The sequence below is a fragment of the Hyla sarda genome, chromosome 7 (assembly GCF_029499605.1).
Source record: "Hyla sarda isolate aHylSar1 chromosome 7, aHylSar1.hap1, whole genome shotgun sequence".
NCBI lineage: Eukaryota > Metazoa > Chordata > Amphibia > Anura > Hylidae > Hyla > Hyla sarda.
The window spans coordinates 84,887,184-84,959,272 of record NC_079195.1 but is presented as its reverse complement, the minus strand read 5'-3'; the positions used below and the strand labels follow the sequence as shown (position 1 = coordinate 84,959,272).

The following is a 72,089-nucleotide window of genomic DNA, read 5'->3' as shown; positions in this document are numbered from 1 at the left end:
CCCATGTACACCCCTGTCACACATGTACACTCCTCTTCACCCCTCTGTCACCCATGTACACCAATCTATCACCCATGTACACTCCTCTTCACCCCTCCTTCACCCATGTACACTCCTCTGTCACCCATGTACACTCCTCTACGCCCCTCTGTCACCCATGTACACTCCTCTACACCCCTCCGTCACCCAAGTACACCCCTGTCACCCATGTACACTCCTCTATACCCTTCTGTCACCCATGTTCACTCCTCTACACCCATCTATCACCCATGTACACTCCTCTACACCCCTCTGTCACCCATGTACACTCCTCTACATCCAACTGTCACCCATGTACACCCATCTATCACCCATGTACACTCCTCTATACCCCTCCGTCACCTATGAACACTCCTCTACACCCCTCTGTTACCCATGTACACTCCTCTACACCCCTCTGTCACCCATGTACACTCCTCTACATCCATCTGTCACCAATGTACACTCCTCTACACCCCTCTGTCACCCATGTACACCCATCTATCACCCATGTACACTCCTCTACACCCCTCTGTCACCCATGTACACCCATGTACACTCCTCTACACCTCTCTGTCACCCATGTACACCCATCTATCACTCATGTACACTCCTCTACACACCTCTGTCACCCATGTACACTCCACTACACCCCTCTTTCACCCATATACACCCATCTATCAACCATGTACACCCCTCTACACCCCTCTGTCACCCATGTACACCCTGTCACCCATGTACACTCCTCTACACCCATCTGTCACCCATGTACACTCCTCTACACCCCTCTGTCACCCATGTACACCCATCTATCACCCATGTACACCCCTCTGTCACCCATGTACACTCTTCTACACCCATGTACACCCATCTATCACCTATGTACACTCCTCTACACCCCTCTGTCACCCATGCACACCCATCTATCACCCATATACACTCCTCTTCACCCTCCTTCCCCCATGTACACTCCTCTACACCTCTCTGTCACCCATTTACACTCCTCTACACCCCTCTGTCACCCATGTACACTCCTCTACACCCCTCTGTCACCCATGTACACTCCTCTACACCCCTCTGTCATCCATGTACACCCCTGTCACCCATGTACACTCCTCTACACCCTTCTTTCACCCATGTTCACTCCTCTACACCCATCTATCACCCATGTACACTCCTCTATACCCCTCTGTCACCCATGTACACTCCTCTACCTCCAACTGTCACCCATGTACACCCATCTATCACCCATGTACACTCCTCTATACCCCTCCGTCACCCATGAACACTCCTCTACACCCCTCTGTCACCCATGTACACTCCTCTACACACCTCTATCACCCATGTACACCCCTGTCACCCATGTACACTCTTCTACACCCCTCTGTCACCCATGTACAAAAAGTACAGAGCCTAATAGGTTTGTTTTGCAGGTTTAACGGGGAAGAAATCGTCATGATGCCCCGGACCAGATGGAGAAGAGAAGGGAACAACGCTGATTAGAGAAGACGTCACTTGTAAGTTAAAGCAGCACTGTAATCTACATACCCACATATCCTCGGTAGGGGTGCCCCGCAAAAAAACATTTTTCCGAGGGGTGCCCCGACCCGAAAAATCTTGGGAAACACTGGCATAGGCAATTAGCATAATTACCTCTAAGGGTTAACTGTCCAAAGCTGGTTTTAAATCCACATTCCACATATAACGTATGGCTACTAAATTAGAAGTATAGGGATTAACTTTGACACTTCAGTAATCAACCATGGTAGACCCTCAGACATCTTGGGGCCTACTTGAACAAATTCCCTATAAATTCCTATAAATTTATTGGAAAGATAAGAATACAATGGATGTTTCATTCTACACAGATGTGTGAATCTTTATCTGTCCAGTCAAATGGGTAATTCATTGTTAGTTAGAATAACATACACAAGACTGGCACAGCTTTTGACGAGGTCACAGTTCACACCTGGAATATTCACAGATGCTAATGACTGCAACACTCTTCAGTGAGACTAATATATTACAATGCCTTATAACGTTATACAGTATGGGCCATAACATAATATGTATGTATTGATATCCCTTTAACCAATACTTGATTGTATATATGACAACATCATATTACCTTATAAAAAAAAGAACTAAGGCTCATTTGGATAAGACATAATTATAAGTTCTACAGTTTCTTCATGTCAGCTTGGGTGAATTGTACTAGTGCGAATGTAACTAGCCCCCTCTCCTTATCTCAACAACAATAAATATCTAAGGAGACAAGAAGTATTCTTCTTAGACTGGCACAGTTGTAGAGAAGAAACTTTGAAATACACAAAATGGCAGACACATACAAGATGTCCGACGTGATAGCCTTATCAACATAGTGATCCATCTTTGGGGCATACAATAAGCATGACACCTCATTATAGTAAATGGAATCCGGTCGTGCCCGTTGTGACCCATCCCCGTGCCCGTTGTGACCCGTCCCGATAATGTCTATTAAAGGAAAAAAAAAAAGAGCCTAAAGGACCATTACGGGCCGGTCACAATGGCAGTGTGAAAGTAGACTTAAAGAGATTTTCTCCTAGGTTACACTTATATGTTTATTGATTTAAACATACTTAGATTATATTAGTAGAGGGAAACTGATGGACTGTGTATGTTAACGCTTTCTCCATGTGTTGAAGTGTGTTGAGATCTGTTAACCAATTAAAAAATACAGTGAGAGTTTTCAAGAATCCAGTTTATGGAAATAAAAGAACACACTTGCAGCTCTCACCCCATTAAAGGGGTTCTCCATTGGAAAACATTCTTTTTTAAACGAACTGGTGCCAGAAAATTAAAAAGATTTGTAAATTACTTCTATTAAAAAATCTTTAGCCTTCCAGTACTTCTTAGCAGCTGTATGCTACAGAGGAAATTCTTTTCTTTTTTAATTACTTTTTTGTCTTGTCCACAGTGCTCTCTACTGACACTTGATGCCCATATCAGGAACTGTCCAGAGCAGTTCCTGACATGGACAGAGGTGCATACAGAGAGCACTGTGGACAAGACAAAAAAGAAATTGAAAAAAAAAAGAATTTCCTCTGTAGCATACAGCTGCTAATAAGTACCGAAATGATTACAATTTTTAAATAGAAGTAATTTACAAATCTGTTTAGCTTTCTGGCACCAGTTCATAAAAATAAAAAAAAATAAAAAATTTCCTCCGGAGTACCCCTTTAATGCTTTATTATAGATAAACATACTGTACGTGATGGACATGAGGACATCTTAACCGAACTTACTGGCCAACACCTTTAGATGAGTTAAGGTGTTCTTAATTTGCATCATGTTCCTGAAGGTTTATTGACAATAAGAAACAAAATGGGGCAATTGCTACAAGTGTGTATTTGAACACCATAAGCTAGATATTTAACTGTTTTAATTACTGATATTTCTATGACTAGCACTGTGTAATACTGGTTTAGACTCATTGAGGACTGCATTTTGTTGTGTTTTGGTGTGGAGCTAACTTATCTAAGTTATCTACATTGTAGTCTGATAAGTTTTCTGTTATTCATTGTTTTTAATTTAATAGTAGTAAAATCCTTCCTACTGTCATATGCTAAAGGGATACTTGTTCATGAAGTACATCCCCTTTGACCTAAATGGTCTGTCTTCTGAACCTTGCACAGAGAAACCTCTTCAGTAAAGTTACTGTTAATATAGTTCATAAATGTGGGGTCACAATTTTCTGCACTACCATCAAGGGCACAATTGCATCCAGACACAACCATTATAGAAGTGCCCCATGGTCATAGACTAATCTACATGTTCAGCTATTGGTCTCTAGTTACTGTGATATAACCAAGATTGGCCTGAGAACTACAGCTGGCCCTATATAACATCTGCCACCTCCCCATGGGTATGACAGTATTATGTTTTCTCATTGTGTTATTATGCCTTCTTTTAACTCATGTAACTATGCCTGTCTTCTTGTCTACCTCCTCTGGGATCTATTTACTTGCCTATTTGAATTCTGGATTTGCAGGAGGCTTTAGTCATTCCTTAAATAGTGACTCTACATCATCTGCCTATACTGTTGGGAGAGACCTTTGTCAACTTCCCCAACAGAGAGTCTTTGCGTGTACCAGGCACTCCAAACTCTTTCCTTCATGCAAGCGCCTGATTTTATCCCGCCACTGTCTGGAGGAAAGAGTTTGGTGTGCCATTACAAACTGGTTTAGGAAAAAAGCAGCAGCAGGCTCATTCGTTGTAATATGTATCCCAATGTTGTGCTTGTGTCCGCACAACCATCACACTACGAAGCACTTTTTCTCTGTTTTAGCTAAAATTACAGGCCTGAGCTACATATACTGACATGATCTTGTTCCACATCTTGCCAAGATCCACATGCCTCTTGCTTCTGGGCCTTTCCTGTTTCCAACAGCATTTTCCCATTATTGACTGATCCTCTGGTGATGTTTGTCAATGGTATAAAATTGTTTGAAATCCTGTCTTTAGTTCAGCAAAACCTAGTTACCTTGATTCCACCTTAAACTCACTGACCTCCTTAAACATGTACACCTTGTTGATGTTTTCAACAAGAAGTAAGCAGAGACTTCGCTGCCACATCTTCCATATGATAGCCCCATAAATTTTGTTCTTTGATTTGTTCTAACCCAAGGCAGGGTTTATTCTCTTTCTTTGCCAAAGTTTGAGACCATGTGAACCTCCAAAGAAAACCTGGTTTGTGGTTTAGTCTTTAAAGGGGTACTCCACCCTGGACATCTTATCCCCTATGCTTTGCGTTAGGGATAAGATGTCTGATCATGGGGGGGAGGGGTGGGGGGTCATAACGCTGGGTCCAGGCAAACGCTTGGTTCTGGCAGCCATGGTCGTGACATCACATCACGGCCCCTCCATTCATGTCTATGGAAGTGGGTGTGATGAGGAACCACAGCTGTCAACCCCCCCCCCCCCCTCATTGACATGATTGTTCAAAATGCCAGGGTGCCACCCAGAAATCACGAAGGGGTCCCAGCGGCTGGATCAGACATCTTATCCCCTATCCTTTGAATAGGGGATAAGATTTCTAGTGGCAGAGTATCTCTTCCTCTCCTACTGATGCAGGATTCTTCTTTGTTACAAAGAAAGAGTCCTATTTTTACCTATACATTGATTACAGCAACCACAACGTAATTACAGTAAAAAATAAGTACCCTCTACTACTCATCTCCAAGCCATCTAACCATATCTGAGGAGCATGGGTCTTCACTAAACTATATCTATATAGAGCCTGTAATCTCATCCCTATATGTGAGGAGACCAAAAAGGGACACAGGTTTGACCGCCCAAAGGGGAACTAGGCTCTAAATGTCTAGAATAATCCTTTGTTCAGCATCAGCTTGTCATCACCCAAATCACGCAAGGCCATTCTTGTAGAAGTATATGCCTCATATGTGGCAGTAGTTGTGCTTTCTCAAAAAAGTCCCAAAGGGAAGTCTTTAGCTTGTGGATTCTTCTCTACAGTTGGCCCCACAGAGAAAAACTATACTATTGCTTACAGTGAATTCTTAAAGGGGTACTCCGCTGCTCAGCGTTTGAAGCTAAATATTCCAAGCACTTAGAGCCGGCGCTGGGAGCTTGTGACATCATAGGCCTGCCCCCTCATGATGTCATGTTCCGCTCCCTCAATGCAAGTCTATGGGAGCGGGTGTGACAGCGTCACACCCCCTCCCATAGACTTGCATTGAGAGGGTGGGGCATGACACATTGAGGGGCAGGGCTATGACATCACAAGCTCCCAGCGCCGGCTCTAAGCGTTTGGAAGATTTTGTTCCAAAAGCTGAGCAGCGGAGTACCCCTTTAAGAATTCACTGTAAGCAATAGTATAGTTTTTCTCTGTGGGGCCAACGTAGAGAAGAATTCACAAGGTTACATAGTTACATAATTAGTATGATAGTTAGTATGGTTGAAAAAAGACAAATGTCCATCAAGTTCAATCATGGAACTGAAGGGAAGGGGTATGGTTGGATGAAGGGGAAGGGATGCGATTTTATATTTCGGCATAAGCATTAATGTTATTTTGTTCTAGGAATGTATCTAGCCCTGTTTTGAAGCTTTCAACTTGTTCTGCAGTGACCAGTTCCTGAGAGAGACTGTTCCATAAATTCACAGTTCTTATGGTAAAGTGGCGTGTCCCCCCTTGAGACTAAACCTTTTCTTCTCCAGATGGAGGGAGTGCCCCCTTGTCCTTTGAGGGGGTTTAACCTAGAACAGTTTTTCCCCTATATTTTATGTATGGGCCATTTATATACTTAAACACGTCAATCATATCCCCCACGTTGATCATACTTTTTCAGAAACTGTCTGCCGACAGTTTGTTTGGCCGACAGTCATCTCTTCAGAGGAGTATGCCACGGCCACACAGCTCTGATGCCAGCTTTTCACTCCAAGAACAAAAGGATCAGTTGGTGAAAATCCATCATGTCTGACCCTTCTCTCCATCATCTGTTAATGAAAAGTCAGGAAACTACTATACAGAGAGTCGGCCAAACCTGCCGGCACAATGGGTTAAGCAAACTTTACTATAAGTTGTAAGGGCATCTTTAGCCATGAAATTAGCCGTCAAGGAATGACACCATCAGTTGGAGTGTGCTCATCACCCAGTTTCTATTAAAACTGATCACAAGATACTGTACTCCTAAAATACTGTATGGGAACAAGGCCGAAGGATAGGTGCAGATTCTTCTGCACAAATCTGTCTTACATTTTACTGCATATTCATGACATTCTGTAGATTTTCTTATCTATCACGCAGGTCAACTTATCTGAAATTTTTTTGCAGAATGTGGAGATTTTTAAATTGTACTGTATTCCAATGGTACAAACCACAGCATTCCCACTATGTGTGAACTTACCATAATGGGAAATTAACATGTGGAAGATTTAACAGAAATTTCTCTGACTCTTTCATTATAATGAATGGAACTTGTAAACCCCACATGCTTGCCCCTGAACCAACCCCATTTAGCTTAATGAAACCAATTTTCAGTTGCAGAAATGACTGTAAAAAAAATGTGTGAATTCACATTAGGCTTCACAAAATCTTTCCTTGTAGAGTTGTTTTGATCCTGGCTTTGTCATATAATGCTTTTAGGGTCTGTCCCTCACAAGAACAGACAGCATTGTTGGAAATGCCCTACTTTCTCTGTTATTCATGTGTGTGCACATGTGCTCTGTTACCACATAAAAGTCACTGATCTTGATCTAAGTACCTAGTTCTCTTCAGTATTTTGTGAAAGAATAGAATATAAGAGAAAAGTATCGCAAGACAAGTGCAGAATAGCTTGAATGATTCATGGGATATTAAAAATTTTTTGGATATGAGGAAACTCAAAGCTTGTGCTTGCCGCCTTGTCATCCTCACGATAGGCCATCAATACCTGATCAGCAGGGTGCCGATACCCGGTAAACCCACCCCCCGCCCCCCTCAGATCAGCTGTTATGCGGGGCTGCCAGAGTTGGATCTTTGCTGTGGACAGTGGTGGAAGCAGTTGACAGTTAACCATGGCAGGTCGGCAGGTTAGTTGATCAGTAGGGGTGAGACGTTTCAGCACTTTGCTGATCTGCTTTATATAGTCTATCCTGATAAAAGGCTAGAAATGCCCTTTCGGGGTCATACATTCTTTGGCTCAATAGTCCACAAAATAGTTAAATTTAACACATATAGTTAAATTTTACAGCCATAATTGTTAACGCCCATAAAATGAAGTGCTGGGGCTATCCACATTTTGCTGTGAATTTTGGGATATAGATGTCCGAACTGAAACAACTGTCTTTTGGGTTATTGCTTTTTCTGTAGCCCAAAGACGTTTAATATGTATAAATGTTTAATATGAAAAAATAAGGGGAAAAAAAAAAGGGAAACATTTTTTTTGCTGGTAAAATAGTTTTTAGAGACTAAAAATTTGCCTAAAAAATATGATGTGTTAAAACAGACTCACACTGTCCCATACATGTCCTGAAATCTTATGAAGGGGATCTATTCCCTGAAAATGCATTCTTGTTGGACAAATAGCTAGCTTTATTATTTTAAAGGGGTACTCCGGCCCCAAGACATCTTATCCCTTATCCAAAGGATATCCGCCGCTGGGGACCCCCGCAATCTAGCATGCAGCACCGACCTGTAAGCACTGCTGAAAGCGCTGGAGGCTCTCAGTGTTATGCCTCCCGACCACGGGGACGGAGTATTGTGATGTCACGCCTCCGCCCTGTGTGATATCACGCCCCGCCCCCTCAATGCAAGTCTTTGGGAGGGGGCGTGATGGCTTGCTGAGTTGCCCATAGCAACCAATCAGATTGCTTGTTTTATTTTTGAAAAGGCCTCTAAAAAATTATGGCAAGCTGATTGGTTGCTATGGGTAACGCAGCAACTTTTCCTCTGGACAGGTTTTGATAAATCTCCAACAAGGTGTATACTATCTGTATACAGCATATATAGACCATTGTGTTCTTATTCCTAAAAAGGCATATACACTGCTCAAAAAAATTAAGGGATTAAGGGAACACTAAGATAACACATCCTAGAACTGAATGAATTAACTTATCATATGAAATACTTTCGTCTTCACATAGTTCAATGGGCTGACAACAAAATCACAAAAAAATAATCAATGAAAATCAAATTTATCAACCCACTAGCTGAGTTCCCGACGTTGCCCGGTTTTTCCTTCCTAATCCTTGTTGGGGAGAAAAATCAACAAAGAAGGAAGCTTTTGACTTCATATCCTATCCTCCTATATTGTTGTTATACCCCAACCCCATATCCCATCCCTGTATCCCATTCCCATATCCCATCCTCATATCTTAACCTCATATACCGTCCTCATGTCCCGTCCTGATTTACCGACCTCATGTCCTGTCCTCATATCCCAACCTCATATCCCATCCTTATGTCCCATCCTCATATCCTGTCCTCAGGTGGGACTGATTTGTGATGAAGATATTGTAAGCTGAAAATAGAAGGGGACGTGGCTTTGTGAGACTGGGCGTGATTTGAAAGCCAGACCGATGCACAAAAAGGGTAGATAATTAAAGGGGTGGGGCTTAAATAGTGGGTGTGTCTTTGTGAGATGGGGTGTGGCTTGCAAGCCAGACTAACACATACCCCAGGAGATGCAGAGCGGAGCTTGTGGAGTAAGGTACTGGAAGTCCCATATACTTGCATGGGACTTGAAACAAAAACCCATCTTTTATATTAGGGTGTAGGTAAGGGTTAATTTAACTATCATATATTTTATTTGACATATAAGTAACATGTGACCAGGTATTACTGAAATATCTCTAGCTGTACAGAAGTTATGTGGGAACATACATTTCCCATAGATTTGCATGGGACTTTAAACAAAAACCCTGACCCTCACAAATGGGGGTAGTTAAGGGTTAAATTAACTATCCTATATTTTAAGTGGATGTATAAGTAATATGCGACCAAGTATTATCGAAATATCTCCAGCCGTTTGGAAGTTATGCAGTAACATATATTTCTCATAGACTTGTATGGGACTTTAGACAAAAACCCCAACCCTGGCAAATGGGGGTGGGTAAGGGTTAAATTACCTATCCTATGTTTGTAGTTGACATATAAGTAACGTGTGCCAAGTTTCATGTTAATATCTTTAGCCGTTTGGATGTGATGCTGGAACATACACACACACATTGGGGGAGATTTATAAAAACCTGTGCAAAGGAAAAAGTTGCCCAGTTGCTCATAGCAACCAATCAGCTCGTTGCTTTCATTTTTAGCAAGGCCTCTGAAAAATGAAACAAGCAATCTGATTGATTGCTATGGGCAACTGGGCAATTTTTCCTTTGGACAGGTTTTGATAAATCTCCCCCATTGAGTTTATATATATATAGATGGAGGTCTGGGTATGAAGTCACACTCAAAATCAAAGTGGAAAACCACATTACAGGCTGATCCAACTTTGATGTAATGTCCTTAAAACAAGTCAAAATGAGGCTCAGTAGTGTGTGTGATCTCCACGTGTCCGTATGACCAACAACGCCTGAGTATGCTCCTAATGAGGTGGCAGATGGTCTCCTGAGGGATGTCCTCCCAAACCTGGACTAAAGCATCCACCAACTCCTGGACAGTCTGTGGTGTAACGTGGCATTGGTGGATATAGCGAGACATGATTTCCCAGATGTGCTCAACCGGATTCAGGTCTGAGGAACGGGCGGGCCAGTCCATAGCATCAATGCCTTCCTCTTGCAGGAACTGCTGACACACTCCAGCCACATGAGGTCTAGTAATGTCTTGCATTAGGAGGAACCCAGGGCCAACCACACCAGCATATGTTCTCACAAGGGGTCTCAGGATCTCACCTCGGTACCTAATGGCAGTCAGGCTACCTCTCGCAAGCACATGGAGGGCTGTGCGGCCCCCCCAAAGAAATGCCACCCCACACCATTACTGACCCACCACCAAACCGGTCATGCTTGAGGATGTTGCAGGCAGAAAGTTCTCCACGGAGTCTCCAGACTCTCTCACATGTGCTAAGTGTGAACCTGCTTTTATCTATGAAGAGCACATGGTGCCAGTGGCGAATTTGGCAATTTTGGTGTTCTCTGGCAAAATCCAAACATCCTGCATGGTGTGGGGCTATAAGCACATCCCCCACCCATGGATATCGGGCCCTCATACCACCCTCATGAAGTCTGTTTCTGACCATTTGAGTGGACACATGCACATTTGTGGCCTGCTGGAGGTCATTTTGCAGGGCTCTGGCAGTGCTCCTCCTTGTACAATGGCGGAGGTAGCGTTCCTGCTGCTGGGTTGTTGCCCTCCTACAGCCTCCTTCACGTCTCCTGATGTACTGGCCAGTCTCCTGGTAGCGACTCCATGTTCTGGACACTACGCTGACAGACACAGCAAACCTTCTTGCCACAGCTCGCATTGATGTGCCATCCTGGATGAGCTGCACTACCTGAGCCACTTGTGTGGGTTGTAGACTACATCTCATGCTATCACCAGAAAGCACTGCCTTTCAAAAGTGACCAAAACATCAGCCAGAAAGCATAGGAACTGAGAAGTGGTCTGTGGTCACCACCTGCAGAACCACTCCTTTATTAGGGGTGTCTTGCTAATTGCCTATAATTTCCACCAGTTGTCTGTTCCATTTGCACAACAGCATGTGAAATTGATTGTCAATCAGTGTTGCTTCCTGAGTGGACAGTGGGATTTCACAGAAGTGTGATTGACTTGGAGTTACATTGTGTTGTTTAAGTGTCCCCTTTATTTTTTTGAGCAGAGTATATTTCTCAGCAACATCTTAACCAATCTGGAAATCTTAACACAAACCACACATACAATAACTGTATATTTAAACAAGTTTATTGACATTTTCTTTCTTTTTTTTTTTTGCAAAATTAAAAACATAAAATAACCACAAAGATAAAGGCCATAGGCTGTATTAACCAAATGAACCAGCCACTTGGTTAAATAAACTGACATTTAAGATTACAACAGGATATTATTGCATATACCCCAGGTGCGTTCATTTAGTTGTAGCATTTGGCAAGTTTACAAACTGAGCTTTGGTTGTGTAAAATCAACGACTGTTACTTTATTCCTAAGGGTCACGGCAGACATCAAGGTGTGGATTTAGGTTTTCAGTCCTACAACACCCAACTTCACATAGCCTACATGGACATATTTCCTTTCCCCAGTTCAACAATACATACTTTCTGATGAATCCATTGCGCAGAGCGCACATTTTGTTGGTTATTTTTGCTGGTATATTAGAACAGGGTTATCCCGTTTTTATAGCACCTTTTACTACAATGCTAAAAAGAGAATGACATTTTCCAACATTGAACCCCTGTCAAAACCTGAATTTTACTAATGTTATGGCTTTCTGCAACTCTGGGGTAAGTACTGAATTTAGATTTTATGAGGCCTAACTTACAAGCCAGTCTTCACCTCACAAATGGGTCCCAAAATTACAATCTGTCATGGTAAGACACATTTATTGTTGCAATGTTTCTGTGGACACAGGTCAAAGCCTGGACAATTGGACCTACGGACCGTTTCCTATGTGGTAAGATATCAGGTGCAAAAACCAAAATGACCCAGAATGCAATAGATCTTTATTTTGCATATGGTCCGGAGGTTTCCATGTTCAGCATGTCCTTCCTTGACAGATTCTCATTGTTTAACCCCCTTTGATACATATTTTGACTGATCTTCTCACATTAGCACTTAAAATTCCGAAATGGTTTTTGCCATCTATAAAACTATTTTCTAACATTGATACAACAACCAATCAGTAATGACCTTACATTGGCCTAGTGTCAGTAACATTTAAAATGCAAATGTCTGATTGGTCGCTGTGGCTTAGCACAACTTTAGAGCATGGCTAAAACATAGTAAACAGTCCTAGGGAAATAGGGTGGAGCTGACCACAGCTGGCTTTAGGTGTTCCTGGGCATTACAGGGGGTTTACCCATCCCAGGATTGTATTGACATCTAAGCGTTATTGAATGCATCATATAACTAGACCAATACTTGTAGTATACATAGTGCACAGCTTAAAAATAAATAAAAGTGTCCTATAGTCTATATTTATACCCAGACTTGATTTATAATACAATGCAAGACAAGGCAGAATATTCTTGAGTATTCTTGAGAAATAGTTTCATAGAGGCATCTCAGATTGTGTTGTGTCCAGTTATGTTCTCAAGTACACTTGTGATTAAGTCATAGTCTGCGTTAACGTTAGGAGAAGCATAGGGGCCAGGCTAGGGAATTTATTTTTATATAAAAGGCCACTGTGCCTAAAATACTTTACATTTTATATGGAAGACTTATTTATAACATTCACAAATACAAGGAAAATCTTCCAGAACCTCTCAGATACTTAATAGCTACTATATATACATAGACATAGGTTCATAAGGAGACCTAGGTTCCTGTAAGTAAGCAAATTGTGATATTTAGAGTGAATAGGCACAATGTCCGGGATCTCAATGTCCGGGGCAGCATGGGATTGGGTAAAGAATTGTACTTTGTGAATGTTACCAGGAGTCTTTCCGCATAGGACTTGTAATTTAGGTTTACAATCTCTTTTTAGTGCCTTCTTACAATAGTGATCCACCTTTATATTAGGTTTTGTGGGGCTTAAATACCACAAAACTATTGGATAGCAACTAAAACTATTTATCTGCTACGATATGCATTGTGATATATTGGTCCAGGAGCAGCTTTGATCCTCCTTCAACAATATTCATATTTTTTTTTTTGTCATATAATTAACACTGAAAATTCACACAACAATCAATTTAAATAAGTGAAGAAAGGGAAGAGAAGGAAATACTGATACACAGGAAGCATATTCACTAAGTAACAAAGGGGAGGCTCATATGCCCATCCTGGGCACAGTGTTTCAGTGAAATGCTATGAAATCCACTCGGCTACGGTATGTGACATCCTGGCATTTTGTCTTAAAAAAAACACCTGTGAAAACCCAGAATTTTAAGTGGACCTGACAACAATCAAAGACTGATGTAGCCACTCATAAATGGGCCAAATAGTCTCTCTCAGTTTTGTATCAATACAGAAGGAAATGACATCACTGAGACATGAAGTGATGTCATAAACTTCAAGCCAACCAACTGGCTGGACTCTGAATTATTTTTACTAGGCTGCAAACCTAGCCTTTAGATGGTAGGTGGCTTTAATAAATATGTACAAGAGAATGGGAATGATTCAAATCACAAAAGAATGTAAGAAGAGAAGTCCAACATTCTCTCTGTTTTTTCACAGTATACATCATACAGTACTTTAGTAAAATTCTGTACAGGTCCACATTAAACCACCACTAGACCGCACTGAAGGTGGAAGACCACTGTGTTATAAATGGATGATACCACAAGATAAGTACATATTTTAGGTCACAAATGACAGTAACACATTTTCTTGCAAGTAGGGTGTGTAATGTACCCTGCATTTCCCTGTGAAAAAAAGCCCTTCTGTGTTTAATATTCTAACCTCGCATAGGCATTTCACATACAGAATATTATTATATTCCAAGTAAGACAGTATAAAAATCGTTTCCCGTGAAGAGAGAAACCTGGTCATTGCTCGGTTGTAGTGTATAGGTTGAATATTACTGTTTTCTGTAAAAATTACTTTCCTTTTAATTGAAAAGTGATTTTTTTTGTCAACATTTACTTATTTTTCATCTGTTTTGACCTAAACAGCATCAATGATTCCAATTTTAAATACTTTTAGCCAGCAAGCAGACAATTGAAAAATGGCTTGTAATATATGCTAAGCCATGCCTTTTGTGCCCACTTCTTGAAAATGATATAGTAGCCTGATTTTCGAGGTATACTAAAAAGTTAAAAGCCTTGTAATACTCAAAACCTGAAACTGTAGGAACCATTTTAGTTTACTAGGTGGATCTAGGAAGAAAAGCAACTTTGGAGTGCTGTAAAGATATTTAAAACAAGATGGTTTTAGACCCCAATGCATCATGGTGCCACCCAAGCCAACTGCCAGGTGGACATGTTACACCATGTTTCCTCTTCCAAGATATGTTTCACCTTGATTCCTGTAATATCTTTAAGGGTGAGATGGAGGAAGTTTCACACTGAGGTTAATTCCAGTGACCTACATTTTCAGGTTTTCAGTAAAGTAAGGTTTAGTAGAAATGACCTCTTGTCTGGCTAGTGGCACTCAAGGAATAATCTGGGCAACTCTTACTACAAGCGTTGACTATGACTTCTGCCTTCTGCATTGCTTTGACTGATTGTTATAAAGATCGTGCAATTTATTAATTTAAAAAAATACCTGAATCTGAAGATTTTCTGGTTTCCGAAAGCTTTAAGCAGAAACGTATGCACAGACAGTTAGGTTTTAACATGATTGTCGAGCTTTCCACGACTAAGGTTAGCTTGACATACTAGCCCGGATGCTACACAATGTTGATACAGAGTTTCTTTAAAAAAAATAACAACTCACAGTACTAGATGAGGAGGTGGCGCTTGTGCTCTACAACATACCATTATTGTGAGTGAGCACTCATCCATGTATTGGCTTAGTCTAACTCGACACATTTGTTCCAAAATGAGAAAGATCCCTGTATTGAACATCGTGTATATCGCCTTTTATATGTATGTTTATAGCGATCATAATGACCATTTATTTTGCCTGTCAATGCCAATGCATTAATCCCTCTCCTGTGATACAAGGGTCTGCAAGGACCCCCGCCAGATAAAGGTAACAAGCTTTTTTTTTTTTTTTGACCTGCTTGAAGTGAAATTGTGCTTTGATCTTATAAAAAACAACAAATGCACACATGTGGATTCATATCAGTGCTTCGAAGATAACTACTGTACAGCTTGTTATAACATTAAGACAATATTCATTTACATGTGTTTTCAAGTCACTGCTTAGGCAAAGGCCGCTGATGAAGAGTTCCAGAAGCACCACTTGCGCTTTGAGCGATGTTTATTAAGGATGTGGTCTTCCTTCTCCCTCTCCTTCTTCACTCTCTGGTAGTGGTCTTCCTCTTTTAAGTACCAAACTGGTGGCCAACGGTGTCTTTCAAAATATTCCTGGTTTTCTGAGGAAACACAACATACAGACATGGCCAGTTAAAATACGAATGCGCATACCCATGGGTCTTTAAAGAATTACTGGGAGATTATATAAGCACTGATCAATATTTCTGCAGAAGGATCATACAATTATAATACAAGCTATTTTGTCAACTGTATCTTGAACTTTTCTAATCAGCGGTGTAACTATAGGGGTGCAAAGGGTGCCCTTAAAAGGAACATGTAATGCCTCCTTGTTGAAAAGCAAGTCACTAGTCAGCCAGCACCCTGCTCTCTACTGACTAGGGGCATGAAACTGGAAACAGCTGTTTATAGATGGGTAACTTTCCTTTCTGAAAGAGTTTATGGCTTTGCATAAAATCCCCAATCATTTTAAAAATTCTCCTTAAGGGACATTCATTGATTTAAAGGAAAGCTACTTTCAATAGAGGCACTGAAAAGTGAGTTTTTTTTTTTTTTTACTTCAAGAGGAGCTACTCTGCGTTCCTTTTTTCCTTTTTCCCCATGGAGCATTGCCATATGCTAGTTTTGTGGTCTCTCCAAGCAGACACACTACCCATTTTGTCCCATATTGCAAGCTTACTCTTACTAGGCAGCCAACACCCTGAACTGATGAGGGGCAGAAACCCTGAAACAGATGTGTAACTACCCCTTCTGGGAGAAATTCAGGCTTGGCCTATATTTCCAATAATGTTTTAAGGCCCTTTAAATGGGTACTCCGGCCCGGAGACATCTTATCCCCTATCCAAAGATGTCTCACCGCGGGGGTCCCACCGCTGGGGACCCCCCGCAATCTTGTATTCTCCACCCACCTGTCTGAGTTGCACGTCGCAGTGCCATCTCACAAATAACCAGGTGGCGACCACGGGGCCGGAGTATCGTGACGTCACGACTCCGCCCCCGTGTGACGTCACCCCCCGCCCACGCTATGCAAGTCTATGGGAGGGAGCGTGACGGGAACAAGGGGTGTAAATAAGCACATTGCTAGATGGGGCTAGTCATCAGGATTCCAGGTACCCCTCTTTTAAAAAAAATCTTTTTAAAGCCTTTTTATTAACATGTAAATGAGGCTTAAGTGCTCAGAGGGCCTTCCCAGCACAGCAAGAGCCCAGGTAAGTCTATGTTCTTTTTATCTAGTGTCTGTCTGGAAAAGAGGCAGATAGATGCAAGCAAGCAGATACAGAGGCAGTGATAAAGAGGATATAGGATGGACTTACTTGGGCTCTTGCTGTACAGGGGAACACCCCTTACACTTTTGCGTCTCATTTACATATTAAGAAAAATGCTTATATCTCGGGACTTGAAAAGATTATGAGGAAAGAAAAAAAAAGCTATGTTGGGAACCCTAATAAAAAACCCTATCTAGGTTTTTTTTTATACACTTGTTTTTCTGCTGACAGGTCTTCTTTAAGGGAACGGGACACTGTAGAGCTACTTTACATCCAGTGAAACGTAATAGAGTTTTTTCCAGTATACTTTCTATATCACTGTCTCAGTTTTCAAGATCTCTACTAGCGGTCATTCAATAGGAAGCTACAGTCCTTCACAATCCATGGCTGACTACAAGACACAGTTCTGATAACTGTTTTGTAACAAGCCCTGCATCTGTACATCCAGCATGTGCCCAACTAAATGACCAAAATACATAAAGACTATTTGCATAACTCTTTACTGTCGAATGCATATTATATGTGTGTCTTATTTTCTGTAATTTTAAGTCTTTAATCTTGTAATATGCGACCTGCAATTGGCAATACTTCTATTTTTTAGGCACCCAACTATCAGAATAGCAGGGTTCTGTCCTTTTGCATTTTTAATGCGAAAAGTGAAGGGTTAAATAATTGGCATTATTTTTCCACCATGCTGATATTGAACGCTTCTGGTCATTAGATATTCCCACACATGGACCAGTTGGTATTCTGATGACTGCATTGGGCGGAAATATGTGGCTAGTTTTACAGTCCCAGTTGTGAGACTGAAATAAAATGAATGCACTGAAAATGAAAACCATCGAAAATAGTTGCGAAATCACCTTGACAGATGGCTGTTTGAAGGAGATGTTAAAAATAGAAATGATGGCTCGTCTACTGTGGGAACTAGAGCAAAAATGATCGAAAACAGACAATCACAAAAAATAAAAACGAGTCACAAAGGACTATAGCTACAGTGTTACCTATATTAATGTACTTTCTACTGTTCTGCCTATATGACAATATGGAATATATCAAGTCTTTCTCCAATGTATAGCACTACACTACTGTAAACACAAACAAAGCACAACTTGGTGTTTAAGCTTCTATAAGAACCTACCTGCTGATTTAGATTTTATTTCTTTCCGCAATTTGGAGCAGACACTGTTGTAGTTAGTACAGATGTGGTGCAGGCACCAGGCTGCCAGCTGATGTGCATTGTGGAACTGTAAGACAAATGCAGCAAAGTTACATAAGTGTACATGATACAAAAATACAATTTAGCTCCATGTACTGTAAAACACAGCAATGAATTAGATGGAAGCTGTCAATAAACAGTTTACAGCTACCATCTGACCACTTACTATGGAATACAGCACACTTACATAAAGACAAGGTTTGACATCATGTCTCTGTCCTGTTATGAACATCTATGCTTCTTTCATCCGATCAACACAATTCTAGGACTGCCTGATCTTTAGCCAAGATAATCTCTGCTGGAAGATAAAGACATTTACATCTGCTCTTCTCTCTCGCTCTCTCCTGTCGCTCGCCTCTGGTGCTTATACAGTAATATCCTCTGAGCTCAATAGAACATAACCATAATACAGACCTGAGCAATTTCCAGATAGGTCAGCACTTCCTGATCAATATCCACCCCGTTCACCGCAGCCTTGGTCAGTTCCTGCACAGCATGTTGTTCTGCAGGACAAAGCACATTTTACACTCTGTGATAACCATTATAAATAATTTTTTTTTGAAAAAACAAACATCGAAAGCAGATTCTATTAATACACTACATACAGTATAACCTCAAAATCCAGCAGAATTGCAAGGTGCATATACAGTATATGCATTAAAAGGTTATGTAGCAATATACAACTGGGAGCAACTATGGCACTCTGGCTTGACAATTAGCTGGGAGTTTAGTTTTTAAATGTTGCCAAAATTTCAATACCAGGTTTAAACAACTATAAAAACTTACCTATCCTACCCATACGTATCTGCAGTATATCTATCCATATGAGGAACATATGGATTTTTTAAAACTTGCCCACAGCCTTAAAGGGATACTCTGCTGTCCACAGCCTTAAAGGGGTACTCCGCTGCCCCATTTTGTTCCGAACGATTGGAGCAGGCGGCTGTGATGTCACGGCCACGCCCCCGTGATATCACACCGCACCCCCTCAATGCAAGTCTATGGGAGGGGGCATGGCAGCCGCAACACCCACCCCCTCCTATAGACTTGCATTGAGGGTGTGTGGTGTGACATCACAAGGGGCGTGGCCGTGATGTCATGACCCCAACCACCCGCACCCAGCATTGTAAACAAAAGCCGGGTGCTGCACAGAGATCGCGGGGACCCCTGTGATCAGACATCTTATCCTCTATCCTTTAGATAGGGGATAAGATGTCTAGGGGCGGAGTACCCCTTTAATGTTGAACAATGGACAGTAAAGGTCATCACACATTTTCAACAATTGTTGGCAGATGTCTCCTCACCTCTCTGTACACATGAACAATTCACATGGCCAAAATGTTACGTTTTCCTCTATGAGGAAGCCGCAGCCAGACAGCTTTGGGGCCGGCTTATGTTTCCCAAAAGAGTAGGTTTGAGCAGTGAAAATTCAACATGCGGGAACCTTCTCTTTACCAACTTCCTCAGTCAGTAGAGAGTATGGAGGCCACCATACACCTTAAAAAATCTACCTAACATGCCAAAGTCAGCCCAAGTCATTTAACTTGTTTCTCTATGGGAAGAATAGCTTTAGCTATTCATGCAGTGTCTCATTATATTTCTAACATTGCTTTGAAAGGTAGCAAACAAAATCAAGCCTAAATTCTGACTATTCTCAATGTTCCACCTCTTTCTCAGTTCCGATCTCAATAGTTTAGTTAAGAACAATAAAAATAATAAAATATAAAGCATTCTGTCATTCTTACCGGTGAGAGACACCAAACGTGGAAGGCAGATTCTATTTGCCAGTGCAACAAGCTCCAGTGGGTCCATGTCCGACGTGCAGGACAACTGCTTGGTGTAGAGATAGTCTAATACAGCTTGCATTGATGATTTGCTTACATTAGGTAGGGTGACCTGCAAACAAACACAAAGTTCTCAATGAACAACCATCTCATCTGTATAACTTATTTAGGTTAATATCAATGTTTTTTACTCAATGTTGAAATTGGGGTTCCATGTGAGTCTACTGGTAACTTTTGGAAGTTTGGGTATGACTTATCAAAACCACCAAAAGGAAAACTAACCTTGTTACCCAGGTACCCTGTAAATGAACAGGTTTTACTTCATCTAAAAGCTTTATAAACGGACCCCCATAATTTACAGATGTTTTTTGCAGACGGAAAATGATGCAATGTATTAGAGTACAGCAAACATAAAAGCGCCCTTAGAACCCTTATAGTGTATATACCTCATTATTTGAACTTTCCACAAAAGAACCTCCAAACATTGCAGCCATCCATTCACAGCTACAGATTAGCAGCGGCTTATGGGCATTGATGCTTCCATCATCCAATTTAAATGTCACATCTGGAACCAAATATAGAAACATGATCACTAAGCCTGCAGCAACACAGCTTCCAGGAATACAGAGAGCGATGTCAGGATAAGAGCAAAGCAGGAGAGACTGGGTTATCATTTCACAATGCTCCCAGCTATGAATGAAACCGTGCATATGCCCCAAGAGGTGTCAGAAAATCATCTCCTATTGTTTATGTCTTTCTTAAGCGGTACACAAAATGGAAACAACTATTTTTAGCTGCGTTGCCTGCAAGAAAGAACTATTCTATATATAATTTAACATCACTATAAATATGAGATCTTGTTGGACGCTACATGTACTTTGCCTTATTTACCATCATAGATACATAATGGCATGAGCAGTTATGCAAACATTAAAAGTGTATGTTATCTTCATGAATGTTACACTACCACACCACAGACACAAAACAGTGCCCCCCATCCCACCTGTTCGAAAGGCACATACTGTATGATAATGAACTTACCACGCTTGTCCGGTTGGCTGAGAGGGATCATAAGTTTAGCATTCAGACACTAGTGAGTGAATGCTGTAATTCTATAAGATCAAGCAGTCAAGAGACCTGCTCTGATTCATTTTCAGATAATCTCAGCTTAAACTAGACAGGCTAACAGTGCACCCGATTTTTATGTGTGGCTCAGGCTGTTAAAAATTATGGTACCTAATCTAATCTAAGTTTTAGACCACTTTCAAAATTGGCTTATTTTTATGCACCAAAAGTGGTAAATTTTTTCGTGCATGTAAGACACGCCCCTGCAACATTTTACCAAGCCATGCCTCTCATTGAGCATGCTGCAAATTCTTTTTGTATAATTTGCTTTAAAATGTGTCTAATTACACATCCACCATTTATTTTGTGACAACATTCTGGCACGCACACATTTATTTACCTCCTGCCATGTGCCTTTAGATGCAGCCCCACCAACCACCAAACTCTAAACAGCAACATCCACAGACCCAACATACATGTCCTAGTTATACAGTAAGAAGACTACACTGTGGAACAAACAAAATAAGTGGATGTCATGCAATGTATCAGCCCTGTATACGTGCATTCCGCATCATAAGGCCATAGAAGCGGTGGATTACCACATGTCCAAGTACAGTAACTACACATCAACACTGCAACAGTAGATCTTGGAGGTTTTGTTTTTTGTTCTCACCAACAATTTTTTTTCATTCAATGGGTGCTTTTTCTACAGCTGCGGGGCTGCCCCATGAGGGCCAAGTTCTTCCTCTCGTTGGCAAACCTTTATATGGCACACTGGGAGGATGTCTATTTTTATGCAGCTGTCAATCCCCACCATTGTCTGGTGGAGTGGTACATCCGTTATATTGATGACCTCGTCCTGTTGTGTATCGGCACGGCCACACAAGCCAATGTTTTCCACCAATACATAAATGAGAATAATTTAAATCTAAAATTTACTTGCACCCTTGAAGACAATACCATCAACTTTCTTGATGTCACTCTCAGAGGTGACAGAATTACTCAGACCATACACACCAGAATGTATCGCAAGCCTACATCTGGCAACACAATATTGAATGCAAATAGCTGTTACCCATATCACACTGTTAGGAATCTGTCCATTGGTGAATTTGTCAGGGCAAGGAGAGCATCCTCCTCCCCAGACATATGATACAACTGCTGAAGAAATTGGTACACGCTTGAAACACCGAGGATATAAATCCAAAATTCTTCAACCTGGCATTAGATACGTGGCTAGAAGAGCCAGGTCTCTAAGAGATCAATTATCCCTAGTGAATATCATGACAAGACCGTACAAGATACATGGCTCTCTACTACTGGGTGCTACAAATGTAGCCAATCCTGTTGCCCTATGTGTAAATTTGCAACTGCATCAAAACATTTCACTTCAACTGCTAATAAGAGAACTTTTCACATAAAAGGGCTCATAAACTATAACACTAGCCATGTCATATATTTGGCTATCTGCCAAATATGTCAACTACAATAAGTGGGATGCACCACAAGGAAATTCAGGACACGTGTTGCAGAACACCTAAGAGGCAGCACACCCACCTCTACTCTATCCAACACTAGAACAACATCTGGTCTGTCTTAACATATCAAAGACATACATGGGGGAGACAGCTCCAGCCTACAAATTATTGGCATAGAGAAGGTGCAGCAGCCAAGTGATGGAGGAGATTGGTTTGATCTTATTGAACAGTATACATATGCTGCGTTTCTTTAGGAACAAATTATCATATACAGTACATCGTCCTTATCATGGGTCTGCATCAGAGACTTGCGCCTAGTCACAGTATGATATACTGCATTACTCCCACAGTGTTGATGTGCTTTTAGGCATACTCCCCTACACATGCATCTATCGCGTATGTGATGTAGACCAAAATTAATGATATATACATACTTTGCCGATGTACCATCACCATTACTACTGTCTCTCTATGAAACGCAAGTTTTTAACCATTTTACCATTGAATTCAGTTCAGATATTGGGTTCATGATCTACCCGGAGTCTATACATGGTTTTACTCGAGCCGACATCCACTCCATGTTTTGGTCAGTGCTCGTGTATCCATGCGGCAAGATGAGTTGCATTATTGCCTTTCATTAGTTATAAGAAGACCTGTCCCATGACAGATCTTTTTTAAGTCAGCAGAATGCAGACTACCATATAAACAACCCTTATATTCCCTACAAAACAGAAGCCATAGAATAATTGGATGGCAGGGGAGCTGCAATAACCTCAATTTCCTGTGGTTTCCTGACTCAATAATTGGATCATTCTCACATGTGAAGAGAGTGGTTCTGACAATAGGTATATCGCAGGGAATTGTTATTTATAGAGTTGGTGGACCTCTAATTTATTGTATACTAACTTTTCAATATTTTATCCATAGTCTTAACATTTGTCTTCATGTACTTTACTATTTGTAAAGGTGGATGGGAAACTAGGGACCTTAAACATGAGTATGAGGTCAACGAGATGACAGGGCTGTAAAGAGGTCATCAGTGCCGTAAGAGGCTATTAATGTGACCTGCAAAAGGTACACGCACTACAATTTCAGTACTTAAAGAGGCGCTCAGCAGATAGCACCGATGAATAGAAATCTAATCAAAAGAGTATCTGCTCACCAGAGAAGGTTGACTTGGAGAGACATTCTTTGATTCGATTCGCTTTCCTGACGTGAAATGCTTTTGTAATCTCCTGGTTCATAAAGGCTTCTTTGTTTGTGATGTTCTCTACCATCATTCGCAAATCAAACACTTCTAGAATTTCTGCAATTTGTGCTACACGCATCAAACCTTTTTCATTTTCATCTAAGTGTCCCGTGTATAGAAACTGTAACACAGTTTTAAAAGGCCCATACTGTATAGAGGAGTCCATTCGGACCACAGTCATTAAGCAAGTCCTGTTAGAGACTTGGTTGACCATCAGTTCTTGGTGCATACTATGAAAGCCTTTGCTCCAAGATGATAAGGAAACACAACCTTCCTCACCACAATCTGAAGTTAGCAATGTATCATCACTTCTAGAAATCCGGAGAGAGACATTTGATGGTTTCAAAGAAGCTGCATCAGTGTCCTCATCTGTATCAAGGCTTAATGTCCGCAGCAACAAATCCTTCGTAGGTTTTTCCTTCTTGCAGAACCTTTCCACAGGGGTTTGAGACTCTTCGTGTTCCATTAAAAAAAGGTCATAAAATTTTGAAGAGGAGGTAGCAAGGTAAATTTTATGAGCAAAGATCTGTTTTTGGTCCTGAAGGACAAACATGACATCTGCACACAAAGGATTGTCCAGTAAATCTCCAGCATCATTAATGTTAGACTCACTGGATTCGGGGATCTTTATTACTGGTGGGGGTGATTTGGGGGGAAGGAATGGAGCTTGTAGTAAAGGTTTTTGAACTCTCTTCAGATGGGACTTCCAAAACTGAAGATGTCTCCTGGAGATCAAGGCAGCCCTGATTGCATTGTCAAACACATCCTTTATACCAAACTGGTCAAAAACACTGGTTTCGTAATATGGGATCCCAAGTTCCTTGGCAACTTCTCGTCCCCTTTCTGGTGGCAAAATGTCTCCCCTTTTTATTGGTCTGGAATGGAAATTAAACAGAGGAATTAATGTATTGTTAGTGCTCCCTTCTCCTTAAACCTCCAACACGAACATACACACATATGAAGGTTTATATATAGCAATGGATGTTTTGCTCTAGGGGTGTTCTGTAGATTTTTTTTTGGGAATTTGCGTTATCCAATTTCAGTTATTACTTCTGGAAATGTATGAATGAAAAGATAACTGAGTAAACTCTATAGGATGTGTTGTCCACACTGTGGCCCAGTCATCGCTGACTGTACAGTGTGTAGAGAAACACCCCCTTGTCAAGGGGAATAGCAAAGCCCTGTTGTCAGTCTATTCATACATTTCCTAGACTAATAACAGAGGAATGGTACAATCAGTTTTAAGAAAATGTGGTCCAAAATTATTACTTCAAGGGAAATGCAAGCATTCACTAAAACAGACATTTCAAGAGCAGATAGGTGCACTTTAAAGGGGTACTCCGGTGCTTAGACATCTTATCCCCTATCCAAAGGATAGGGGATAAGATGCCTGATCGTGGGAGTCCCGTCGCTGGGGACCCCCGTGATCTTGCATGCGGCACCCCGTTTTAATCAGTCCCCGGAGCGTGTTTGCTCCGGGTCTGATTACCGGCGACCACAGGGCGGGCGGCGTATGACGTCACGCCTCCGCCCCCGTGTGACGTCACGATCCGACCCTCAATACAAGCCTACGGGAGGGGGCGGGACAGCTATCAAGTCCCCTCGCGTAGGCTTGCATTGAGGGGCGGACCGTGACGTCACATGCCGCCCGTCCTGTGGTCGCCGGTAATCAGACCCGGAGCGAACACGCTCCGGGGACTGATTACATACGGGGTGCCGCATGCAAGATCACGGGGGTCCTCAGCGGCGGGACTCCCGCGATCAGGCATCTTATCCCCTATCCTTTGGATAAGGGATAAGATGTCTAAGCACCAGAGTACCCCTTTAATACTACTAAAGACAAAAAGAAATTATTAACCACTCATGACCATTTACTGCCTCCACCAACTTTTGAATGATGGCTAACAATAAAGCGTATAACTTGTACCTTGCCAACGGTCGTCTTGCTCTGTTAACAGCTTCAAGATCGGCATAACGGAGGTCCAGCTGGCAGCCAACAAGAATGACAGGTGTGCGGGGGCAAAAATGCTTGATCTCCTGAGCCCACATTGTTTTCACATGGTTTAAGGAATTTGGATTTGCAATTGAGAAACAAAGGACAACCACATCAGATCTGAAAATGAGAGTACCGTAGAAATATGAGTAAATCATTTCCAAAAGGTCATTATATATATTTTGAAAAGTTTAGTGCAAGCTCCAAAATGTTTCTCTAGAGTTTCGGGATTTCCTCTGAATATTTTTAGGGGTTCACCATAGAGTACACAAGGCAAACCTATTAACCTATATCAGCCTTATAGAGGCTTGGCAACAAATTTTGGCCAAATTATAATATTATATGATGCTTTAAAGGGAGTCTGCCTCATTGAACATGCAGTCTAATTTTACAGCATGGTGTTGCAGAGCAAGAAGAACTTTTTTCACATAAATCGCATCTTATTCTGAGCTTAGGAGTCCAGTGGGTGGTCCTAATTAGTGACTGACAGCTATTTCTGTATGTATACTCATACAGGGAAGACTGTCAATTATAAGTAGAAATTACCCACTAGACTCCTAAACCCAGAATGAGCAGAAATTTTGTTCATTAAGTTCCAAGTCATTCTGATTACCACAACACCTTTTAACAATCTGCTTAGCTTCTCCTACTATACTGTCTGCAGATTGACAGGTTACCTTTAATTCCAGCTACACCAGACTTCCTTTAGGTTGGAATAACAGTAGGGGTTCCATGGGACTGGACACCTCTCTCAAGGGGTAGGGAATTACTGCTCAAGACAAAGGGCCATTATTGGATGAACAGGCCGACATTGCCCTACGTAATAGGGCGGGTGATAAATCAATAAACCAGCAAATGCTCATTTGTTGGCTGATCAGGTTGTTTTGACCTGTCAAAGAATCTTTAGCCACTGGCTGAACATCTCCCTGTGTGACAGGAGATGTGGGGCTGGCGAGTGATAGCAGCAAAGGGCTACATGAATGATCCAGTGATCATTTGTGCGGTCCTCCTTGGAGCTTTGTAGCAGGCTCTGTAAACAAGCACTGATCTACAAGCACGGGGTCGGGCAGTCTAATAGGACTCTAATGCTTGAGATGTTAATGTAACATAGGGCCCCTAGTGGCCAATTTAGGGGCCTTAATCAGATACAGTGCCTTTTTTCCCCCAACCATATGTTTAAAAAAAAAAGACACATTCCCATCAAGTTCAATCAAGATCGTCCTTGATATTATCTAAAAAAGAAAAACTCCTGTGAAGGGAACATCTAAATCTACATCTAAATATTTGCACCCCTTCTGCGTTGCTTTCTGTTCCCACAAAATGAGATGTATATTCTAACACTTGCACACAGAAATGGATGTGCTATATTCCTACACCGAGGTGCTAAATATATATAATGCATTCATTTGGAGCTACTCTCAGTTCCCAGCACAGACAAGCTGTGGTTATTAACAGTAACAAAATGTTCTATTTTCAGTCCTGTTATCGCCCCAATACTGTATGAGTTAATACATAAACAACAGATCCAAGAACTAATTGCCTCGTGATCATACACCTCCTGTTCTTTTTTTTTTTAGATATCAACAGAATGGCAGGAAGATCACGCTAGACACACGGTTTCTAAAAATAATATGCTAATGTACTAACACTGCAGGTTTCTCCTTGTTAATGTGTATATTTATGCCAGATATAGAATATCCGAAGTCTCGTTGCTTTGGTCGCCTGATACAGAAAAGCCACCGCCTAAGTAATTATGGCGTTATCGCAGCAATAATTGGTCTCTTTCATTTAGTAATAAACCAGTTGGAAAAGGGTTGATGAGCACAAATGACTTGTTACAGTCACCTACATGGGTGATAACAAAATCAAAATGACTACACTGAGCAGACCTCCCCCCTGGCTATACAGTACGCACCCCATTTAATGCTGCTTAGGTCATGTTCACATTCCTGGTCTTCTAGGCTGAGTGATGGCGTAAGCTCTCTCATTACTGGGATATATCACATGACCTCTGCTAGAACATAAGTGCTGATCGCTGCAGCCCATTGCTAATAATCTACGTCATTTCAGGCTCTACCATAGTAATTATAGGAAGTTTAAAGAACACAGTTGGGTTCAGAAACACAATAACTATTCATTCATGGCTGAATGTTCAACGCAAAGTTACTTAACTGTTTCATATTCACAAAAAGAATGTATAATAAGAAAAACTGAACACGAACAATTCAATAAGTTGGTAAGTTTAATATAAGGTTAGGCAACAGAGTATACACAGTGTATCCATGTCACACCACATTCAAGATTGCCATTTGCTACTAGTGAATAAAACCTCTCATTGTTCACCTTAATAGCCTAAAAACCTGTTCGAATCGTGTCTAACTAATACAGGTGCACAGGTAATGTAGGTTATTAGTATACAAAGCTCTGATACAGTACACTTGTGCAAGCACATTTAGCTTCTGGGTATAAAGAAAAGTGCACTGCCGATGCACTGATGGCAAGCATTCATATTGACAACGCAGACACAAAGTATATTATAAATTTTCAGACTTTTACATTTTATACTTATCAACCTAAAAATCAAAAAACAACTTTAATTTGAGTCTCCCTATATGATACTCTTCTAATTATATATTTTTGAAAAAATAATAATAATAATAATAATAACAATAATAATAATAATAATATATATATATATATATATATATATATATATTAGATATAATTATTGTGTCTTCAGAAGAGATACCTGATTCCTAGAAAGTTGTAGAAAAAAAGCAGCATAGGACTATACTGAAAGGAACCTGTCGTGTTGTGCAAACGGATCTTACTGCACCATTTTATAGAGTAGGAGGAGCTGAGCAGATTGATATAGTGTTTTGTTGAAAAAGATTCAGAAGAATTAATAATAATCTATCTCTTCAAATCTATGAGCATTTCAGGCTTAGGAGTCCAGTGGGCGGACCTTATCAGTGACTGACTTATCAGCCATTTCTGTCTGAATACTTTAACCAGGAAAGCTTCCAATAATTTAGTGACACTGGACTCTTCAGGCCAGGATGAGCAGGATTTAAATCAATAAGCTGCAAGTTATACTGAATATTTTTCAATCAAACTATATATCCATCTGCTCAGCATCTCCTGCTCTATACATTGCCCCATAGGTTGGACAGCCTTTGAATAGTTTCAGGTTACCTTGAAAAAAAAAGGAAATTATTTCTATGCGATCTATATAGGTCAAAAATTTGTAGCCATTTAATTTCTATACTATGAAAACATTAGAGAGATGCGTCAAAATAAAAACATCAGCTCTCTATAATGAAAGGGCACAGAATGTTGGACCTAACAATGACACAATGTTAGAAAGTGGACCTTAACTTTAGGATTGGCACATACATTTTAACAGTCCTCTGTTTTGTGACAAACACTATCTAAACCACAATAAACACATAATAAAGTGCTTTATATAACTGCTCTACATATTTTATCCTCAATCTTAAAAAAAAAGACTTCTAAAGCTATAAATATCAAACCAAGGCACTGCTCCAAGTGTCTAGGAGATATCCAATAGTTATTTATTTATTTTTTCTTATTTCTTATTCAATCCAAGACTTTGCCCGGGGCTAAGTACTGATTAAGCCAGAGAGTGCACAGAAAAGTACTTAGAAGACAAGTACAATAAAGGAAGCCAACCTTTTTGTATCCTTTGCTTGTAAAGATTATCATGAGCCATAATAATAGAAACTGTAGATTTTATTGCTGCGCCATCTCCCTACAATAATGCAACGTATGTACATATACTGGCTTTTTGTTCAAGGCTTTTTAATCCCCAAAATTTAACCACCGTACAATGGATGAGGTTGGGCTGGATGCTAGAGTCAGTCATGTACAACCTTTGTCATCAAAGGACACTAAGCTCTCAGTAATAGAGTGTAATCTGCAGCATTATAATAAACACCTGAAATTACCAATGCTCATTAAGCTAATAGTATAATACAGAACAAAGCATGGAAGATCAGGGCGTAAATAGACTGGATACTAATTGAATAGGTGGAACTGAAAGCCATTGTGATGGTGGTATTATGAGAGCAGAAAGATGCACAAAGCACAGCCACCATACCCATGTGTATGGCCATTGGCTTGGCTTTCTTGGGGCTCCTATTACACTGGGCGATTATAGGCTTATATTGCTCTGTGTAATAGGCCAATGATCAGCCAATGAAGGATCAGCCAATGGTGTCTTTCATTGACTGCACATCTCCACATATTCGTGCCATCCTGCCTGCACAATAATCAAGCCAGGTGATCCACAGCAGCAAATCTGCAGCAGTTTAGTGCAGATTTACCCCTGCACTTTGGATTTACCTATGAAATGGTCAGGCAAGTTAACAGTCTAGCCCTGCCAGGAGTAGCTCTTACACTGCAAACACATACTATACTTGCAAGCTATTAACTAATTATTCAATACTGATATAAATACGTTCATAAAAATGTTTTCTGCACAAGATATATAGTCATGGGCCCTGTAAGTAATTTATAGTACTATTCAGTTACATGAGGTGATGTATCCATTACGTGTTTACTTGGTTTTACCTGTCAGCTTCTCTCTTAGAGTCAGTGGTAACTACAAACAAATTAAATGTGAAATATGCCATGTTTCCATGTTGTAAATTTAGTGCAAAGGTTATAGAGATGACATTACCCTTATAGAACTTGGATACACTGTCTACAATTCAATGCTTTACCTACTTGAGCCACACATCTAGATCAGTGTTTATATATTTAATGTCTAATGACTAGAGATATGACAGGCCCAAATATAACTGAAAGGCACCTGCTTAGGGGGGGAGCAGCACTACATTTCTGCACGTAGATTCCAGACTATATTTAATCCTAAGTGTACACTGTTAAGTAATTAAATCTTTACTTGTATTCAAGGAAGCTGAACCTTCATGGGGTCAGCCTTCTGTCAACAGATTGCAAGCTTATTGCTACTGCAGAACCTCACTGTAAGCAGACTAGACTGATAACAGGTGGTGGGGATTGGACATGGGAATTATCCTGAAGAAACAGGTTTTTGAAGGGTCTGAGTTTCACTTTATCTTGCAATAGTCAGTAATAACTTTAAGCAAAAGACCAAAACAGGAGCTAGAACCAAATGGTGAAGAACTTTTCTTTCGGCTTTCCAGGCTCCTGAATTGCAAATCTACCTTTTTATGCCCTGCTCCTCTTTCACTGTATATTTGCCATTCAGAATCCTAGATAAGCTGGGGAGGCTGGTAAAGGGGTCGTCCAAGTTTACAAAACCATGGCGGCTTTATTTGTAAAAGAGCGTCACGCCTGTCCATGTATTACGTGTGGCACTGCCGCTTGGTTCCATTGAAGAGAATGGAGCTGAACTGCAGTATCATGCATAACCTGTGGACAGGTGTGGAGCTGTTTTTGGAAGAAAGCAGCCATGTTTTTCTTATCTTGGACAACACCTTTAAAGAGGTACTCCGCTGCTCAGAGTTTGGAACAAACTGTTCCGAACGCTGGAGCCGGCGCTGGGAGATTGTGACGTCATAGCCCCGCCCCACCCCCTCAATGCAAGTCTATGGGAGGGGGCGTGACGGCTGTCACGCCCCCTTCTATAGACTTGCATTGAGGGGTCAGGGCGTGACGCCATGAGGGGGCGGAGCTACGACGTCACGAGCTCCCGGCGCCGGCTCCAGAGCAGCGGAGTATCTCTTTAAGGTGGTGCCATTTAATAAAATTAAAAGGGTCATCTGATGTGTCAGATTCCCAATGATCTGATACAAAAGGCCTATCTGGATATAAGGCCATCAATTTTTTGAGGTCAGATAACCCATTTAAGTTTCCTTTGCCAGGTAAACAAAAACAGGTGTATTACCATTTGTCACTTTCCACAGCAAACTTAATATTTTGTTAGGCTGGATGAAATTAAAAATCTGCCTCTAAAAAGTAATGCAGACATGACCTTATTTCCTTGTCTCTGTCTAATTTTCATCCTCTCCCCATATCATATAAAAATCTGTGTGGTGGGTGGAGCTTCTGAGGTCACATGATTTGCTTTGAACTTCATTTCCCAGCAGTCATTAGTGCAGATGCTCATTCCTGTGCTGCATCGAGATTCTAATCTTCATAATGCTAAAGTTATATCTTCTCTCCTCACACAGTATACAGTGTTAGTATGGGGAATAATATCCTTCCCCCTACCCTGCCAAGTGAATTTAGTGTTACAGAATGTAATATAGAAGCTTTAGCAGGACATAATATTATATGATGTAAATGTATCTTATCCTGGCCAGTGAATATTCAGCCAGACTCCCTCATACATTAGTATATAAGTGAACTTTATTCAGTGTAGCAGCTGTATAGGCTGCACTCTATGTGGCTGTCTAGTCAGAAGAGACCTGACCAGAAGAGAAAACTATGAACAGGATGTATTTGATGGCAACAAGAAAAAAACATGAGGCACCGAGCCTATATTGGTAGGGCCGCTTTTCAAAAACGGTTGATTTCTGATAAATGCTTGTATTTGCAAATATGTTTCATTTCACATAATGCATACGTTTAGACCTATTTATCTTCATGGTAAAACCCCTTTAAATATTTGCAAGATTCAAGAAGCTTCTACAGCTCTATATATGTTCCCTGCTTAGGAATTTACAACATGATTTTGTTTTCAAAATTCCTTCCCATTTCCGCATGCATATTGCAGACATATATGCAGAATTACATACTGATAATAGTCACATCCCATTTTATAAATTCCTTTTTTTTTAATCACCTATTCCCCTTTCACATATGCCCATGGATTGCAGTCACGTAAGTACCTAGTATACTGTGTATCCCAGTTTCAATGTAATGACAATATAAGACTGTAGTGAAGAGACAGACATAGGCGAAAAAGTATAAGAGAGGCTGTATGGATACGTAAAATATTCTCTGCTTATATTGCCAATGCTTATTTATTTCTAATCTTATTCAGGGCATGTAGAAAAGAGGACACAGGGTTACAACCTATATGGGCACAGTAATGGCTGCCATCAGCACTTATCCCATCTATTACCTGTCAAAAGGACCAAGATAACCAAGGAATAGCTGAGCAGAATATAAAATGACTTTGGTCAATGAGCTGCTTACAGAAAGCTACATTCACATGACCTTGGCCGTTTTACAATCATTTCAAGGGTGCACCCATATTTATAGCTATTGAACAAGTATGGAAACGAAGACCAGCATATAAGTTCTCATGGGAATTCTATGCCTCTCTTATACCTGAATGATAATGTACTGTATATCAGACATGCCTACTCTGCGAAATGAGATCCCAGTTTCTCATTTCAGCATTATTAAAGCTTGTAAAACCCATTATACTTTGGACACCGTCATATGTAACGTCGGTGTATATTGCTTGCTATGTATGGAGTAAGCACTAGTATTTACCTTCCATAGGCAAAACGCCTGTCCTTGTGATGATCCCCAAAGGTGTCCCACAGCCTGAGAGATACACTCACTTCATCAACAACGTCCCGGGAGCGTTCAAGGACCTTAAGAAAATATATAAATATAATAGCACGGGTTTAATGCTGCGGCAACCTCTCCGCCTGTTCACAAATTCTGCAGATTGTGCACTATTTCTGGTGTCATCACAAAATCTTTGCTGAAATGTAATACTCTGGATTAATATAGAATGGGATATTTCATGTTTGTGATTGCTGCTATACATTAGCTGGCAGAGTTTAAAGGGGCCGCTATATGCACAGTGAGCTGACTACAGCTGTGACATAAGCACATAAGAATTCGTCCATTGCTCTAATACTCAAAGGGGTACTCCGCCCCTAGACATCTTATCTCCTAACCAAAGCATAGGGGATAAGATGTCTGATTGTGGGGGTCCTGCCGCTGGGGACCCCCGCAATCTCCCTGCTGCACCTGGAATTCGTTTAGACCATAGGGTGCAGCGCCGGAGGCTCGTGACGTCACAGTCCGCCCGTTCTTGGCGTCACGGACAAGCCCCCCTCAATGCAAGTCTATGGGAGGGGCGTCACGCCCCCTCCCATAGACTTGCATTGAGGGGGTTTGGCTGTGATGTCACAGGAGGGACATGATCGTGACGTCACGAGCCTCCGCCCCGCTTCGCCAGTTATCCAGTATGGAACGAAGTTTGCTCCGTGCATCGGATGTCTGGGGGTGCCGCAGCCAAGATCGTGGGGGTCCCCAGCAATCACACATCTTATCCCCTATCCTTGGGACAGGGGATAAGATGTCTAGGGGCAGAGTACCCCTTTAATATGTCTGCACATAAAAAGTTAAATTGCTACCGCAATTGAACACAAATGAAGCCACACCTGGAAACGTCATAAAAGGCAAATTCAGTAATACAGTACAATGCCTAATAGCGATGTCAGCTTTCCTTCAAGGGGAGGCAGAATGGGGATGCAGCAGGTGTCCTGCTCCCAGTACATGTGCAATATATTGGACTGTTATCTTGACAATAGGAAACAAATATTTTTGGTGCAGTCAATAGAAAAAGTAGGCCATCATTACTGGTACGTCTTTTCAGAATACATGTGCTGTAGTCTGGATTTTGTTAACATTTATTGAACAGCAATCATGGGTAAAGTGACTCACCTACTGTCTCAAACTAAATTCTCCCAATATTATACTTATTTATGAATACAGTTCATTAGTATACAATTTAATATGGGTTTGTGCTTTCACAAATGTCTCTGTTATAATGCAACTTTATATAAGGTGTTACATTATGTTGTTTTTTTCTTCTAGCACAATTCTTCTATTTCCCTACAGTTAAATGGCAAAAGAATAAAAGGCTAAAAAAATCAAACAAGAAAATAGGAGAAATAGGAGAAGTGATGCAACCAATCTATCTTTTTCTTCAGACATATTAATGACTTCCATATAGATAGGAAAAGGAGAACTATGGTAACACGAGCCGTAGGTGAATGGTCAGAGTACTAGAAACATACAGATGCAGAATTCGACTGTCACTTACCTCTTGACATACTCGATACTGATCTATTGCCCATACTGTAGGTACGTGGGTGGCCAGCAGCTGGTATTGAGTTAACGTAGTGTTGCATGCTCTTGCGCAGATAAGCCGGGTTTTGCCCACTGCATTGTCTCCCACGACCACACACTTGATGGTTTCAACATTCGGTCTTTCGTAGTCCATATCAGTGTCCATTTATACAGCCCTAAGAAGGCAACAATTGTATAATAAGGAAATGGTATAATAATGGTACAGTAAGGCATGGACAAGCACTCCTAGCTTTCTGCAGTTACTCTACAACTAAAAGAGTAGGGTAATGTTCCTCCTATTTATACTGAAATGCCCTGAGCTTTTGAGTCATGGGTCACACCTGAACGAAATAAACATCAGCACACCACTTGTTTGCGCTAAACATAAACCAGTCTGTTTAAGGTGTATCTGGAATGTGGTTGATCTTCCTTATCATGACTGCATTTACATAAAATATATAGCATGATATGCATTATAGGCATATACAATAAGATTAGTTCAACCCCAGTAAGTATTTAAATTGATTCTTCACTTCCCTACTTATTAGAAAGGACTACTTCTTACTAAGCTGATCACAAAGTGCCTCTAAGCTGGGACTTCCAGTGACCGGCTGTAATGTGAGAAAATTTGGCAGTAACTGTTCCATTTTCCTGCAGCACCACCACAGGGGAAATAAAGCATTACACAATGCCCATTAACATCAATGAACAGCAGGACAAGATAGGTCATCCAAGAGACACTCTCCACTCTGCCCAAGACATTTGGATCCTGACTTGAAGACCCCCATATTATCATCTCAGAATTTACTAATAAAGTAAATAAAGTTGGCAACCACTTTAATAAACTTCCTGAGGTCAATAGCCTTTCTTCATCACAGATAAGGGCTCATATGTTTCATTAAAAGCAAGAAGAATTCATATTTTAATCAATAAAAAAGTAATGTGTAATTCATGAACTGGTCTACTACAATAGGAAATATTATAGAAACAACCACATAACACAATACAAATCCCCATGTAAACATTTTTAGGAGCATATCTGATCCATGCTATAAATAGTAACCCTTATAATAAAAATATCTTTTGAAAATGTTTTTGAGAAAAGCCATAACACAGTGAATTCAAGATAAAGGTTTGGAATGTGTAAGATGGCGCCAAATCCCAAAGAAGACCAATATGCCAAAAATATTTCTTAAAAACAATTTGGCTTTTATTGGTAACATATAGAAGGCATATATAGCACCCTTCTATATGTTGCCAATAAAAGCCAAATTGTTTTTAAGAAATATTTTTGGCATATTGGTCTTCTTTGGGATTTGGCGCCATCTTACACGTTCCAAACTTTTATCTTGATTTCTACTTGATTATACCGGTACCTGGAGGTCACGGTGAAGGACGCAGAGGCTGCCTTCCACCTTTCAGGACTACAAGCACCAGCGGATACAGGCTTGTGCCCTCAGCACCACTGTCCACGGTAAGGTGCAACATTTTTGTGCATACCTTGCTCTATCTTAATAATACTCCACTAGGAGCGCACCTCGGTTTTTTCTTTTCCAATTCTTCCCATAACACATTGAATATCACTTCAAACGCTGTACAGAGGATATATTTTGCTTGCCTTTCCTATAGACAATATTTCTGGGCTTTTACTGCAGTGCAGTAATTATATCTGTTAATTTTCTCCATATATTCCCATAGGAGAGATTACACCACCACAGCTTCTCTGCTTTCTAGTCTACGCATCTATTCTCAGAGCTTGTTAACCAGCACCAAGAGAAATTATGTTAATATTACAATGCCTTATGAGAGGCCATCTCTGTATGCTTTCTAGAAAACATGATCTGTACTTAATGTTCTAGAAAGAATGTAGTCAGTGTGTACAGTAAAAATAATAGCAGCATATGGCTGAAATATATCAAAGAGGAGTATTCAAGGTAAAAGATAAAAGGGTGTAGTGCTTGGAAGGGAGGCAATGAAACTAGAAATTGGCCTAATCATTCACTTGTTAAAAGGGAAGTAATTCTGACCCCCCTCAAGTTAGCCAGGTGTTTACTGGGAGTAGCATGGCCTCTCGCTGATCACCCAAATACACCAGAAATTGGCACGAATAATGGTTGTCTGTCCACAAAAAAGCTATAAGCAGGTGTAGATTTGTACCAACAGTTGCACCAAACCAAAATTTTAGAAGGCAACTAGTATGTATGTATGTAGACATTTAACATCTTTATAAAGACAGTGGGAAATGGCATTGTCCTTTTAAATGGGCATCATTGTAGGTGGGGCTTTCAGTAGTATGGCTTATTGCACTAATAAAGGTTTGTCACCATTACATACTCTATTATTCAATGATCAGCAAGGAACTTGTTCAGCTTAGGGCTGGGCGGTATACCGGTTCATACCGAATATCAAATTTTTTTTCCTCCACGATATGAATTTTAACCCATACCATAATACCAGTTTGGCCCCTCCCCATCGTGAATGAATTAAGAGCCGCAGCGTGCTGTCCCCACATTGGGGAACTAATCATATGTGACCCGCGAGCACTGTTCTGCCCCCCCCCCAATTATTTATTAGCCCAGCGCTGCACTGTCCACATCGGGGAACTGCTCACATATCACCCGCAAGCACTGCCCTCCTCGTCCTCCTGTTTGTTGCGGCCGCCAGCGCTGACACTCTATACCAGTGGTCTTCAACCTCCAGATGTTGCAAAACTATAACTCCCAGCATGCCATGTTGGGAGTTGTAGTTTTGCAACACCTGGAGGTCCGCAGATTGAAGACCACTGCTCCATACTGTATCCCTATGCCCAGGCTGCAAAAGGTAAACAAAATAAACTTTAACTCACCTTCCCCGTTAGTCCAGACCTGCTTCCCAGGGAATGGAACGTCGGACAGCCGTCAGCCAATCACCGGCCGCAGCGATGTTCCGCCTCGGCCGGTAATAGGTTGAGCCCACTGTCATGTAAGGAGCCGGCTTCTTACATGACAGTGGGCTCAGCCTATCACCGGCCGAGGCGGAACATCGCTACGGCCGGTGATAGGCTGATGGCTGTCCGATGTTCAAGTCCCCAGGAAGAGCGTAAGGCCAACGTAGGAACATGCGTTAAAGTTTATTTTTGTTTACCTTTTGCAGCCCGGGCATAGGGATACCGCACAATATAGAGTGTCAGCGCCGTCAACAAACAGGAGGATGAGGAGGGCAGCGCTTGTGGGTGACGTGAGTAGTACAGTGCAGTGCTGGGCTAATAATTAATTTGGGGGGGGGAATACCGTTATATACCATGGAACCGCCATAAGTTACAAAAATACCGCGATACACATATTTGGACATACCACCCAGCCCTAGTTCAGCTATATAATAACATAAGGTTTTAGAGGTTTACTATACAAGGAAGACACAGAAACATGCATAATAAAACTTATAATAAAACTGCCATAAAACAGACTAGAAACTAGAAACATTCATAATAAAACTGCCATAAAAGAGACTAAAGTTATTCACTAATAGACTAGTAAGCCTAGGGGTACCATCACAGTGTATGTCAGAATACTTTTATGATAGTATCCTGAGGTACACCAGCAGCAGAGACCCAAAACAGGGTGTGAATGCACCTTGCACCTGTCTCACGCTACCCTAAAATTGAAAAGCCGCTTACTATTAAATTGCAAACCAGTATTACAACTTATGTTTCCATTTCGTCAGGCTAGGAAAATCCTTGAAAGCAGGATGTTTGTTTATTCATTGAAAAAAGTAACAAAGCTAGAGAGCAAATGGTTTGTATTTCAGTGTACAGTGGTCCCTCAAGTTACAATATTAATTGGTTCCAGGACGACCATTGTATGTTGAAACCATTGTATGTTGAAACCATAACTCTATGGAAACCTGATAATTGGTCCTGAAACTACCAAAATGTCATCAAAAATAGGAAAAAAGTGAGGATTAAAGAAAAATAAGTAGATAACTAATATAGATAAAGCAAATCCTTACATATAAAAGATAGAAAGAGCTGCTGGGAGCTGTAAATCACTGTTTTTGTCAGTGTTTCCCAACCAGGGTGCCTCCAGCTGTTGCAAAACTACAACTCCCAGCATGCCCGGACAGCCAACGGCTGTCCGGGCATGCTGGGAGTTGTAGCTTTGCAACAGCTGGAGGCACTCGGGTTGGGAAACAATGGTTTATGTAGAGGACAGGAGCTTCTTTAGGGTCCTATACAGTACACACAGTGTCCCAAATGGAGCCGGCCTTACTTGGTGTCCAAAGGAGCAGCTAACCCTGGCACAGGTAAGGAATAGTACAGAACTTGTAGTTCCTCCCTGTACTGTAGGGGGCGCTACAAAACAGCCAGTCAGTGCATGTACTTCAGTAATACAGGTGATTTACCAGTAAAATGCCCATCCTGATTGGTCAGTTCCTCCAGTTGTGACAGGTATCACAGATCTGGACTGTGCGTAGCATTGTATGTTGAGTCAGGTTTCAAGTTACAATGGTCCAGAAAAAAACATTGTATGTTGAAACTATGAGCAAAAAGCAGGGAATGTCCAGCGTGGTAGGTTGCAAAACAGGATACTTTATTAGGACAAATGGTCAGCACATAAAACCAATGCGTTTCGGGTCAGACAGGACCCTTAGTCATGCTCAAAGTCTAAGGCCGGAGGCACTGCTCGCCAGTCCGTGCGGGGTGTGAGAGACGCAGCGGAGGTGAGCCGTCCTATCTACTTTATCCTATGTTGAAACTATTGTATGTTGAGGCCATTGTAAGTTGAGGGATTACTGTATAATAAATGGTTTGTATTTTAGTGTATAATAATTCTCAACTTTACTCGACTTGCTCATCACCTACTATAGTCCTATATATGGACTTTTCAGATGGATTACACAAGGACTTTATAGGAGAATGCATAACAAGCTGGTGGCTATGGAAGCACCATGCAACCACTTTGCATAATGTTTAGGGTAAATGGGTTGTGCTCTTTCATTTCCGCCTCCATATCAAAGTACAGATCCCAAAGTGTTGTACTTTATACTACATTTTGAAATAAATGCACAGCAACACTATTCCAGTCAAGTTCTCAAAACTATGTGGAGAATAAATTTTAAGGGGGTATTCTCATCTGCGACATTTAGGGCATACCCTGGGGTACCTCTGGGACATGCACCTCTTGAAATCAAGGGCCCCTGTTCCCCTCCGCCTTGCCTTAGGCAGCCAAAGAAAGAAACATGAAAACAGCTGAGCTGGCTACTTTTGCATAACTCCCATTCACGTTAATGTAAGTTATATAAAAAGCATTGCCTGCAGGGCTACAATGTTCATGAAACTTGCATTAAAGTCAACAGGAGTTACATAAACTGTGTAAAATAGCCTGTCTAGCTGTTTATGGCTTCCTGACCACCTTCAGACCTCACAACCATGCGGTAAAGCCTTTAATCCAGAGAAAGGTCCCATAGAAGGGAACCACATCTAGGAGACATTTATGGCATATCCTGTGGATACCCCTAAACATTTGATAAATAGGTATTAAAGGGGTATTCTCAACTCCAAAAGTTATTCCCTATCCACAGGATAAACGGATTGGTGGTATTGTTACCACTGGGAAACCAAATAAAAGATTGGAGGGCAGCTTACGTGCACAGCCATCGCTCCATTCATTCTCTATAGTGCTTCTGAAAACTGCTGAGCAACAAAGTTGGGAATACCCCTATAAACTTCAGTCATTTTTAGAATCTTGATAAAAGCATTCTTAATAATGAGATTAATAATAATATATCTCGCAGGACGTTTATTCTCAACAAGTTATCACACACTTTCCAGTCATTAAAGAAGGTACCAGGTAATTTCCAGACGCTGTGGGATGCCTTACCCAGTTATGACTCAAGATTTGTTACCCCCCCCCCAAAAAAAAAAAAAAAAAAAAGGAAACGACAGTAAAGAAATCAGCAGCATCCTCGGCTGTATATATATATATATATATATATATATATATATATACACACACACACACATACAGTATATATATATACACACACACCTTTGATTAAACCTATGCAGTACGTGTACATGAAGCCTTGGGCAAATATTTCAATTGGATTAAGGAACAAAATGTAATAGTTATACCTTGTGTAACATACTTTTACCATGTGACTTAAAAAGTACATATGGTTACTCTATAATCATGCCTTTAGAATACACTATTGATTATTGGAAAGTAGAAACAGCTTCAGTTTACTTACAAGAGACATTTTGGCCCATGTATCAATACTGTGGGGGAGATTTATCAAAACCTGTCCAGAGGAAAAGTTGCTGAGCTGCCCATAGCAACCAATCAGATTTCTTCTTAAATTTTTAACAGGCCTTTTCAAAAATGAAAGAAGAAATCTGATTGGCTGCTATGGGCCACTTTTCCTCTTGACAGGTTTTGATAAATATCCCCAACTATGTTTTTCTTATTCATGTGATACAGAATCTGGCCCATATTTTAGACCTGCCAAGTGACTATATCAGGTATACCAGAATATCCAACATCCTAGAACCTTTATTCCCCCAAAGCTGCCGGGAGACCCCTATATCCGTATAAGCCGACCCGAATATAAGCCGAGGCCCCTAATTTCACCCAAAAAACCTGGGAAAACGTACTGACTCGAGTATAAGCCTAGGGTGGGAAATACATCATTCCCCCTCTCATCATCCAGACCGACCCCTTTCATCATCCCCCATCATCATCACCCCCTGTCATCATCCACCCCCGTCATCATCACCCCCGTCAAATCCCCCCATTATAATCCAGACCCCCCCTGTCATCCTAGTCAATATCCCCCCTGTAATCATCCAGACCGCCCCCTCGTTGTCTACTTACCTCCCCAGTTCTCTCGGTCTTGTTGCCTAGTAGCTGCATGGACCGTCCGCATTCCAGTGGGGAGGGTGAGCTGGTTCGGGACGTCCATCTCCCCCGGACTAGCAATGCAGCGTCACTAGTTTCGGGGCCGGCCCGGAGCATAGAAGAGGGCCTCCCGGTGAAGATGGACTCACCCTCCCCACTGGAATGCAGACGGTCCCTGCAGCGAAGATGGACAGTACAGTATAGTACAGTCATCGATATCGTCTGGGTTGGAAAATTTTTATCTAATATATATGTGTGGTAGCCCAGTACGGGAGATGTTACCCCATACCCTTGCTGCCCTGTCAGGCAGCCTCCTTCAGTGTCCCCAGGGCCCCTTGCACCTGTTTCCCCCCTGTACATATGTCCTGCAGTGTATTGTATTATAAAATGTGTTGTATCTTTAAGAGTTATGTCATGCGATTGTTACCCAGGAGGTATCAGTGACCAGGTGATCCCAAGAGTGACCTATGGGCTACCTTCTAGTCTCCCCATATAAGCCTTGGGTGGAGCTTCTCTCTCTTCTGCTGAGGTCCAGTGCAGTCGCCTAGTGTGTGTGTCCAGAGTGTAGGAGGCCTCAAAGTCAAGTCCTGCAGCCACCATCAATTCAAGTAAGCTAAAGTCACAGCTTTATGAGTCAAGTCAAGTCAGTCCCTGTCATCTATCAAGTCAGTGTGGTCTGCATTCAATTGTCCAGTCCTACTACAAGTCCCAGCAAACCCTTAAGGTCTCCGAGTCACTGGTCATCTCCTTGGGCCCTGGCTGAACTGTATAGACTTTACCAACTGTCCACCATCAGTAAAGCTACCGTTGTCTGTAACTTGGCGTCAAAGTCTTTATTGCGCCCGTGCCTAGCCCAGGATCCAGCGGTATACCTTTGAGTGGTTTTAGGCTAAACGACGCCCTGGCATCACGAATACAAGGGGTTCATGCCATCTGCCCCTAGGGTAACAACATCTGCACTCATCACACCCCGCTACCACATATGGCTAGGTTTAGTGCAGTGTTTCCCAACCAGGTGACCTCCGGTGTTGCAAAAGTACAACTTCTAGCACTCCCGAAGAGCCTTTGGCTGTTCGGGCATGCTGGGAGTTGTAGTTTTCTAACACCTGAAAGCACCCTGGTTGGGCAACACTAAGCTAGAGAGCTCTAGGTTCCTAGCATATGTTGTGGTATTAGCTGTCAGACAAGGATGTCTAGACATGCTGGTATTTGCAGTCCGATTGCACATTTCTATTATACGGAACAATTTATGAGAGATACAGGCAGGCACAAGGACTGCAAATACCAGCATGTCTAGACAGCCTAGACTGACAGCTAATACCACCACATATGTTGCAACCTATAGACCTCTAGCTCAGCGTTTCCCAACCAGGGTGCCTCCAGCTGTGGCAAAACTACAACTCCCAGCTTGCTCGGACAGCCTTCGGCTGTCCGAGCATGCTGGGAGTTGTAGTTTTGCCACAGCTGGAGGCACCCTGGTTGGTAACAGTAATGTGAAACAAGACTTCTGGATATATAACACACTGGAACATGTACCTGCTTAACCAGTAGATACAGTAAGTAATAAAGTAGTAGTAGTAAAGTTATTCACCTGTATATCCAGTATGGGACGACAAAAAAACCCCACAATAAATCAGACTGTCAGCGCAGAAGGATTTTTTGATGGTCTTGAGTGAATTGTCAGTGGCGACCAACCTCTGATCGTGCCATTTACCCACGTTGCTTCAGGTCTCATTGGACAAAGGCTGCTCCCTGAACAGGACGCAGTCGATAACTGTACTGAGGCTGAACTTTACTAGACAACAAGACAAATATGTAGGCTCGGATCCAGTCATAGGAAGCAACATCCCATCCCTCGCCGTGACTCACACCTCCAGATGACAAATACTGGGAGATTACAGGTGTGCCCGCTACCTAGTCAGCACCTGAGTACAATGTGCAGCGCCCAGGCTTTAGCTATTAAATAATAGACGTAGTGTAGAGTAACACTCATACAGTACATTCTGGACATATTTTCATTGTGTATGTATTATTGACGGCGGATACGGGTGGCATTTTATGGGATAATAAAATATACAAACTGCAGCACGTGTATAAATATGACACAACCACATACAGTATGTACAATAAAATGAATTGCACTATGAGTGCGTCGTCTATATACCGACCTAAATATCCTAGCTATTTTTGCCCTAAGACAAAACTGTCATAGACGCTTCACATACAAGTACACGCTGCAACATTTTGAGTTATGCTCCTCCGATACACACCTATTGGTTCGATTTCACACTAAATAGCTTTTTTAGATAGTACTGTATATATAAATATACTGTATATAAATGTGTAAAGGTAGATATGATCATATTCCTTGATGAACACGGACGCTATTTTTAAACAATCATATGGCAGGTTTCTGCGCCTCAAGCCCCCTCACGCCTTCCTACAGAATGGTTGTCACAGCAACACACAACACACTCCATAGACACAACACAGCCCAAGCCTCGGAATAACGCTGCCGTTCAGTGTACACAAAGACAATTTATAGCACACTCTCACCCAAACATACACATGCATATTAGAACTGATCTGCAAAGCAGGGTGCAGCCATGTCAGGGTTAAATGCCAAATTACAGCGTCCACTAAAAAAAAAAAAAAAAAAAAACACAACACAAAGCCTCATTACATCCGCCTTGATCTGCTTTATTTCCTGGCTGTACTGATCATGCCTCTCCCTCGCTTGTGTTACCTTATTTCAATGTGCAGCACATCAAACGACCACACTGATCACAGAGCACAGGCATCCAGGCGACACATAGCGGTGCATGCAGAGATCATGCCTACTGTACATGCATGTGCTGCATCATGCTTTTGACACACACAGGTCTATCTGCAATGCCAGAGTTAAATGACCTGGCATTGTAGCTGGCAACATGGGTTCCCATGTGACTCCCAGCAACATCTGCATGAGTTTGCATGTTCTTCCCATGTTCTTAGGTAAACTGGCTTTAGGAATTGAAGAAATGTTATCCAGAGCCTGATAATAGTGCAATGAAATTGGGAGCTTCAATGGAGGAGATGATCCAATATTATAAGTGCATTGTGTGTACAACACTGCATCATATGTTGGTGCTATGTAAATTAAAGACTATATATATTATTATAAGTGCATTGTGTGTACAACACTGCATAATATGTTGGTGCTATGTAAATTAGAGACTATATATATTATTATTATTATTATAAGGGCATTGTGTGTACAACACTGCATAATATGTTGGTGCTATGTAAATTAGAGACTATATATATATTATTATTATTATTATAAGGGCATTGTGTGTGCAACACTGCATAATATGTTGGTGCTATGTAAATTAAAGACTATATATATTATTATTATAAGTGCATTGTGTGTACAACACTGCATAATATGTTGGTGCTATGTAAATTAGAGACTATATATATATATATATATATATATATATATATATCTGCACACATACCCATATGAGATGTCACCCACTATAGATACTGACCTGGTGTGTTCTCCTCCCTGGCACACTTGTTCTCCCCCAGCTTCCAGCTCACTATTGTTCTCCAGTGCTCGCTTGGAAGGATGGAGGTGCCAGGCTAAGACTAGGCACAAGTTTGCAGAGCACCATAGCTCGATGTCATTGTCTTCTTTCTTTGCGATGACATTCCCTACCCCTATCCATCTTAAGGGACGATCTTGACCCTTTTAAGCATCTCCACCCCCTTTTTTTTTTCTTTTAATCTCCACCCTCCAGCAGACACTTTAGGAAAGAAAAAAAAACGTGAATTGAGAAGCGCAGGGCTGTGAAGCCGACCTCCAGCTGCAGCAGCTTCACTTCGTGACGTCAGCGCCTTGCCGTTCTATTTATATCCGTCCGATTGGATTTCATTCATGAAAAACAAGGAGCGTTCTAAGCAGTGAAGCGCGCGGCCGGGGTGAGGAGCGCGCGGCCGGCGTGAGGAGCGCGCGGCCGGGGTGAGGAGCGCGCGGCGGGGGTGAGGAGCGCGCGCCTGGAGGTGTAAACGGTGTTTAACCAGCAAGCACCCTGACTGGTGAGCCTGGTCCTTTAAAGGGAAGTAATCACCACATTTGAGCCCCTGTATCCATTAAAAACACTTCCTAGAGAATTAAACAAACGTTCCTTCCATGTTTTTATAGTTGTTTCTGATGACTACTCTTCATAAAACAGGTTATAAAACGTCCCGCGCTGTCCCCGGGGCAGTGCGGCTTTGCATGTGGTCACCGTGCCCAGGGCAGTAATCACACCCTCCTGTCCTGCACCCGCCTACACGGGGGTGATACACAGCCTGGGCACTGAGGGCTCTTCTCTCCCGCAGGCCCGGAATCATAACAAGCTCGGGGCATAGCAAGTCCTAGTGTCTGCAGGCTTCGCCTCTGGGTCCTAGCGCCTCCAGATTCCTCCTCTCCTCAGCAGTGAGGGCAGCCTCGGACTTCAGCAGCTGATCAGCAGGGACAGACTATTTAGGAAGAAAGTGCTGAACAGCTTTTCCTTTCACTTCAGGTAGATTGTTTGATAAAAATGTTGCTAGGGGTTTCTTCCTACTAGCTTCATCATCCCGTATGCCATGTCAGTGCTTGCCAACAGGTGTGCCTCCAGCTGTTGTAAAATTACAACTCCCAATATTCGCTTGTTGAAAGTTGTAGTGTTACAACAGCTGGAGGCACACTGTATGGGAAACACTAGCTAATCTCAGTCCATAGCTTCACTCAATCAGGGTTAGTATGTGATTATTGTGTTGCAAAACTACAACTCCCAGCATTTCTGCACAGCCAAAGGCTGCAATGATCCCATAGTTACCCAGACACTGAGTAAAAACATAAGCCAGTGTTTCCCATACAGTCATGCTGTTTTCCTGGCCCCCCTCCTCCTGCTGTTAACCCTCTGCCTTCCAGCTCTGGTGCTGCTTCTCCTACTGTAATGGCACCTCCTGCTCCCCAGGGGCGTGCAGGGAGAGTTATTCAACCAGAGCTCGACCAGTCTCCCCCTCTATGTCCAGCAGGGAGCGCAGGTGTAGTCACTGTTACTCTCAAAGCCGGCATAGGTGTCGTGGAAATATTTTCTTGTTTGTCACATTGCCTTCATGGTGAGTGTAATGTTGTGCAGTGTGGTTTGTTGCTATTGGCTATTGGCACAGCTGCAGATGTGTTGGTGGTCAGTGACGTGCAGGCCTCAGTGCACAATGTTGTATCCATATTGTAACTTGTCTGTGTCCACTGTGGGAGTGCCTTTGAGACAGTGGCTGTAGGTGGGACACCTGATACTGTATATGTGGGAGTGGCTAATGTAACCACTCCCTCTTTGTTGTGTACATAAATAAACTGAACACTGACCTCCCCAGGAGATTCTTTGCTATACTGGAGAAGGAATCAGTTGCTGGATCACTGACTGTCTGTCTGTGTTTAATCAACTATTGTGAATTTGCTATCCTGGCAGACACCACTGAGCCCGAATTATTACAAGTCTAGACTTTCTACAACATAGGAGGCAATCAGCGTTCAAGATCTCCATCTTCCTCTTCCAGTTCAACTGATGCCTCCGGTTATTCCAGCAGAGCCTCCCAGCGTTTCTCTCCTCGCGACCCTCCCACTCCTGTGTTGGGCCCACTGTCAGCTCTGCTCTGCTCTGATTTTTCTGGGGCTTCGTGGGGGGCCTCTGGTTTGGTGCTGGCCCTTAGGGCCTTGGCTGATCGGTTGTCTTCTTCTGGGTCTGTTTTGCCTGCTCCTCTCTCGGCAGTGTGCTCACTACCAGGCAGACTTCCCCAGCAGGCACGACGTCACTGATGCCTGCTGGGGCCGACACTTCCGCCCTTAGTTCTTCTACACAGAGTGCCTCCAGCTGTTTCACCACTACAACTCCCAGCTTGCCCTGACATCTATTGGCTGTCAGGGCATGCTGGAAGTTGTAGTGGGTAAACAACTGGAGGCACCCTGTGTTAAAAAACAATATCCTGCCACGTCTAAAGTGAAAGTAAAATGTTTCCGGTTAGCTCAGGGGGCTGTTCGGGATTTCCGCAACGAAATTGTGGCATCCCGAACAGCTGTAGGACAGCAGGAGGGTCCCTTACCTGCCTCCTGTTGTCCGATCGTCGAATGACTGCTCAGTGCCTGAGATCCAGGCATGAGCAGTCAAGCGGCAGAATCATTGATTAATGGTTTCCTATGAGAAACCATTGATCAATGTAAAAGATCAGTGTGTGCAGTGTTATAGCCCCCTATGGGAGCTATAACATTGCAAAAAAAAGTGAAAAAAAAAAGTTTATATAGATCATTTAACCCCTTCCCTAATAAAAGTTTGAATCACCCCCTTTTCCCATAAAAAAAAACTGTGTAAATAAAAATAAACATATGTGGTATCGCCATGTGCGGAAATGTCCAAATTATAAAAATATATCATTAATTAAACCACATGGTCAATGGCATGTGCTCCAAAAAATTTCAAAGTCCAAAATAGCGTATTTTTGGTCACTTGTTATATCTTGAAAAAATGTATAAAAAGAGATCAAAAAGTCAGATAAATACAAAAATGGTACAGCAAAAAACTTCAGATCATGGCGCAAAAAATTAGCCCTCATACTGCTCCATACGCGGAAAAATAAAAAAGTAAAAATTTTCCTGCATGTAGTTATGATTTTTTCTAGAAGTACGACAAAATCAAACCTATATAAATAGGGTAGCATCTTAATTGTATGGACTTACAGAATAAAGATAGAGTGTCATTTTTACTGAAAAATGTACTGCGTAGAAACGGAAGCCCCCAAAATTTACAAAATGGTGTTTTTTCTTCAATTTTGTTGCACAATAATTTTTTTTCTGTTTCGCCGTAGATTTTTGGGTAAAATGACTGATGTCATTACAAAGTAGAATTGGTGGTGCAAAAAATAAGCAATCATATGGATTTTTAGCTGCAAAATTGAAAGAATTATGATTTTTTTTAAAGGTAAGTAGGAAAAAACAAAAGTGCAAAAAGGAAAAACCCTGAGTCCTTAAGGGGTTAAGGCGGCTGATGTGTTGCTGCGCCTTATGTTGACTCCTAAACCTGTACCCTTTCAGCCCGGGGCCATTGCTGCAGGTCAGCTGTCCAGTGCTGTTTTTCAGGTGTGGTGGCTGCTTGGCGTTTGGCAGGCATGGCCTTTTATTTTCAGCTCCTGGGTTGGGCGGATGTTACGAAGTTTTTTGTGGTTCACCAGGCCGTGAAGGTTGGTCTCGGGAACGGGTGTGCGCCGATGGCCGGCATCCTGTTTTTTTCCCCTTTTGTGTTACTTGGTTTTGAGGCGACGGGTCGCGTTTGCTACTCCCCTTCCGAGTCGGCTTTGTTTTATGCAGCTTTTTTGCTCGTTTTTTCCGGGGCATTATGGGTAAGCGAATTGCTCCCTCCTTCTCGTTTTTAGCCTGGTGGTCTGGAGGCTGATGGTATTTTTCTAGGGGAGGGTTTTGTGTGTCTACGCATTCGCAGGTCCAAGACAGTTCAGTCTGGTCTTGGCTTGTGCTTTACGTGGTGTCGGAAGCGGCTTGCCCTTTCCATTTGGCTTTTTCTTCGCTTCGGCCGGATGGCTCAGTTTTTCTGTCACCCGTTTCCAGTTCCTTTCCAACATTACCTTGCTTTTATGGGCCTTGTCCCACGGGATTTCGGGACTCACTTGTTCTGGATTGGCGCAGCTACTGAAGCCGCGAGGGTGGGCCTGCCGGAGATTGAGGTCCAGAGGGTGGGACGCTGGCGCTCTTCTTGCTACACGCATTATGTTCAGCCTGAGCTGTTAATTGATGCTTGAGTTTTGTTTTTCAGGTGCTACCCGGCCGGTGGGTTGGGTCGGGTCCTCGGTCACTCTTATGTTTTCAGAGCGGCCCAGCGTGAGGAGGTGCATCCTGGTGGAAGTCAGCTGGATTTCCGGGGTGTGGAATTGTGCTGGCGGGGGATCGGTGGACTTTGCTGGCCTCAGATGTTGGCCGAAGTTGTCAGAATGAGCCCCTTGGTGGAGGACCCTGTTCTTCTGGTGCTGCATGTGGGTGGGAACGATTTTTGTTCTGTTCGGATGGCGGAGTTTTTGACCATCATTATGAGGGCGGACTTGGTGCTGTCCCCATGCTTTTTCTCTGAGCTCCTCATTGTATGGTCGGAGATCGTTCCGCGGGTGTTGTGGCATGGTTCTAGGGATTTTGCTGTGGGGAGAGGACTCACCGGACTGTGAACGTGAGGATTTCGTGTTTCGTGCGTCTCAGTTCTGGCATGATTGTGAGGCATCGCCAATTGGAGGGCGACAACAGGGCGCTCATGAGGTCTGATGGGGTCCATCTTTTGGACATTGGCCTGGACATTTTCCTCTCGGGTCTGCAGGACAGAATCGAGTAGAGTTTGTTTTTGTTAGATGGGGGTCAGGGCCCAGTCTAGGTGTAACTGGTCCCCTCTGTGGAGTGTGGAAAGGAGAATTGATGATCAGTCTGTGTTGGACCTGCGCACCGGAGACGGTGTGGCAGTACCCACCAGATTGCTATAAGTTTTTTAAATGCCTTATTTTTATAGTTTGGTGTATTTATTAAAAAAATTATTTAATAAAAAGCCATGGCCAACCCCCACCATTTAAAAAGTTTGGAGGATGGGATTTTAAGGTTTAGCTTTTCTGTCTTGCCAGTCTGGAGGGGCAAGCGGTGTTAACCAGCTTACCCCCTAACTGGTGAGCCTGGTCCTTTAAGTCAGGCTCAACTAAGACTGCTGCCCCTCCCCTTGCTGGTACCTGTGTGGCAGGGGGTTAACAAGGGGGATATTGCTGGCCAATCCAAGGACATTAGCTTTTCTGGGTTTTATTGTTCCTTCCCCTCCTTTATATGCTGGGCTGGTGTGTGTGTGTGTGGGGGGTTCTCCTCACTCCCCTTTACCTGGGACCCGGAGGCTTTGTCCCACCCTCCCTCCCTGTTAATTGTTGTTTTCTGTTTTGTTGTTTTCTTATATAATTTAATAATAAAACACTGCTGCCAAAAGTTAATTTTGTAGTAATGTCTTTTATTGCAAGCGGAGCGTCTGTTTGGAGGATGAAATTTTAGGGGTTTACCTTTTCTGTCTTTCCAGTCTTTGTAAAGCTGGCAGACGCGTAGCCGGGCACTTAAAGCACGCAGATAGGCTATTATGTGTGCTGTACGTGCGGTATCCTTTGCAGCCTTTAAGCCTCTGGGGCTCAATAACTTGTGTACAGTAGGGGCTGCTAGGCCGTAGGCTCCTCTTGTCACTTCAATGGAATGACGTCAATTTAATGACAGCTTGGACGGAGCAGCTCGAATATTTGCAGTCATTCTGCACCTTCCAGTGCCCCGAGGAGGGGAGATGACAATAACAATGCTCAAGTTCCACAGCTATATACTTTTTCCATAGGAGACTTTCCCTCACGTATCTCCACGTACCAGCGGAGCTTCTCTTGTTATAACAAAATAAATGTCACTAATATGTCCTGTGAAAAGAGCACCGTGTTTCTTTTAACCCCACAGTGGAAGAGAAGTTCTAATATTAGGACAATATTCAGTACTTGTGTAACAGGCTTCCCCTCTGGCTAAAGTTGTAAGGCAAATGAAACGCTGCGTAATGTTTTACAGTTGTTTGCAGGAATATATTTGTAAACACACAAATAAAATTTTTATTCCATAATATCTCCATATATATATTTACAAATAATACAACTGCCAATGTAACATCCTATCCCAGGATAAGAATGGTGCTAGACACATTTGGGGGAGATAAATAAAAGTGTGTTCTCCAGAACTTTGTCAGTGTGTGTGCCAAAAATCACAAAATGGTGTTAAATATATTTCCTTTTAAAACAAATTAGACAAAAACAATTGAGATGTGCACCAGGGACATGGCTTGCTTAAATTTATAAAAGAATTTGGCTTAATTGCGCAAAATTGCACCACTTTTTGGTGCACTTTTCGTCTTAATAGTAAAACAACTTCAAAGTGGTGTATGCCAAAAATGTATGCTAAATACGAAAACTACAGATCCTTGACAGCTCTCCTTCCTTTGTATTTTCCATTCCTTCTGAATATACTTTTGGCTCAAAACCTGCCGTGGCAGTTTTCCAAAAACAAAACACACAGCCTTATGATATTATTATTATTATCATCAAAAGGTATAATTCCCAAATGAACACCAAAACTTTTTTTTCTGCCTCTTCTTCCTACTTCCAATGACATTTTTTACTGCCTTTTTAAAGGAAAACTGTCAGCTTTTTCACATACCCACATTAAACCCACTGGATACAAATACACTGGATTACAATGTGGGGGAACAGGAGTCCAATGAGGGGTCACTTACTTAAATATGTCCAGTAGGTCCTAAGATATGTCCCCCAGAAGATCCTCTGCTGAATTCAGTGAATCATGTGCGGGGGCGGGGCCTTGTTGGCTACATTTACATATTCAATGTCTGTGACTTCACTTCACTAGGATGTGGATTCACAGACAATGTATATGTAAATTGAGCCAGCGAATGTATTATTCTATTTGGAAAAGCGCACAAAAAACACGCAGAATACCTACAAGTGCAAAAGAGGGCGCCTAAAATAAACAAGAAAAATGGTGCAACATATTAATAAATGTCCCCCATAGACTCTGTGGAAGACCTGTCCTGTCCTGCACTACACAGACAACCCATCGATCTGAATGAGCACTCTTGTCATGTTTACTTTCCCCTGTGGAGGCGCTGCAGGAAAATTGCTGTGAGGTTTGCACATAGGTAACAGTTGATCAATTGGGTTTCCTGCTGGTTGTCACCCTTCTAATACCTAAATGTTGTCCAAAGTGGACAACCACTTCATGCGCTGTAATTTTATGAAATTATATATTTATTAACTGTTTTTATATTTGTGTTTCTGTGTATATTGAGTTCAGCTCCAGCTTTAGTTTTCCCACCAAAGACCGACTGGTAGCGACAGCCCTATTGCTAAAAGACTATGACAATACAATGATGTTTTACTATAATCCTTATCAGAATATATTTGGTTTTGAAAATAAAAATATATAAATGTACACTATATTGTTGATCCTCCCCCTATTTGTTGGAAAATAGAAAAAAAAACACGTCTTCCGGACTTTCTAGAAATGCCCAAAGTGTTAGTCTGTTTCTAAGAATGAAATATACAATGATAATAAAAGTGATACCAAGACATCCTGTCTAGTAGAGCACAGGAAATCAATTAGAACCTAGTAAGAAATGCTCATGTAAAGTTCAGCCGCTCTAAAGAGAAGCTGAGATACAGGAAGGACTAAAAGTCAGCTCTGTAATTCTCAGAATCCTTTAAATAAAGCAGAACATTTGTAGGTGTGTTCTCTAATAGATGCTCTATCACGTGAACACATGGCAATAGCTTTATCCCTTAATATATAATTTTAGAATTAGTAATTGTTTTTTCAGAAACTAGTCTATTTTAGTTAAATTGTCTGCTGATGGGGGATGATTCAATTAAGGATCTGTGGCAGTATGCAAATAAGCTAAAACCAATAGGCCTGGTTGACATGATGGAATTTTCAAGCGAAATACGGCGGAAAAATCCAGCTAGGAAATTCCGTTGAAGCGGAGTCCCGTTGTGCTTAATGGGATTCTGCTGCACCGTGCACACGTCAGAGTTAAAATTCCAGCCTCCGCAAAAAGACTTGACAGGTTACTTTTTCAATGGAATCACATAGCTGTTTTCTATGGAATGCAATGCTATCTATGTAGATGGCGCATTTCCAAGCGGTCCTAGCGCCGGCATGTTCTGCCGGTGCCCGCTGTCTGCAGTGTGTCCATCGGAAATAGTCAATAGAGGTCTATAAGAATAGTTTATTATCTGGTCTGGGGTTGGTAAACAAGGGTGGAATCATTTGAGCTCTATACAATGGGAGAGGGGGGATATGGCTGCTCTGTAGGGAGAAGTTTATTAATCGGTTAGAGCTTTTTTTTGGTGAAGAAAAGTCACAGAAATGTTGTTGGTACATACTTTTGGTTTTTCACTTTGCAGTGGTTGCTGAGTTATGACGGCCAACTTTTCTCAAAAAAGTTCCAAGTTTGTTGCAAAACCCTAAAATTGTCGCAAATCTACACCAGCCAATACCTGGCATACAAAACTGTTTGTGGAGAACAATTTAAAAATGTTGCACTTAAAGGGGTACTCCGGCGCTTAGATATCTTATCCCCTATGCAAAGGATAGGGGATAAGATGCCTGATCGCTGGGGTCTCGCTGCTGGGGACCCCTGTGATCTTCCACGCCGCACCCCGTTAGAATCAGTCCCCGGAGCGTGTTCGCTCTGGGTCTGATTACTGGCGATCGCGGGGACGGAGCATAGTGACAGCACGGCTCCGCCCCCGTGTGATGTCACGCTCCGCCCCCTCAATGCAAGCCTATGGGAGGGGGCGTGACAGCTGTCACACCCCTCCAATAGACTTATATTGAGGGGGCGGAGCGTGACAACACACGGGGCGGAGCCGTGATGTCTCCATGCTCCGTCCTTGTGGTCGCGATGGACTCAGCCTGAGGACCTCTGGCAATTCCGGAAGCCGCTAAAGGTGGGTGCTGCATGGTAGATCCCGGGGGTCCCCAGCAGCGGGACCCCCGCAATCTGACATCTTATCCCCTATCCTTTGGGGTACCCCTTTAAAAAGTCACAGAGGAGAAAGCATACAAAATAGCATACAAATTTGCTTACGTGTGCTAAATTGATCAATAAGTTAAATCAATAAGTTGCATATTAGTAAAACCAAAGAAAAAATTTACTGCTTTAAAGTGTATCTGTCACCAACAAAAACTTTGGATATAATGTAGGTAATACCATTATATATAGATTTGTAATATACATTGATTAAACAATGTGTATATTTTTGGGTGAAAAAATGCTGTCCCTGCAGCTATTGCCTGTGTGTGTCTATGAGGAGTCCAAAATACAGGAAGGGAGGGCAGGAGAAGCAGGGCTCTGTGCAGGAACCTGGCTTATCAATCATCCAACTGTGTGAGCCAGGGGCGTGTCATGGAGCCTCAGTGATGGTCCTCAGTGTACAGAGCCCTGCTTGTCCTCAGTGTACAGAGCCCTGCTTGTCCTCAGTGCATAGAGCCTTGCTTGTCCTCAGTGTACAGAGCCCTGCTTGTCCTCAGTGCACAGAGCCCCGCTTGCCCTCAGTGCACAGAGCCCCGCTTGTCCTCAGTGCACAGAGCCCCGCTTGTCCTCAGTGCACAGAGCCCTGCTTGTCCTCAGTGCACAGAGCCCTGCTTGTCCACAATGTACAGAGCCCTGCTTGTCCTCAGTGTGCATAACCCTGCTTGTCCTCAGTGTACAGAGCCCTGCTTGTCCTCTGTGTACAGAGCCCTGCTTGTCCTCAGTGTGCAGAGCCCTGCTTGTCCTCAGTGTACAGAGCCCCGCTTGTCCTCAGTGTACGGAGCCCTGCTTGTCCTCAGTGTACGGAGCCCTGCTTGTCCTCAGTGTACAGAGCCCTGCTTGTCCTCAGTGTACAGAGCCCCGCTTGTCCTCAGTGTACCGAACCCCGCTTGTCCTCCGTGTACAGAGCCCTGCTTGTCCACCCACACTTCCTTTATTTGGACTCCTCATAGAGACACACAAACAATAGCTGTAGGGACAAAAATATACACATTTTAAACCAATGTTTATTACAAATATACATATAATGGTATTATCTACATTATATAAAAAGTTTTTGTTGACGACAGGTACACTTTAAAGTACACTTTCTAAAAACAACATTGATAAATGTCGCTTTATATCTCTAAGTATGCAGTGTGATCTGTGTTTGTTTACGGCTTTGGGGCATATCTAAATGGGCAGGGCATAAGGATAAAAGTGTAGCACATTGGCTTTTGTTTTCATCTTAGAAATCTCCCTGATGTCCCTTCACAAATGTTACCAGGTATGAGCAATGTATATTTGTAGATCTTAAATATCTTTGTGGCATTGTGACAATTCCTGTACAGGCCTACAGAGAAAAAAAAATCACAGCTTTCAAGGAGGACAATGTGTCATTGATGTCTCACAGGTTTGTTGCAGTGGGTAACGTTGGTTCAGGCACGTTGTAATTCTCAGCTTACATCCCCTTGTGAAGTTGTTAGACTCTCACAGGTCAGAACAAGGTGAAAATGACAATAGATAGATTTGGGGAATAAAGCAACAAAGAGCAGGTCAGTAGGTTATTTTTCAAAGTGGCGGTTATGCTTTTTATGGGCTACTAACTATTCATAGGTTCTACACGGTTCCATTAATTCCTCTATAAAAACAAATATTTAGCTAGGTTGACATGTAAAGAAAATGATACTAAAGCACTTGGACACTGAGAAATCCAGGTGCTTTTTAGGCCAAGCCTGTGGGCAAGAATAACTAAAATACAGGTTTGTGACAGACACTTGCCATGCTGTTGATGGAGTTACAACATACATCATGACATGCCCTAGTAGGAAAGGGGATATATTTTGTGGCACTCCACTGTGAGTAAGTGTGTATAGTTGCATTCTCTGTACTGCGCTTCCTAATACTGAACTAATACAGAAATTAAAAAGGCAAATTTATGAGGCTTGAACTGCTATGCAGTTGCATTGTGGCAGGTCATATGGAGTAAATATTTCAGTTTTTAACCTGCATTTGTTTCATTATTGCTAGTTTTACGAAATATACCCTGGCTGCTAAATAGCAAAAACTGGCAAGTATAAAAAAATTGTCCATAGCCAACAGCACTGCAATTCAACCGCATCATGTGTGTTATGGTCACGGCAGGTGGTGGATCCTCTGGGCCTGTGTGGATGATGACATGAGCCGTGCCAGGGAGCGGAGTCTAAGGTGCCACTGGTTTTCACCAGAGCCAGCCGCAAAGTGGGATGGTCATGCTGCGGCAGGCGGCACCCAGGTCCCTACTCCTAGCACGACTCGTCCACACAGGTAGCTGGGAGGTGGCGTGGCACAGAAGGAGACTGGCAGGACGTGGCAAGGTGGCAGTAGGTCAGAGCAGGAACACAGGCGCATTGTAGGAAGGTGGCAAGGAACAGGTACAAAGTAACAGAGACAAAGAACTTTCACTAGGGCAATAGACAACCAAAGATCCAGCAGGGAACCAAGGGAGGAGCTGATATTTAAGGGCCAGGATGCAGGTGTAGACACTTGACTAAATGAGCACTGGCCTTTTGAGAGTGAAAGCTCCGGTGCACGCGCGTCTAAGGAGGTGGGGGCACATGCAGCAGTGCTGAGAGGACAGAGAGGTGAGTGACGGGCTGGGATTGGCATGTGGGCGCAATGCGAATCCCAGCCCCGCCGGCAGCAGGGACATGACAGAGTGTTCACGGCTAGAGTGTCTGGCCGGAGTGGGGATGTTACAATGTGTTTTGACCCTTACTCATCTAAACTATGACACCTTAAATACACTGCTCAAAAAAATAAAGGGAACACTAAGATAACACATCCTAGATCTGATGAACTAATCGTATGAAATACTTTCTTCTTTACATAGTTGAATGTGCTGACAACAAAATCACACAAAAATTATCAATAGAAATCAAATTTATCAACCCATGGAGGTCTGGATATGGAGTCACACTCAAAATCAAAGTGGAACCACACTACAGGCTTATCCAACTTTGATGTAATGTCCTCAAAACCAGTCAAAATGAGGCTCAGTAGTGTGTGTGGCCTCCACGAGACTGTATGACCTCCCTACAACACCTCAGCATTCTCCTGATGAGGTGGCGGATGGTCTTCTGAGGGATGTCCTCCCAGACCTGGACTAAAGCATCCGCCAACTCCTGGACAGTCTGTGGTGCAACGTGGCATTAGACATGATGTCCCAGATGTGCTCAATCGGATTCAGGTCTGGGGAATGGGTGGGCCAGTCCATAGCATCAATGCCTTCCTCTTGCAGGAACTGCTGACACACTCCAGACACATGAGGTCTAGCATTGTCCTGCATTAGGAGGAACCCAGGGCCAAACACACCAGCATATGGTCTCGCAAGGGGTCTGAGGATCTCATCTCGGTACCTAAAGGCAGTCAGGCTACCACTGGCAAGCACATGGAGGGCTGTGCAGCCCCCTAAAGAAATGCCACCTCATGCTATTACTGACTCACCGCCAAACCGTTCATGCTTGAGGATGTTGCAGGAAGCAGAACGTTCTCCACGGTGTCTCCAGACTCTGTCACATGTGCTCAGTGTGAACCTGCTTTCTGTGAAGAGTACAGTGGCGAATTTGCCAATCTTGGTGTTCTCTGGCAAATGTCAAACGTCCTGCACGGTGTGGGGCTGTAAGCACAACCCCCACCTGTGGATGTCGGGCCCTCATACCACCCTCATGGAGTCTGTTTCTGACTGTTTAAGTGGACACATGCACATTTGTGGCCTGTTGGAGGTCATTTTGCAGGGCTCTGGCAGTGCTCCTCCTGCTCATCCTTGCACAAAGGCGAAGATAGCAGTCCTGCTGCTGGGTTGTTGCCCTCCTACGGCCTCCTCCACGTCTCCTAATGTACTGGCCTGTCTCCTGGTAGCGCCTCCATGCTCTGGACACTACGCTGACAGACACAGAAAACCTTCTTGCCACAGCTCACATTGATGTGTTATCCTGGATGAGCTGCACTACCTGAGCCACTTATGTCGGTTGTAGACTCCATCTCATGTTACCACTAGGAAGGACAGCACTGCCAGCATTCAAAAGTGACCAAAACATCAGCCAGGAAGCATAGGAACTGAGAAGTGGTCTGTGGTCACCACCTGCAGAACCACTCATTTATTGTGGGTGTCTTGCTAATTGCCTATAATTTCCACCTGTTGTCTGTTCCATTTGCACAACATCATATGAAATTGAATATCAATCAGTGTTGCTGAGAGGACAGTGTGATTTCACAGAAGTGTGATTGACTTGGAGTTACATTGTGTTGTTTAAGTGTTCCCTTTACTTATTTTTTGACAAGTGTAGTTCATCCCACCAACAACAACAATACTTATAAGATACTGTACATGTTTTGGGGCCCGACCGCTGGATCCCCCAATGATCTTCACATGGAAAGAACAAGTGTCAAGTATGAACATTGCTTCTTTATACACTCAGGTATCCAGCAGTCATAGAGAAAAAATGTAATGGTATTGTGTACATATGACCATTGCTTTATTTCTGTGGAAGGTTTGGGACCATAGAATGGTTACCCCATATATTATTTTTAAGGTCATGACAGTCCAGTTGCTTTAAATCCTGTGACTACAAGGTGAGCATACCATGTCACAGCTGGTGTTTATTTTTCAGTAAAGACTTATGGTTTATATGTACTAAAGGATCTGTTAGTCCTCTAAGTCAATTGATGTCACCTATTTGCAGATTATTATTTATTTTTATTATTTGAGGGACTTGTTATGGTGGAGGGGTGAGCTTGTTGATATTGATTAGCTGCCATTCTATACTAAGTGGGAGGAACCTTGGTAAGGTCTAAAACGTTATTGGTGTGGAAAGTGTGTAAACCACCTTGTGAGTTCTTGTGGCTGGTCTCTATAGTGTAGAGATGACCTTGCAGCCTATACAGCAGGGCATTATTTTTCTCTCTGCAGGAGAGACACTGTAGCCTGAAGAATAAGCTGGTGGGCACAGGCCTGTGTAAAGCTGAACAAGAGGGTTACCTGTGTAGTGAGGAGCGAGTCTCTGAAGAAGCTGCTTTGCCAAGTGGGGCCCCAGGCCTGGTCATCACGGAGCAGACAGTGACCTAGGGAAGTGACTGCAACTACATCTTGGGGCTAGGAAGGGAATAGCTATGTAAATGGATGGCTTGTAGAATTTAGTGTGGGCAGCTGCTGAAGTGATGTTGATTGAGTGCACTGTCAGCTTGTGAATAGCTAGCTCTTAGGAGGCCACTAGGGCTCTGGGGTTAACCTAAATACGGTATAAGAGTTTGACCTATATAGTGGGGATCAATAGTTTGGGCATCCCAGGTAAAAATTTGTATTAATGTGCATAAAGAAGCCAAGGAAAGATGGAAAAACTCCAAAAAGGCATCAAATTACAGATTAGACATTCTTATAATATGTCAACAAAAGTTAGATTTTATTTCCATCATTTACACTTTCAAAATAACAGAAACCCAAAATAACCCTGCAGAGTTAATATCCTGTTCTGCCCCCTTTGGCAAGTATCACAGCTTGTAAACGCTTTTTGTAGCCAGCCAAGAGTCTTTCAATTCTTGTTTGAGGTATCTTTGCCCATTCTTCCTTACAAAAGTCTTCCAGTTCTTTGAGATTTCTGGGCTGTCTGTCACGCACTGCTCTTTTAAGGGCTATCCATAGATTTTCAATTATGTTGAGGTCAGGAGATTGTGAAGGCCATGGCAAAGCCTTCAGTTTACGCCTCTTGATTTAATCCCCCGCGGATTTCGAGGTGTGTTTAGGATCATTATCCATTTGTAGAAGCCATCCTCTCTTTAACTTCAGCTGTTTCACAGATGGCATCAAGTTAGCATCCAAAATTTGCTGAAATTTTATTGAATCCATTTTTCCTTCTACTCGTGAGATGTTCCCTGTGCCACTGGCTGCAATACAACCCCAAAGCATGATTGATCCACCCCCATGCTTAACAGTTGGACAGAGGTTCTTTTCATTAAATTCTGTTCCCCTTCTTCTCCAAACGTACCTTTGCTCATTTTGCCAAAAAGTTCAATTTTAATCTCATTGGTCCACAGAACTTGTTTCCAAAATGCATCAGGCTTGTCTATATGTTCATTTGCAAAGTTCAAATGCTGTTTTTTGTGGTGAGGACGTAGAAGAGGTTTTCTTCTGATGACTCTTCCATGAAGATTGTACAAGTATCTCTTTATAGTGGAATAGTGTATCACACCTCTAGTGTCTGCCAGATCTTTCTGGAGGGATTGTGCAGTCAAACGTGGGTTTTGAATTGTTTTTCTCACAATCCTGCAAGCTGTTCTGTCTGATATTTTTCTTGGTCTTCCAGATCTTGCTTTAACTTCCACTGTTCCTGATGACTGCCATTTCTTAATTACATTCCGAACAGCGGATATTGACATCTGAAAACGTTTTGCTATCTTCTTATAGCCTTCTCCAGCTTTGTGAGCATCAACTATTTTCAGTTTCAGATTTCTAGACAACTGCTTAGAAGAACCCATGGTGCTGATTGTTGGGGCAAGGTCAGATGAGTCTGGGCATTTAAAACCTTTGAGATTGACATCACCTGGTCTTCCCAGATGATGATTGAAAGCAATCCATGACACTGGCAGGTCTCAGCTTTGCAAAGGGGGCAGTGCATGCTATAGATTCTACTGGGTGCCCAAACTTTTGCAGACACCATTTTTTTGTTTTCTGTTATTTTGAAAGTATAAATGATGGAAATAAAATCTAACTTTTGTTGACATATAAGAATGTCTAATCTGTAATTTGATGCCTTTTGGAGATCTTTCCATCTTTCCTTGGCTTCTTTATGCACATTTATACAAATTTTTACCTGGGGTGCCCAAACTTTTGATCCCCACTGTAGGCAGTGGTGTGTTTAAACTTAGCGGAGGCTGCAGTTAGGTTCTGTTTAGGGTCTATGTGGGCAATCCAGTCTTTTAGGGCCAATAGATAGCTGCAGTATGATCTGGGGAGTGGAATGGACTAGATAATGGATTTTTGTTTTTAGCCTAATTTGGACAGTCCTTGTAGCAGAGAACTGCTTAAAGGGGTACTCCCACCCTAGACAACTTATCCCCTATCCAAAGGATAGGGGATAAGATGTCTGACCGCGGGGGTCCCACTGCTGGGGACCCCCGCAATGTTGCATGCGGCACCCACCTGTTTCTTGTTCGGAAGCGCTGGAGGTTCTCGGTCGCGACCACTGGAACTGAAGTCTGTGACGTTAGGACTCCGCCCCATGTGACGTCACGCCCCGTCCCCTCAATGCAAGTCTATGGGAGGGGGCATGATGCCCCCCCGAACAAGAAACAGGTGGGTGCCACATGCAACATTGCGGGGGTCCCCAGCGGCGGGACCCCCACGGTCAGACATCTTATCCCCTATCCTTTTGATAGGGGATAAGATGTCTAGGGTGGGAGTACCCCTTTAAGTTTTCAATGGGCGGGGTTGTGGAGAGGGATTCCTGAAATCAGAGCAAGACTAATCAGTCCTGATAATGATCTGGGAGCAGGCTTTAGTGAGGCCTATTGCAAGGGGGGTACCTAGTAGGCACAATTCTGATAAGACAACTAAACAGAGATCAGAACACCTCAGAGCAGTGTCTGAAATAGGGATAAAGTCACAAGTAGGTGACAGGTAAAAGACACGTGTGTACCTGTGTGAAGTAAGTCTGGCCAGGCTCCTGTGAAGGGAACAGGAACCTGAGACAGATTAAAACTGTTACAAATTTTTAATGTCTTGTTAACATTGCATTACTAGTATAATTTAGGAAAAACTAACACCCAATATAAATTAAGCTATTGCACTGTACCCACAAAGATTTGGTAGTACACATTGTTTGGAAAAAACTTAGGTTATCTAGTTGTTTGCATCACATTGATCTGTTATTTTCTTCTTTTACAGGGGAACCATCTGTGACAACTTGGTGGTCATCAGCTCATGGGGATTGCCATCTCCAGGATCTGAAATGGTTGGCACATTATAAATTGCAGTCCAACGCAGCAATGTATGTTTTAAAGGAGTATTTCAGGAATCAAAAAAACAGGCTTTTTTTTTTCTTTCAAAGACCTCTCCCTGTTTGTCTCCAGTTTGGGTGTGGTTCTGCAGCTCAGTTCCATTGAAGTGAGTGGAGTCATGTTGTTATACCACACCCAAAGTGGAGACATGGAGGGCACTGTCTTTGAAAGAAAAAAGACAATTTTTTTTAAAATTCCTGGAATACCTCTTTAACCCCTTAAGGACTTAGCCCATTTTGGCTTTAAGGACTCAGACAATTTAATTTTTACGTTTTCATTTTTCCTCCTCGCCTTCTAAAAATCATAACTCTTTTATATTTTCCTCCACAGACTAGTATGAGGGCTTGTTTTTTGCGCGACCAGTTGTCCTTTGTAATGACATAACTCATTATATCATAAAATGTATGGCGCAACCAAAAAACACTATGTTTGTGGGGAAATTAAAAAGAAAAACGCAATTTTGCTAATTTTGGAAGGTTTCGTTTTCACGCCGTACAATTTATGGTAAAAATGACGTGTGTTCTTTATTCTGAGGGTCAATAGGATTAAAATGATAATCATTATTACATACTTTTATATTATTGTTGTGCTTAAAAAAAATCAAACTTTTTAACCAAATTAGTACGTTTATAATCCCTTTATTTTTATGACCTCTAACTTTTTTATTTTTCCGTATAAGCGGCGGTATGAGGGCTCATTTTTTGCGCCATGATCTGTACTTTTTTTTGATACCACATTTGCATATAAAAAACTTTAAATACATTTTTTATTATTTTTTTTAAAATAAAATGTATTAAAAAAGTAGCAATTTTGGACTTTTTTTTTTTTTTTACGTTCACGCCGTTCACCGTACGGGATCATTAACATTTTATTTTAATAGTTTGGACATTTACGCACGCGGCGATACCAAATATGTCTATAAAATTAATGTTTTACGCTTTTTGGGGGTAAAATATCATTTTTATTGGGGGAGGGGATTTTTCACTTTTTTTAACTTTTACTTTTACATTTTTTTACATTTTTTTTACACTTGAATAGTCTCCATAGGGGACTATTCATAGCAATACCATGATTGCTAATACTGATCTGTTCTATGTATAGGACATAGAACAGATCAGTGTTATCGGTCATCTTCTGTTCTGGTCTGCTCGATCTCAGAGCAGAGCAGAAGACGCCGGGAGCCGGAAGGAGGAAGGTGAGGGGACCTCCGTGCTGCACTCTGAATGATCGGATCCCCGCAGCAGCGCTGCGGGCGATCCGATCGTTCATTTAAATCGCGCACTGCCGCAGATGCCGGGATCTGTATTGATCCCGGCACCTGAGGGGTTAATGGCGGACGCCCGCGAGATCGCGGGCGTCGGGCATTGCCGGCGGGTCCCTGGCTGCGATCAGCAGCCGGGATCAGCCGCGCATGACACGGGCATCGCTCCGATGCCCGCGGTTATGCACAGGACGTAAATGTACGTCCTGGTGCGTTAAGTACCACCGCACCAGGACGTACATTTACGTCCTGCGTCCTTAAGGGGTTAAACCACCTTAACCAGCTTTAGTCTTTATCAACATAAAAGCACATTTTGGCAACACTGTGCACAATATACAAAACAAAAACCTGCTCAGCTGAGTGTTTACTAAACTATACATTAACAGCATGCCTAACTGTCTGAATGTCTAGCGCTCAATGCTGTAAACATTTTGAGTTACATACAAGTCCCCAACCACACTTGTCTTTCTCATTGCTCCTGCAGACTTTGCAATGCCTGTCTCTTCACTGATAGCTATCACTTGGAAAGCTCTTAATTCTCTATATCCTATTTATAAAAACGTATTCCCTATCCACAGTGGTCAGAACCCCCCACACCCTCACCCCCCGCAATATCCAGAACGGGGCCTGACTCACCTCACTGAGTCCTCCAATCCCCACCTTCTGAGACAAACTGGTCTTGGCAGTAATGTCCACAGTGACATCACTGCAGCAAGTGTTTGGCTGAGCGGGCCATCACAGCAGAGACTAGTGGGTCTCGGAAGGGTGGGGGCCAGAGCACTCAGCAAGGTCTCTGTTTTGAAGGTTGCAAGGGGTCCTAGTGGTTGAACTCCCCATGATCAGATACTTATTCCCTATCTGATGGATAGAGGATATGTTTTGTTAACTGGATAACCCCTTTATTTAGTTCTAGGCCAAGTAAAATGGGTGGGCTGGGAGCCATCTATCGCTCTACTGCTCCACATCCTCCAATCTAGTGGACCAACACAACCTCTTCCGGAGACACAATTCCACGGTAGGAAATTGTGCAGAATGTATGCCCAGAAAATACGGGCACTATTACCGCTCGACAATTCTCATAGACGGCAATGCTTTTCCGAGCGAAATCTGCAGAAAGAATAGAAATGTCTATTTTCTTTGTGGATGCTGGAAATGGGATTTCTGTGGCAGATTTTTCTGCAGCAGAAATTCCACTGTGTGCATAGTGCAGAAGAATCCCATTGAAATCATTGAGACTACTGCAGTGGAATATTCCAGCAGAATTGTGCACGAACATTCCGCTGTTTGAACATACCCTTAGAATGCAAATGTCATTTGTAGAAACATTGATTCCCAATAAATGACTCGTGTAAAAGGGCCAATGACCAGCTGATGACTGAAAAAAAACCTTGTTCGTCAGATTATCTAATCACTTTTGCAGGCCTAAAAATTAGTAGGCCGCACACTGTTAATCTGGGATATGTGTAAAATGACCAAAGTTCCCACATATTGTAACACAGGACACAATAATCACAAGTTAACTAAACTAAAAGTGTCAGAACCTTTGATGTCAAATGAGAAAATTCTATTAATATTTGTGCACAGACCAATTATATGCCAGACGGAGCACCCAGGCATAGCGATGCCAACTCTAATTATCCATAGTTTCAAGACAAAGACTCAACTTTATCATTGGCAGAATAAAGAGATTAAATATGTCTAAAGCAACAGAGCTCTGAGGAAAGATCAAAGTTATCAGTTTATATTGTCAGACAAACAGAGCATAAAAATAGATGAATTACTGTGATTCCTTTATACTGAATTTGAACAGTTCTGTCTAAAAATAAGCGCTCTATTGAAAAACAAAAAAACAGAGCATATACACAATACCAATTCAATCACATCTATCTAATATATGTATTTCTACCCCCATCTTATGTCTATTTATATTCAGACACCGGTTTCCCTATCTGCTTCTTTCTACTTCTGCTGAGCTCTCCAGGGTGGCACACAGTTTCTCTAGGGACAAAGCTCATAAGTGACGCTTAATAAATTGCTGAGCACCTCCGTTTATTTACCCTAGCTCTGGACATTAATTCCTTGCCTAAACAATAAGGTGTTTGGTTCTTGTAGTGGTGAATGGTTTGTATTTGCTGTTTACATTAGTTCAGAGGGTTTTCTAGGTCATTCTATCTGTCCTGACCCATGCCCGTTTAGCTGTTATTGCATTAACTCTTCCAGCCTTAGACTCAGAGTTGAACGACTCCTCCTGGCTATCAATTTTGTTACCATGCTTCAGAAATCTGTATCCTCTAGAATTAGACTGTTGTTATTGGAGATTACTTATGGTAAATTAACTTTACTTAACCCTCAGCTCCCTGCTGTTCTGGAGTTCCTGGTGGGAGGCCCTACTGGAGCCAATGATTGACTGCAGCATTCCATGCTTAGTCTGCAGGGACATCATTGCAGCAGCTCTGCTGGGGACTCCTAAGTAGGGGCAGCAGAGGATCAACATGGGGTGAGTACTTTTTTTCCTCTACCCCATTCCATACCCCTGTGTAATTTTTTGGGAAAAGGCCAGAGAATCCCTTTAAACCCAGCCCCTAAGAATGGAACACCCTTAAAATGCTCACTATTGGGGCGGGGTTTGCATAAACACCAGCCTTTATGTAACTCGATTAACTGACTTGTCAAAGTAAAATATAGGCTGTTTCTAAACATATGGTAGCAGTCTCTCTAACGCAGTTGTTCTCAACTCGTGTAACCTCAGGATCCACATTTGCCCTTGGTCATTAGGTTGCGACCTGAAAAAATGTTGTCACGTGTGTTGTCATTACGTTATGGACATGTATAGCAGGCATGCCTTTGTGCGGCGCAGCACATCTGCTACTACTATGTAGCACCATTCTCTTAAAGGGGTGGAGGCTTCATAATCTTGAAGTGGTGGCTGGTGGGTACTAGACATGGCTCTTCCATTAGGCAGATGCCCCCTTTGCCCCCTGGCAACGCCTTAGATGGGGACTTAACAGGTCTAAAGGAAGAGCCGTCTGACCAGGACCTAGCAACAGTTCTAGTGACACAGTAAGCAATTAATCTGGGTCACAATTTCACCAGCTAATGCAGAGTTCACTGGCTACTGGCCCTTGCAAGTCTTTGGAAGCCTCTTCAGAAGAAAAGCAGAAGAGCAAAGATGGCTGCCTCACAGCAAGGGTGAGGATAGCGAAAGATCACGTAGCTACATGATGTCAGCTTTGTTTGCCCGACTGGGATAGTTGACGTTAGTTGTGTGCTTGTCAACTATCTCCTCCTTCACGCCGAGGTATTCCTTTAAAAGTTAATGCAACCAGTTGCATGTATGCCCGAAGGCCACAAAGCCAGGCAGAACAGCTGATGATCCCATTGTGGGCTGTAAATAGCTGCGCAGCTCATTCTGGGACACAACTTTATCCCAGGTGCGCATGGACATGGGATCTTTAATAAAGGTGCACATGGACATGGGATCTTTAATAAAGGTGCACATGGACATGGGATCTAGAACACCATTTTTGGCTGTTATTTTCAGCTGTAAAAAAAACATCCATTTCTCATGGGAAAACAACTGTTGTATAACAATCAAATGTGTTTTTTATTGAATAGTAATAGTGGTCACAAAAAAGGGATGACTTTTTTATTGCAGAACTGGGTGCAATAAATCATTTTGGTTTTACGTCTGCAAGAATTATGAGCATAAACGTAATGTGTGTGCATTAAGGGCTGCTTTATTAAACTCAATAGTTAAACTGCCATTTATGACCATTTTTGAGCAATGAAAATGCTCTTTTAGAGGCATGTTAGAAAAATAGGGGAAAAATCTGTGCATCAATATGGCCCATATGGATCTTCAGATCTGCATAAGTCAAATGGGTTAGGATTCTCTCCACTGAATATTTATCTATAGATAATGTTTCTACATATACACACAAAATGATCTGCTTTGTTTCAGAGAAATATAATTCTTCAACGCATAGGGGAGGCCACCTGCTGTGTGTGCTAGATGAAGAATATAGACAGGTGCCTGCTTCTTCTGAAGAAGAATGTAATGGTTTAGAGTCATCGTTGGGTGCATAGCAAACAACCTGCTACTTGGAAAAACAATCTAATAAAGAAATGTTGATTTCTACACACAAGATTACAGATTACCAAGAAGCAAAGCTGATAAATAGAAGAGCTGGGCAGAATGACTCTCTCTCTTCCTGGTATTTTCTGAGACCACAATGGGTGCTCGAAATATTAGTGCAAGGAAAGAATACTCCTGCAAAATGTGCAGTGAACTCTTTCTTTACTGTTAGTGTTTGCAACAATCTTACTAGTTGCAATTCTCAAAAAGGCACTAAAGCTTAGTGGTTATTTTACATAAGATGGCACAGATTCTTTTACAATTAGAACAATGTAATCAGAGATATAACAGTATTTAACCATTTATAATCCTGTTTTTTTTTTACAGGAGTGTTATTTATAGGTCTAATGAGCGTTTGATCATTCTTTGGCATGCTGGGAGTTGTAGTTTTCCAACATCTGGAGGGACCACGGTTTGGAGGCCAGTGCATGAGGTGATTAGATGGTTACACCAAAAGTTTTGTTTTCCACCAACATTAAAGGGGTACTCCACCCCTAGGCATCTTATCCCTTATCCAAAGGATAAGGGATAAGATGTTTGATCCTGGGGGTCCGGCCGCTGAGGACCCCCCCCAGGATCTCAATGCAGCACCCAGTGTTTTAAACATGATGTTTAGAACGCTGGGTTCCCGTGGCGGGGTTCGTGATGTCACACCTTGCCCCCTCCTTTCATGTCTATGGGTGTTTGATCATTCTATTGCTGATCATCCCATTTGTTCAATAATTGCCATGTGTAAAAGTCCCTAAATGCCCCACCCTTCTCTATTCTAACATCTACAATTTGGGGGATAGCTGGGAGGTCCCAGTATACACTAGTCTGTTGTCTCTAAACTCTGTCCCTCCAGATGTTGCAAAACTACAACTCCCAGCATGCTTGGACAGCCAACGGCTGTCTAATCTGTAACACAATGATTTGTTTATTTTTTCTATGCCCTAAAATATTTGCTAAATTTTGTGAAATGAAATGGCACTTTTCAATTGTTTCCTATTTTTAGGTTCTGCAATTGTCATTTAAATGCATGAAGACATTTGGGGCTGTGAGAGCTTTCATAGAATACAGTTGCAGATTAGCTCCCCCTAGAGGCCATTTAGGCTTATAAAATGCAGGTTATGTCAGGTCCATTTCTAGTTTTGACTATTTAAATAACCTTTAATTAAAAAAATCTTGTAACAAAACTACACGGGTCACCCGGCATCTTTACACTGACACTTACTATGTGATTAAAATCTCATTAGCTGAAAGTTTTGCTCTGCAGTCAAATGTAAATACTACTCTGAGAATTGTGTGGGTGGCCTGGCAGAATAAAGGCTGCACTAACCTCAATACATTTATTTATATATGTCATCTGCAGCCAAGGAAATATGAAACTGCTGTGTTTGTACAGTCGCCTTTGTATGAAGACATTGCTTGAAAAATATAATAAGTTAATTAATTTAATAAGTAAAAAATGGCTCATTGTCTGGTGTTGCAGAAGGGATTTTTCGGAAATGTGCTTTCAGTTATATAGACATGGGAGGAATGGTGGGAAGAAGACAATAGGAATATAAAGCTATGTTCACAGGGGAATTTCTGAGCAGAATCTGGTGGGAAAATTCAGCTGCACCGCGCACATGGTGGAATTTCTGTGGCAAAAATATCTGCAGCAAAAACTCAATTCTTTTTGCAGAATTGGCTTGGAAATGCATTGTCGTCTATGGGGACGGCATATCTCCAATGCTGGCGCCTGCAGCCTATAAAATGTCCGCCAGCAAATTTTCTGCCATGTTAACATAGCCTAAAGCTTTTTGTATAAGGATTTTATCCTGGGCCCCTTCTGCTGATGAAAAGGGAATAAACGTAAAAAAGCACTAGGAATTATTGTCTTTTTTACTTATATAGTGCAGCTTAGGCTACTATTACAGAATAGTGTAGAGGTTCTTGTGTATCCCCCTCAATTTCTATTTGTGAACTTGGAAATGTTTGGCGGCCCCATAGAGAATGTATGGAGCACCGGCCGCACACACATGGTGCACTTCTTTTATTCCAGGGATAAATCTGTCCCCGTTCTCAGGATTGGTGGGTGTCCCAGCAGTCAGACCCCCACCAATCAGCTTATTTGAGCCTAGGTTTTACCCTGTTTATTTGGTGGTTAATTGTCTAAAATTTATGCTTAAAGTGATAGTCCTGCCATAAGACATCTTATCCCCTATACAAAGGATAGGGGATAAGATGTCTGATTGCAGGGTCTGATGCAGCACCCACCTGTCTCAGCTGCACGAAGCGATGATCGCTCCGTGTCTGAAGACTCACGACCCTGGGGCCGGAGTATCATGACGTCACAATTCTGCCCCCTTGTGATGTTATGCCCCGGCCCCTCAATGCAAGCCTATGGGAGGGGGCGTGATGGCCCCAATGTTAAAGCCTACCCACTTTGCTGCTACTGTATATGCTGGGAATTTTCCACGTGAAAATTCTGTTCAGAAAATCTGCAGCAAATACACCACAGTCGGCCTAAGGCCGCTACGGACGGATCAGCAGCATTTTTTTGTGCTTTGTGCTGCGGATCCGCCGATGATGGTCCACTACATTGCGCATCCAACTGTGCGCTCATGCACAGTGTACTCGCACACATCGCGGCAGCTCCCCATGCTCCCTGAACTAGCTAAGAGCAGTTGTGATGTACGCGAGTATGCTGAGCATACGCGTGGCAACTCGCACATCACAGCGTGTCTGCTCATAGCAGCAGATTGCTGCTATAAGCAGGCACAGATGTCGGATCTGCTGCGTATTTTGCATCCGTGTGCACATGGCCTTAAAGAGTATTCAATCTCAAAATGGAATCTAACATGAAGAATAAATACAGAATTTCAGTCTCAAGTTATGATATCATTGTAAAGGCAAAATAATCTTAATAAGATTATTTAGCATAATAATCTTATGCCAATACATTCTTGAGTGATGATAATGTGTATACAATCCCAATGAATTTAACGGAATATTAAACCAACTTAATACTATTGATCCTTATCTGCCCTCAGATCTGTTTCCATAAGCAAATGGAAACAAACAAAGCAATTAATGAATGTAGCAGCTGAACTGTTATTGGAAATGGAATTTACTGCATGAATATGAACATAGTGAAGAACAGAAAAAGTCAAGGCAACCTTTTCTTATTCATCATATACAGAGTATATATTACTATACTTCTGTAGTCAAGTTTAAAATGATGGTTATTATATTAAATGCCAATTGTCTACTGCACAGGATTTTAGGGTCTAAATATCTGGTACTGTATGTTAAAAGAGCACTCACCTGTGGCATTCACTAGCATATTTAAACATGAAATGCAAGACTGCAATTTGTACTATAAGCTAAAAATATTCATGTAAAGTATACGTGCCTCACATGGTCACCTGAGGAAGAATGACTGTGTGAATTATTGCTCCTTAAAGATTTTTGTCATGTAACCTTATGTCGTATAGTCCCTAGCCATTTTTTTCCCGTATTATAATTAGTATTTTTGCTCAGAGGTGATACTTAACCACCTGCGCTGCCTCTGTTGTTATGCACATGTATTTTTATCATTTTATTTTCCTAATACACTGTAGTACAGAGATTTCCACCAGGACAGAGCTCTTGAAATAAGAGCATTTAATAAATGCACTATGGGAACAGCTTATTGGGTCCAAACACATCTGATTAAAACATTTGCTTTATGCAGCCCATAGTGCTGTAGATCCATGAAAAGCAAATGGCCGTTTTGGCCTTTATATGCAAGTCACTACCTATGGTCTATCCCATGATGAAGTCCTTTTATAAACTTAAACCAGTGCTGTGATCAAATGATCGCAACGGGTCTGGCTGTAGCCCCTAGTGATCATCAGCTATTAGGACACTAATCTTGCCTGGGTATGTGCAGAGCATTGCACCAGTGGCCCAGGCCTAGTCTGTAGTTTACAAACTGCTATACACATGTGAGTATGTACAGAGCATTGCACCCTAGTGTCTTTGGAACAACCATTAGCCCAGACCTCTGATAAAGCTCTGAGGAGTGAAACATTTGTCTGATTTGTCAACTAGCCTGTGTCACCAGTCATTTTTTATATATGTTGTTAGGACTGCAGTCATCAACATTATATATGGTGTGATCCATTAAGTGTTATACGCTTGTGGGCGCATGCCCTTATCATGATATAGTGACGTACATTTACTACGATCAGAGTGGTGACGCTGGTGTTTTTAAAAACTTTAGGTTAAACCTTTTAGTAAATGCACTAATAAAAGTGATGTTTTAGGGTGGGGTTATAATAAGGGTATTAGGGATCCTATAGTTGTAACTTACCCTTATGCCCGCTACACACTCCTATACACATGGGGGTAAATGTAAAGAATTGCACCCTAGTATCTGTAATACCCCCATGTGCAATGCAGTCTGCACATAACACCATATGCATAGGAATGTTCAGATACAGACTAGGCTCATCCGTTAGCTAGAATGGGTGGGATTGAATACACATGTCGTGGGAGCGGAC

At 42.1% G+C, this 72,089-nt stretch overlaps 1 protein-coding gene and 1 long non-coding RNA gene across 3 annotated transcripts; one reads left to right on the top strand and one right to left on the bottom strand.

Moving 5' to 3' along the window:
* Window positions 1-11,382: 11,382 nt before the first annotated feature.
* On the bottom strand, window positions 11,383-45,362 carry RHOBTB1 (Rho related BTB domain containing 1). Of its 2 annotated transcripts, none has more exons than XM_056529887.1 (10): window positions 45,041-45,362; window positions 34,607-34,808; window positions 33,037-33,140; window positions 25,519-25,704; window positions 23,505-24,466; window positions 20,246-20,364; window positions 19,761-19,911; window positions 18,430-18,518; window positions 17,938-18,043; window positions 11,383-15,632 (listed from the first exon to the last, which is right to left on the bottom strand). In XM_056529887.1, the coding sequence occupies exons 2-10, from the start codon at window positions 34,796-34,798 to the stop codon at window positions 15,460-15,462; spliced, it is 2,082 nt and encodes a 693-aa protein (XP_056385862.1). In that variant the 5' UTR covers window positions 34,799-34,808; window positions 45,041-45,362; the 3' UTR covers window positions 11,383-15,459. The 2 variants fall into 2 exon arrangements, with proteins under 2 accessions (XP_056385862.1, XP_056385863.1); XM_056529888.1 differs by having other exon boundaries at window positions 23,871-24,466; window positions 45,041-45,360.
* A 165-nt stretch (window positions 45,363-45,527) lies between these two features.
* On the top strand, window positions 45,528-70,945 carry LOC130282050 (uncharacterized). The gene is made up of 3 exons (XR_008846226.1): window positions 45,528-46,060; window positions 65,797-65,940; window positions 70,596-70,945. It is a non-coding gene; the product is annotated as an uncharacterized LOC130282050 (long non-coding RNA).
* The last annotated feature ends 1,144 nt before the right edge of the window (window positions 70,946-72,089 follow it).

Coding starts and splice junctions, on each gene's coding strand:
- RHOBTB1 (XM_056529887.1), bottom strand. CDS start 34,798: ATGGACACTGATATGGACTACGAAAGACCGAATGTTGAAACCATCAAG. Junction 33,141..34,606: donor AGTATCGAGTATGTCAAGAG/GTAAGTGACAGT, acceptor TATTTTCTTAAG/GTCCTTGAACGCTCCCGGGA. Junction 15,633..17,937: donor AATAAAATCTAAATCAGCAG/GTAGGTTCTTAT, acceptor GTGTTTCCTCAG/AAAACCAGGAATATTTTGAA.